This window comes from Haliotis rubra, unplaced genomic scaffold, assembly GCF_003918875.1.
Source record: "Haliotis rubra isolate DU_JTF1 unplaced genomic scaffold, ASM391887v1 Scf1059, whole genome shotgun sequence".
Taxonomy (NCBI): domain Eukaryota; kingdom Metazoa; phylum Mollusca; class Gastropoda; order Lepetellida; family Haliotidae; genus Haliotis; species Haliotis rubra.
In genome coordinates this window covers 42,662-114,750 of record NW_025764958.1, presented here as the reverse complement: position 1 = coordinate 114,750, position 72,089 = coordinate 42,662, and the positions used below count along the sequence as shown (strand labels likewise).

The 72,089-nt window shown below is 39.5% G+C and overlaps 1 protein-coding gene and 1 long non-coding RNA gene across 2 annotated transcripts; one reads left to right on the top strand and one right to left on the bottom strand.

The window, feature by feature from the left end:
- Window positions 1–18,601: 18,601 nt before the first annotated feature.
- Window positions 18,602–31,373, bottom strand: LOC124277274. Its single transcript, XR_006898782.1, has 3 exons — window positions 31,331–31,373; window positions 29,631–29,633; window positions 18,602–18,701 (listed from the first exon to the last, which is right to left on the bottom strand). It is a non-coding gene; the product is annotated as an uncharacterized LOC124277274 (long non-coding RNA).
- Window positions 31,374–35,270: 3,897 nt separating this feature from the next.
- Window positions 35,271–43,721, top strand: LOC124277233 (glutamate receptor ionotropic, kainate glr-3-like). Its single transcript, XM_046712886.1, has 7 exons — window positions 35,271–35,351; window positions 39,125–39,225; window positions 39,430–39,517; window positions 40,157–40,481; window positions 41,343–41,560; window positions 43,340–43,494; window positions 43,715–43,721. The coding sequence occupies exons 1-7, from the start codon at window positions 35,271–35,273 to the stop codon at window positions 43,719–43,721; spliced, it is 975 nt and encodes a 324-aa protein (XP_046568842.1).
- Window positions 43,722–72,089: the final 28,368 nt, after the last annotated feature.

Genomic DNA, 72,089 nt, shown 5'->3' with positions numbered 1-72,089 from the left:
TGAGCTTTGTTGCACCTTGTTTTCTTCATAAGCTGGAATTTAGGAATTCAGGTAAGAGAGAACATCTAGAACCCCATTCAAAAGACAAACGCAGAAAAAAGGCAGAATACTAATGTAGAATTTTGTAGAGTTGCACGCTGCCAATGATGTCAAACTTCTTTGATGGGCATTTTAGAAGTTGAGTTGATGAAGAATGATGACATTTTTTATGGATATTCAACTTCTTTTATTCTGAACAACCAATGCACAAGTGTAGTTATACAATGTTATGTAAGGACTAACAGAAATATATGTAAAGAGGGTTCGGGTGATCCTGACCTGATCAGACTGTTAAGGCTCATCACAAAGTCAGAACCCTTGCCAACATTACACGCAGACAATACAGTGAATGGCACCGAACACTAAAGAACGCCTCGGAGGACGTGAAGACTCTCCCATACCACAATCATCTGCATTACCCAAAGTGTCAGAAGGGCTGTCCTCTCCCAATATCTGTCAGCAGATTCGTATGTGTGTTCCACATATTGGTTGCATTGTAAATGCATTTGAACAGTCTGATCAGGCCAGGATCATACGAACCCTCTTTACATATATTTCTTTTAGTCCTTACATAATAATGTATAACTACACTTGTGCATTGATTGTTCAGTACATCTTTCACTATTATCCAGGAGGAGCATATATTCCCAGTACTGGGTCCGGGCGTACAGTGCTTGCCTGCTGGTGGCTTTTCGCAGTGATACTGGCTTCCACATACAGAGGAAATCTTATTGCGTTCCTTGCCGACAGACGAGAGATACCCCCCTTCTCCAACCTGGATGAGATGGTGCAACAGGACACATACAAATGGGGGTTTGTGGAAGGGACATTACTAGTCCCTCTCTTTCAGGTCAGTATGTGTGTGTTGGTTGGGTTTGTCGCAGATTCTACCATGAGACTGAAACATGATTCTGCCCTTGTTCCATTGCTATCTCAGCAAACAATAACGGAAATCAGTCAGGTTAAACCAGCTTCTTTGAGTGGCATTTTTTGAAGTTGGGAAGTACAATATAGAACAAACTTTATGGATAACAACTTCTGTTATTCGTGAGTGCGACGTTTCGATACAGATTCTTGTACCGTTGTCAAGCATAAATGGAAACATGCTATATATATATATATATATATATATATATATATATATATATATATATAAGTTGTTCACTGGTCTCGAGGGGGGCATGGGTTGGTGTACCCTCGATATTTGTGTATGTTCCCTGAGCCCGAATGGCGAGGAGAACATAAACAAACATCGAGGGTACACTTTAATTAGCAGTCAAAACATGAAAACGGAGGATTGAGTTCAAACTTGACCATTATGGTAAACACATGTTCGGGAATCACATTTAGAGTTCACACAAACACAATCACCAAAACTGGTACCATTAAGATACCCCAAAGTCAGTATCGTGTTTGGCCTCCATGGGCATTGATGAAAGCGTTGCATCGTCTGTACATGGAATGAATTAGCCGGTTGATGAAGGCCATAGGCACTTTGGTCCATACTCTGCGAAATGCCTGACTGAGTCCAGCCGCAGTTGTCGGCCTTGGTTTGAGGTCATTCAGTCTTCTTTGAATCCTGTCCCAAAGGTGTTCTATTGAACTTAAATCCGGGCTGAGTGCAGGCTATTGTAGCGTTTAGCTGCCATGTTGGACGTCTGCAGTGTGGGCACGAGCGTTGTCTTGCTGGAAAATGTGATTTTTGTAGCGTCCAAAATGTGGTGCAACGTGGGGTCGTATGACTTGGTCAATATAGCGAGCAGCTGTCACATCATTTCCTCATCCTGGACCGAGATTCTTGAACACCACGGTGTCAACTAACTGGTTCATTGCTCCCCACACCATGGACAACCCCACGAATCTCTTTCAACAATACACTCATTGGAAAACAGTTCCCCACGCCTAGCCCATCCTCTCACTCGACTGTCGAAACACAATATAGGCCATCATGAGATGAAACTACAGTTCTCCATTGTCGATAACGCCAATTTCGATGCTGAATTGCCCATTGCAGTCGGTTTGGGCAGTGATGAGCGGTGAGGACAGGACTACGATAGGGTCTGTGACAGCAGAGGTTTCTTCCGCGCAAATGTCAATGCACTGTATCGGCACTGATGTATCTGTTTTGAGTCCCAATGGTCTGGCGTGCTGTTTCCGTCGCTCTGATGAAGCGATTCTGCAGATGGTGGCGCACAATCTGGCGGTCTTGACGTTGTGATATTACTGAAGGTCGCCCACTGCGTGGACGGTCTTGGATGTTGTTAGTGATCTGATACCACTCCTGCAGTTGGTAGATTGTCCTAACATGAACAGTAAAATGATTGGCTACCCTCGGTGCAGTCGGGACAACTTGCAACCGTCCCAAGACTTCGTTCCTCTGATCCCTCGAAAGTCATCGAGACATGTGAACAACTTATATATATATACATATTAGTATATATATATCATGTTCCATTTATGCTTGACAACGGTACAAGAATCTGTATCGAAACGTCGCACTCACGAATAAAAGATGTTGTTTTCCATACAGTTTGTTCTATATTTTACGGTTAAACCAGGTTGAGTAGACACGACCATTCTCACTTCCATGAGAAATCTCTCCTAAAATTCGAGCCAATTGTACTTTACTGACTATAACATGATCATGTGTCTGTGTGGCGTCACATTCAACAGTTTTACAGCTGTACGACCACTTAAGACCAATTCTGACCCGAATTAGGGAACACTTGGTGTCATCTGGATTGTCTGGTTGAGACCCGATTTATTTACAAACATCAGCATACAGCTGTAATACAGCTGAACCAAATATCTGCTCATGATATAGTCACAATTGTACAATCGACTCTCTTTTGGGCAGAAATTTCTTAAGAATGTGGAAAGGGTTTTGACGCTTCTATTAATGTACCTTAGTATGACTCGGCCAGTGATCAAACTTTATCGGTAGACGTTTCATCAACTCAGCCACGGAAGTGGAGCAATATTGCACTTATGATACACGTGACAGCTCTAACGTTGATGAGTGGGTGAGGTTAAACATCGCATTTTTACAGCCATGTCTTGGCAGATGACATCTTTAGGGACCGAACATTTTTCAGTGACGTAACACTGCATTCCCGAATAAAAAAGCTGCTTAACAAACGACCATTATTTTGTTGTCACTTTTCGCTATTTTTTACGAGGGGGAACCACATGCTGTTAGAACAACCAGGTGTACGAGCTGCACGTGTGAAATTGAAATTCGTTGATTACTTTTTTATTCGTGTGTCCAAAATTATGAGACAAACTATCAGAGTTGGTCTGTCGATTTCATGTGACTGTTCAAATTTGATTTTGTTGCAATTATTAGATTTTGTGTTAGTGAGCAATTCATCGGTCTCAAATGAAATCAAAATGACTGTAGACACAATGCAATGTAGGGTTAGACGCGAGAAGGTAACACATGTGATGTTTACACAACAAACTACTCAGGAAACATTCTGACTTGAAAAGTGTATGAGCGTATGCAGGTTTTATGGTGCTAGTTGACGTTCAGTCCACCACATTCTTCAAATGTTTAATTATGCCTTTGTTAAATGTTAGATACAATACCTATGCCATGTTTTCAGGAATCCAACATCTCTGTCTATCACAAGGTATGGCACGGTGTGGAGGAGATGATGGCAAACAAACCTGATTGGTTGAATCTGGATGGGGACGAGCACATGCGCCGAGCGATCGAAAGGCCATACGTCTACATCGCGGAGGAGTCTGCTTTGGAGATGTGGGACGACCAACGACGGTGTGATTTGCAGATACTACAAGACAACTTCTATTTTAGCAAACACGCAGTTGGCCTACCCAAACACAGTACATACACACAACTCTTCTCCAAACAGTGAGTAAAATATTTTCGGATACTTTGTTAAACTATCAATTTTTTCTAGGTGAGGGTAAATGCTTTGCACTGACATCATTATGATCATAAAATCATATTTAGATGACTAAATGTGCTGAACCTGATAACAATGGCAGCGTTGGTATTTAATGAGCAGCTGCTCCAGCAAATGTCCCATCTGCATACTTTCTGTGACTCGGTTCTTGGCATTGATGTAATTTTATCGTTTCCATCATAAATTAACCCCAACGTTGCTACACTTGTGTAGAAGAGAGAAGTGTAACTTGCTTCTGTGGTAAACAATCTATCTGATTTTCCAGAATACTGAGAATATACGAAAGTGGCCTCCTGCGTCTGTGGCTGGATCGATGGAAACCCAAACATCAGTGTGCGCCTCCAAATAGCAAGGCAAAGAGATTTGACATGTTAACCTTGCAGAGCGCCTTCTATGGTGCAGGGGTGGGTGTGGCCATCGCGCTCTTAGTCCTTGTTTGTGAAATAATTCATAAACGGAGATGTAAACAAAGACAGCAAAGAAAGTCTGAGTGTGTCGAAGAAGACTCCATGAGATGTGATATTTCATCACAGGAACTATCCCATCCAAACATACCTTCTAGCACCTGACCTAAGACAGTGTTGCACGTCGGCCTTATGAATGTTTATCATCTGAAACTCTATAATATCGGTATAAACCCATACGATAGTTTTTGTCTCATATTTGGTTTAGCATAACGAACTGATTCAGATACAAGCATGTTTGCAGATTTTACTTTGATCACCACAGCATGAGAAACATATGCGTGGATCTTCAAACAGATTGACTCGGCTTTGAATAAACGTTCAGTCATTTCAAGATGTGTTAGTTTAATTCCTTGAGGAGACCTTCACAGGTCTTTGCATGTTTGATGAAAGAGTCGACATGAACAAATTTTATGTCAATGTCATGGCAGGAGACACAGGAAGTGGGATTCATGCCATGGGCAATGTACTTAAGAGAGAGAGAGAGAGGGGGGATGTGTGTGTGTGTGTTGCACCAGTGTATATAGAATTGTCACTACGTGATATTGCTTAATACGAAACATTGTCAGTGTGTACCATATAACACACTACAAGAGATAGACCCGTGAAGATCCGGGGTAGAATAGGTCTTCAGCCAACCATTCAGCAACCCATAGGCGACTATGCTTGTCGTAAGAGGCGACTAACGGGATCGGGTGGTCAGTTTCGCTGACTTGGTTAACACATGTCATCGGTTCCCAATTGCGCAGATCGATGCTCATGCTGTTGATCACTGGATTGTCTGGTCCAGACACGATTATTTACAGACCGCCGCCATATAGCTGGGATATTGCTGAGTGCGGCGTAAAACTAAACTCATTCACTCACTACAAGAGATAATAAATTATAGCAACAAACCCTTTCCATCATCAAAGCTCTGTCTGCTAACAGAGTACATTGAACTATCTCCAACTGAATGATAGCCAAGTCATAGCACAATCTCAAAAGGTAGTATTTGCTACTCAGGACAATGACACAACGAGAGTGTCCTATAAACTATAAGTGCTCAATGTACCTGTGGTACGACAGTAGTAAAGTCAGATAATAACATCCGGGAAACACAAACCAAAAATCCGATCACCTCCTCAGTCCGGCGGAACTATCTGTAGATCGAACCGTTTCCGAGATGCATACATGGATGATCGATTTTCAACTCTAGTGTTTACATTAGGATGATACTACACTTTCCTAAAACATAATCCATCTTTACTCAATTATATTCAATAAAAAAGGTGTCACAATATCGATATTTTATATTTATACTAAGATAGATAGTTTTAATGTGTTACAGTGACATCACACTGAGACTTGCATCGGTCATCGGTCAGATGCCCATATGTTTTGATAGATGATTGGCAAAAGCGCTCTACTGTACATCACGTCATTTAACATGGAACGTCAAATTCATTGATATTATGGATAAATTTTAAAAAGTCGAAATATATGCATGTGATAAATAGTTCTAATGTGTAACAGTGACATCTTACTAAGATTTGAATTAGTTGTTGAACGTCATAGATTTTGATTGGCCAAAGCGCTCTGCTGTACATCACGTCAATTAACATGAGACATCAAGCTCATTGATATCGTATTAATCCGCCTCTAGTCTCAAAACAATATCGGATTCGACAAGGCATACTCATTATCCAATATCCAATGTCAGCTTCCTGTGGGAAGAAAATTATGATAATATTTTTCCATGACGACAATGAATCACTAACAAAGAGTGATGACATAATGTCATGTGATGTGATGTTCGTTAAAACGATCAGCATATCCTGGCCCACCGGAGGAATCCGTCATAAACACATGCAAAGGCTAGTCAACTGAATAAATCGTGGAACTACGGTACAAGACAAAATTTGGAATCACTAATGCGTCAATTTATCAAATGTTCTCCAAATATCTAGTTGTTTTGAATATTTACAGCTACCTGGCACGTTCCTACCTTGATTCACTTTCATGTGGACCCAGGGGCAAACAGGTCCACAGCACCCCATTGCTGGTCGTAAGACTGAATTGGGCAGCCTGTTTGCCGTGGGTTGCGTCCGTGTCGGTGGAGGACGGGAGTCTGCTGGTTGAGGGCACAAGAACCAGGACAAGGTGTTCCTGCTGCCCAACACACCACTTTGCCCCTTACCTCACCTAGACGGGTGGTAGAATGGGCCCCGATTCTATCAATCGGCTGGTCACGCCAAGCCCTGTGCATTATAATACTATTCAACTATCAAATGTTTCATGAAACATCTTGGCAAAATGACGTTTCACTTGAATTTCAAATATGTAACTTCTTTTTGTTATTTGCCCAGAGTCATATGCCTAGAAGGCGGTGGCTCATGGGCCAAGCGGGCAGAAAAGATATCTCTTAGTTTTTCTACTCGAGTATATCATCCGGGTATCCTTGGTGCTGCAAGTTGGAGATCCACTTAACCTTGCTTCTAGCATCGTCTTTATGATACTCCGTGATGGGTGGGGAGCTCGGATGATGAAAAATTATACATTCAACATGGATTATGAAACTTCCTCAAAGAAAACGAAACGTCCACTTGACAATGATGATGAGCAGGGACCCTCAAAAACTATCGATTACTGGTCATGTTTCATTGTGAATGAGACTCTTGATAAAACGCCTCTGAAAGGCACTCACTACCATATAACCTTCTATTATAATATTAAATTACAAAAATAAGGCTGAAATATTGCCGATGTGACAATTTTAACTCACTCACTCACAGCCCCAAACATGAACAAACAATATCTAACTAATAAATTGGAAAGCCTTGTAAAAATACATCCCTATCTATACAAAATGTGCAGCAAAATTTTAGTAAAATTTGCCTACCTGGTAAATGGTATATTTGTTTCCGTTTAGAATGGGAAATTCGCAAGAACGGTCAGGCGAAACACCAAATTTATGCCACTCATACTCCATCATGTCCTGTTGCATCGTTCAAAAAATAGAACTTGAACCATCAGAAATCTGCTCTCTGCTAGCTTCCCCGCAAGGCTGTCACTGCTGGAGATCATTGTTCGAACACTTTGAAAAAAGCTTGGACAAAATCCAGTCCCAAGTGATGAAAACAATGTTCCAAGGAATCCACAGTTAGTGGCATGTACACAAAGCAGCACTGTCACTCTTTCGTCGCATGCGGGGGTGGGGGCACGTATGTGAAATCATGATCGACACTCGCCGGTCATAAAAAAACCCAGTCTTTGATGAGTTACAGGTCCTAGGTCGATGAGAAAAGGATCTATTCTTCATTTCTGCAGGGTTCAGATTCGACAGTCAGTCAAGTATGTTCCACTGTCACTTCAAATTTCAACCTTTCTCAAAATGTAAACACTGGCTCGTCCGCCATTTCAAACTGTTGCGCTGTCAACAACTACTTCCAAGAAAATAAGTAGGTCAGACGATTCCATTATAGTGTGGTCAGGGGGGTAGAGTAACACGGCACACAAAACAATAGCCTGGTTTCCGCATTGTGAAGTTGGGATTATATAACCAAGCTCTTAGGTACCATATTATTGCAGTAGTTCGTTTTCTTTGGACAGAATATTTTTCAAGTGGCAGTGTTAACTCTTTCCATTCGGGCACCTGTGAAGAGCCACCTCCTCGTGGTGGGTACTGGGTAACGCTAAGTGAGGACCCGGGGGAATATTTGGTCCACCAAACTGTTTGCCGTGGGTTGCGCCCCTGTGTCGGTGGAGGACGGGAGTCTCGTGGTTTAGGGCACTGGGAGCCTGGAACCGTGTTCCTTTTGCCCAACACACCACTTCGCCCCTTACTTCACCTAGACGGGTGGTAGAACTGGCCCGGTTCTATCAATCGGCTGGTCACGTCATGTGCATGGAAAACTTTTATTTTGATTAATCATCACATACAATTGTTGGTTAAAGACCGTGACAACCTTATTACTGCAAATTTACATTTTGCCTGGAGTCCTATGCCAGAAGGTGGTGGCTCATGGGCCAATCTGGTGATATAGACCTCTAAATTCTGAGCTTCTTAAGAAGAATGCCATGGGCCGAACCAGCCTGGCACTTCTTCTTTTTGATTTCTTAGCTAGTTATGTCTGTATTTCTGGAGTATAGCATCCCTGTAGCTCTGATCGTGCAGTTTGGTTCCCACTGCAGGATCGTCCCTGTTAACACTCGATGGCGGGTGGAGATCAGGGTTGCTGAAAATCATTATATTACCATGGCTCACAATATTCCCCCGGGTTCAAAAATGAATAAACTTCGACATCTTTCAACATCATCTGATGATGAAGTCTCTTCAGCGATAGTGGATTCATGGCCAAGATTCTTGGTTATTGAAACTGCAGATGGAAGTCCATTGAAATTGAATCCCTTTGCTATATCCATAGGCATCAAAGGTGTCTGTGGAGAGGTAGCAAACGTTCTGGCTCACTTCTTGTTGAATGTGCCTGGAGGCAACAAGCTGTAAACTTGTTGGGATTACAACAATTTGTTAATACACAGGTTGTTGTCTCTGTGCACAGGACATTGAACTCTTGCAGAGGTATCGTCCGTGACCGATCTCGTTGTCTGGCGTACATGACAGAAGAAGGATGATGTTTGGATGATTGTTGATGATTGAAACACCAAGGAGTAACTGTTGTTAAGCGGTTTACCAGAAAACAGGAAGCAGATATCATTAAAACAAATACTTACCTGTTCACCTTTGGGCTGTCGGCTCTACCAAAAGCTATTAAAGCTGGTTACTTTAATATCCCAGTTGATGCCTACATACCTAATCCGCTGCGATGTTTTAAGTGCCAAAAATTTGGACACGGTGCTAGGTCATGCACTCGTAAAACAGTATGCTCCCGTTGCAGTGGGGCTCATGATAACACGGAATGTACACAAGACATCCGATGTGCTAACTGTATCGGTGAGCACATGGCATTGTCCAAATCCTGTCCTAATTTTGAACTCGAGTCAAAGATTCTCAAAATCAAAATCATTAACCTCTCCTACCAAGAAGCTAAAAAGTTAATACCTGCACAGTCTCAAACTACTACAACTCGAACATATTCAGCCACTGTTTCTACCCCTGTTCATCATCCTGTAATCAAAGTTTCAATTCATGCCAGACAGTCATATCTTGGGTAAAGGCCAAACAAGTTACAATCAATGAATACACCCACTCCTCTCAAAATGAGCAAAGTTCGTCAACATCTGCCTCACAGACAGAACAAGAACTAGAGACACAATCAAATCAAGGAAAGGTTAGCCAGTTGTCAAATAAAGGAAAGAAACAGATGCGAAGGGCAAAGGCTCTCCAGCATTTAGAGGTACCATCTACCTCGTCAACATCCGTGACCGTTCATAATCCGTTTGGACCTCTTGATATGGAGATCACTCCCTCACAGCCAGGTCGAGGAAGTAGACGTTCCTCGCGGTCAAGATGCCCGGTTGAAGCGCCATGAACAACTCTATTCATTTAATACAATGGTAATTGCAGAGACCTTAGGAAAAATTTAAATGATCTACAATTATTATCACAAGATTTTAATCCATCGATTTTCAGTTTGCAAGAGACATACTTGAAAAGTACATATAAATTTGAATTGCCGCGGTACAATTCATTCCATTCATTCTCACCTCCAAGTGATAAAGTCACTGCTTCTATTCTCGCGAGGCAGGATGTTATCCATAGCCCGGTTCCTCTTAAAAGCAATCTTCAGGCTATTGCTGTCCATCTTCCTTTACAGATAACCTTTACGCTTTGTTCTTTGTATATTTCTCCTTCTTCAGCATTCCGAACTTCATGATATCTTTGACCAACTTCCTCAACCATGTATAGTCAACGGTGATCTTAATGGACATAATCCTTTGTGGGGAAGTACCGATACCAACCATAAGGAAAAATCCTTGAGGACTTCATTTCAAACAATACTTTATGCATCTATAATGATGGATCTGTCACATATTTTACACCCTGGTTCAGGAACTTATTTTGCACTCGATCTGTCGCTCACAGACCCAAATATTTATACTGAATTTAAATGGTCAGTCCACGATGACCTGTGTGGAAGTGACCATTGTCCTACAATACTTTCCGAGTGATGACCCATCTACTACAAGGTGGAATTTTAATAAGGCTAACTGGCCATTATTTCAGACACTGTGTGATGACAAATCGAAATCTGACCTTTTTGTCAATGTTTCAGATCCAATTGAGTTGTTCTCCGATAAACTGAAGAATATTGCCGATGAAACTATTCCTAAGGCTTCCGCTAAACCACATATTCGTAAACCATGGTTTACTGACGATTGTAAACAAGCTAGGAAGTGTAGGAAAAAGGCAGAGAAATACTACAGTTCACCCTACAGTTCACAATTTAAATAATTTTAAAATAAACAATGCCAAGGCTCCACGTACTTTTAAGCAAAGTAAACGTCAGTCTTGTAAGAACTTTGTATCAAAGATTAATTCCCATACACCCATGACGAAGGTGTGGAACATGATACAGAGAATCAAGGGCAAAGGTAGAGATTCTAGTGTTCATCATCTTAAAGATGGACACGATCTTTTAGCTGATAAAATTGACATTGCAAACAAGTTGGGTGAAACTTTAGCTACACACTCTTCTTCATCAAACTATAATACAAAGTTTCAGAAATATAAAGATCATCACGAAAAACTTAAAATTAACTTTCACTCTGATAATGGTGAAGATTATAATGAAGTATTTTCACTACATGAGCTGAATACTGCCTTAGCGCAAGCTCATGATACCGTAACAGGTGTTGATAATATCCACTATCAGCTCCTGAAACATTTACCCAATGCATGTCTTGAAACACTTCTGAACATTTTTTATTATATTTGGACAACAGGGCACTTTCCTCTTTCGTGGCGTCATGCCGTTGTTGTACTAATACCTAAGCCTGGCCGGGATCACACAGATCCATCAAACTACAGACCTGTTTCACTAACTAGCTGCGTTTGCAAGACCATGGAACGCACGGTCAATAATAGATTAGTATGGTTTCTAGAATCCAGTAATCTTATTGCTAACATTCAATGTGGTTTTCGCAAAAATAGAAGCACTACTGACCATTTGGTTAGGCTAGAATCATTCGTTAAAAATTCCCTTGTAAATAACCTGCATGCTGTATCAATCTTTTTCGACCTGAAAAAAGCTTATGATACAACATGGAAACATGGAATTTTAAGAGATTTACATGGTTTGAGAGGCCGTTTGTCTCAGTTTATATGTTTAGCAGACAGACAATTTCAAGTTCGTGTTGGATCAACCCTGTCTGACCATTATAATCAAGATCAGGGGGTTCCACAAGGCAGTATTTTGTCTGTTACTTTGTTTAGCATAAAAATAAATAGTCCCTCGAAAGTATTAAATGACTCAATAGATGGGTCTTTGTTTGTTGATGATTTTAACGTTTCATGTCGTGGTAAAAATATGCATACCATCGAGGGAGAATTACAGATGAGTTTAAATAAAATTCATAAATGGTCACTTCAGAATGGATTTAAATTTTCACAGATTGAGACCAAATGTATACATTTCTGTCGGAAATATATGCCTCATAAATATCCGGAACTGTTCTTAGATGGCTCTCCAATTAACGTAGTAAATGAGAACCAAGTTTCTGGGACTGATTTTCGACCAACATTTGACCTTTTTAGCACACATTAAGTATTTGAAGACTCAATGCCTGAAGGCATTAGATCTATTAAAAGTCATGTCAAATTCAAAGTGGGAAGGGGATCAAACTAACCTCCTTCATTTGTACAGATCACTCATCACAGATCAAAACTTGACTATGGCTCCATCGTATATGGTGGAGCCTGTAAAGGCAACTTGAAACTACTTGATTCTATCCATCACCAAGGTCTAAGACTTTGTCTTGGATCTTTCCGCTCTTCTCCTATTGACAGTATTTACGTTGAAGCTAACGAGCCTTCTCTAAACCACCGCCGTATCAAATTATCTTTGCAGTATCTTACTAAACTATATTCTAATCAGTCGAATCCTGCATATAACTTTGTCTTTAATCCCCTGTATGAGGAGCTGTACAACAAAAAGTCTTCTCTCGTTCCGTCTCTAGGAATAAGAATTAAACCTTTCCTTTCTGCCGCTTGCATTGAGCTAGAAAATATTTGTCCTTCCCGTCTGCTTTCGTCTCCTCCTTGGCAATTGGTTAGGCCACTAGTCGACCTAACATTAACCACTTAAAAAACAATATCTTCCAGATTACCAAATAAGGGCTCTATTTTCACAGCAGAAGCTAACGCCATATTAACAGCTCTTAAATATATTAAAAAACATCCTAAATATAAACAATATATCATATTTTCAGACTCTCTTTCTTGCCTTCAGGCTATTAAAAATCTTTCTTGCAAACACCCACTTTTAATCGATATAATTGAATTATATAATGATCTTGTTACTCGCCAATACGACATCGTCCTGTAGTGGTTACCCAGCCATGTTGGCATTTCTGGGAACTCAATGGCCGATCTTGCTGCTAAAACAGTACTCAACAAATCTGTTACGCCACTTCTCATTTCTTATTCTGATTACAAAGCTAGCATTAGATCATACAGAAGATACAGAAGAAGTGGGACACTCAAGTAGGTATAAATAAATTACATGAAATAAAACCCTATATTGGTTACACCTACTTTGGTTGTCAGTCCAGATTCGAAGAGGTCATCATGCGACGATGTCGCCTTGGCCACAGCAGGTATACACATGAATAGTTAACAAAAGGCGAGGATAATCCAGCTGGCGTCCCTTGTGAAGAGAGAATCACGGTCAAACATGTCCTGATTGACTGTATTGATTTTCCCATCACACGGGATAGATATTTCAGTGCAAAAACAGTTAAGGGTCTTTTCAGCAATATTGATTATCATTGAATTTTTTTAATTTTTCAAAGAAATTAAACTAATTGATAAATTCTGATTGATATGTTTTGTATACATGTATATATTTTATTATTGGTAGTTAAGTTAGTTACTTAGATTGTTAGTGGCTGTATCCTCAAGGGAGGTTGAATTATCGTAAAGTTATTGTCCTCCTGAGAGGATACGTAAGTCCCAAAACATTCGAAGATAAATTTAATCTTCCACATTTTTACTCGTAGTATTATTGTCATTTTATTTTGTGGCTAAATTTGCCTACAGCCAGCAGCTGAAGGGATGGTGTAAAACCAGCTTGGGTCCATGCAGGTAGCAAAGGCACTGTAAGTCTCTATAGTGACTGGTGTGGGGATCTAGCTTCAGTTCTGGGCAATCTATAGCCCGTGTTTTATATTGTATTGTCTTGTTTAATTAATATGTCTTATATTCACATGCTAGTTTTATAGTCATATCTGTGATGCCCTAGTATTTTACTGTCCATCGTCGACCGGTTTTAGTCTTCAAAATGTGGGGCGGTGGGGTAGTCTAGTGGTTAAAGCGTAACGGGTTCGATTCCCCACATGGGTACAATGTGTGAAGCCATTTCTGGTGTGCCCCGCCGTGATATTACTGGAATATTGCTAAAAGCTGCGTAAAACTAAACTCACTCACTCGCTTCAAAATGTTTTCATTTCATCTTTATTGTATAAATTGTTTTCGTCACGCTATGGCTGAGATATTGCCGATGTGACTTTAAATATTAACCCACTCACTCACCCCTATCTTGAACAAACAACTTCTGGGTAAGAGATGTGGTATTCTCTTTGAAACTGACTGACTGCCTAGCTTATTAAGCATTATGGTGTAGATGAATATGTAAGCTTCAATGTGTTGGTTTGATCTTCCCAACCTGATGACACGAGTGTACATGATACAATGAAATTGTCAACGTCTGCAATGTTCACTTCTACGGTATACTAGAGTACACACAGAATCACTCCACAGACGTTAACTTCAACTTGCTTATTGACTTAGCACTCTTTATAGAAAACCAGTGATAACTCTCTAAACTATACAGTACGCTTACAGAAGCTGCACATCGATTCACATAAAAACATAGTCAATGGCCTTTTAGTTGAGGCTATGGTTAGGTATGGCTGAACTGACATGTTTATTTGAATAGCGTATTAACTGACAGGCTTTATTATCGGCTTTGGCACTCCTACACGGGATCGATGATAGCAATACGTAACAACAACTTGGTATGCTCAGGATTTAAATATTGACTACCTCACTCTGCACCTAAGATGTTAATTTAGTCACGTACACCAAATTATATGCTAGAAACCTCATTAGTTATCAGACTTCTTCTTGCACAGACTCTGAAACAGTCTCTGTATGATGTCTGGAACATGTATCTTGCAGATGCTCATGTTTATGGTTTACCCATCCTCGTATGTTGGAACAGTGTCGCTGGGTGAGTTTTGTTCATCGTGCTATATTATTGTAAAAGTAAATCTATTCACATATATTGTGTTAGTATGGTGACGTACCTTCAGTTGCTGGTGATCTCCAGCCCGTTATTCATATTGTAATGTTCAGTTTTAATTCTCTATCTGTGATAATCTGGTTATTTTACTGCCCTTCGTTTGCAGGGTTTTTTGCAAATTAATTGTGTCTATTATGAATATAACTTGTAAGTCACGATATGGATGATATATTGCCAATATGACTATCAATTGTAAATCAATTACTCACATATATTGTGCAGGTAATTGTTGAATTGATCAAATCCATTTATTAATGTTATGATGTTGCACAATGACATAGCTTTCTAAAATACCTTTGCACATACTCACAATTTGGAACGTAGTATTCGATCAATTCATATTATGAGTGCGAATGAATATAATACAAAAGAAGCTTGCGATAACTTTAAAGCAACACATTCTGCACCCATCCTTTTGTATTCCTTTCGTGGTCTTGATTGGTCAGAACAGAAAAGTCAGACTTCTGCGATCTGCCACTTTTACATGCAGAATAATGCAAGGCAGTAGATCTAACCACTCTTGCTCTTCCTTCCATCCATCCATCCATACATCCATTCACCCATCTATTTGTTAATTTATTAATGTGGAGGTTTTTGAGGACAAGGGCTTAGTGTGCATTTGTGCCTAGATCTGTGCCTAGGATGTCATCCAAGCAATATCAAATCAGCACTGAATCAGTTATACAAGGAAGCTTCCATGAACGATGACTGCATTGAATTAATCTGCAAGATACTGAGGAGAAGAGCATCCCTGTAGAGTCTTTCCATTGATGAAGTGCTGGAAAGTCCTGTAAAGAGACACAAATGTATTTCTGTGTGCTGGTCAGGTCCACTTAATTACTTCCTAATCAACACATATATGTAAAGTATGTAACAATGAAATGTAGAATGTAATGGCACTGTCCAGTACCTTATCCAGTGAATGTCCTGCAGGAGCACAAACACAGTATCATACTTTAGAACTGACATCTCTGTACTTGTTTTGACGCAGTGACCCTTCCCTAATACTCGTGTAATGCAAATTGCAGAGGGGTTAGGGAGTCTTCATATTCTCCCAAACGTTCCTGGAGGTATCGACTGGGCCGTCATTGTGGCCAGCATGGGGCCAAGGGCCCTGAGATGATCCAGCCAGACTGTGCCAGGTCCTCCACAACGTTCTTTGTTGCATGCATCTTAATATGCCAATACCATTCTTCTGTTAATGATGAATGTGAGAGTTAATTATTATTTTACAATGTTATGAAATGTGAAGAAGGGATGGCAGGTAAACCATTATGGACAATAGAAAACTAATCGTCAAACGATTTAACTATAAATGATTCAATGCTTCTCTTACCAGATATCTTACTGAACATCAAGGCATGCTCACATCCTGTTGTGTGCCATAGAAATGACTCAGTCACAATGAGTTAATGGTGACCATTTGGATGGTCTCTGCTGAGGAGCAATTTGCCGCGTGGAGAACAGGTAATATTTCTTCCATACACTGGCAGCTGTAATATATTTTACATATCAATATTTAGATTCTGATAAATATCAGCAAATGGATTTTCATTTCACTGTTTATCGGGTTTACAGACCGTGCTACTGTGCGGCGTCAGGAAAAACAAACACGTCTTATCTTGCTGCAAATTGTGTGTGTGTCAGGTTCACAATTTGATCAATCGTCAAAGTCTAAAAATGTCAAAGGTTGCCAAACAACTCTACTTTTTCTGGATTCTGAAAACTACAGAAGACTCTAAATCATTGAAATGAACAGTAACTTCATCACGACTGGTAACACCTGTTAAAAATTAACCATTCATTCTACCGAAATCTCAGGACGTACTGATGCTATTCGCGATCAAGTTGTGTTATATCTTAATTGTGTGATTGTTTCACATCATTTAACATCTTTGTGTTTACTTTTCGACCAAGTTGAACGTATGGTGTTATGACAAAAGAACAGACCATTCTCTTCCACTCTTTTACCTCCCTATAAGAGAGACTGCCTCCGTGGTGTAGTGGTTAGAGCGTCCGCCCGGAGAGCGGAAGGTCGCGGGTTCGATCCCCGACCGCGTCATACCAAAAGACGTTAAAATATGGTACTTGTTGGTTCCTGCCTGGCGCTCTGGCATTAATTGGTACAACCAGGACTGGTCGGCTCGGAGACAGTATAATGTGTCTGAGTGGGGTATTCATGCTTCACTGCAACATGGTATCTCAGTGGGCTAGCACTATAAAACCAGCCTAAGTCTGGGCTAGTACAAGCAGCCACACATACACATACACACACATGCACGTCGTCATATGAGCGAAATATTCTCAAGCACGACGTTAAACCCAATTTCACCTCACCTCACCCTATAAGAGACCAATGAAAGGGTCTCATCTGTGGCATATTTCGAACTGTGTACATATTGGACATTCAAAGAAAATTTCAATTCATTGGTGATTACAATGATGTACAAATCAAGGATGTTTAGACGTTATATGCTTGTTATATTTGTACATCTTTTCTTGTAGCAAAATGCTATTTCAACTTTCAGTGAGATCGGTACATGGGGAAATGGGGATCCTGGCATCGCTCTCTTCCTGTCAGCGTCAATTCAGTCCCTCCTCCTACAGGGACGACCTCAACGTCAGCCTCTGTTCCGTGATCTGCCCCATGTTCCTTTCAAACCATGAAATATACATGAAGTCAGTGTTCAACGTCACAAGTACAAAGCAGTCTTACTTTGATGCCCTCATCAGACCCGATTCCATGGAAGACGTCATGAAAGGCATCACCTCAACACTGAACCATGTGAAGTGGAAGACATTCGTTGTTATAACTTCATCTTATCGAGGTAGGCAATAAAACACCCATGCTGAAGACATCAACCCGATCAGTTTTCCACATTTTCAACAGTCAGCTATGAATATGCAGTCACTCCACAACTTGGAATACTACAACAAATAGAAATGAAATACCTTTAAGCAAGACCACAACTTATGTAATATGGCGGTAGATTACAGATTGAGTATTTCTGATACAGTGGTCAATAATGCACAACAATCAATGAAGAACAATGAATGAAGTGAATAAAGTTCATGTATCATGATATACCGAATGCGCAAATACGAAGACAATAATTTCCATGTTAAATGCTTATTTGTGACATTTACTATCAGCATTAGTGTTCAGTTACAATAGTTAATCCGTGTGGAGTAACATATGTTTGATTAGTTTTAATAGTTCTCTAATACAACACTCATTTTTGTCAAAGGTTCTACATTTATCATTTCAAAATGAAAACACCAAAGTCTAAATGCTTTGTAATATATTGACTAAACATATACAGTAAGCTAGTAAACATCCTGTCAGAAAATTATTGAGATCTCAGTAAATAAAGTTATATCCCGTAACTCACACACTTGCAATGATATTTACAGTTTTGACTGCACTATCTGGGGGCAGACTGGCTTCGATCAAGTTACTGCTGTATATGATAGATGATCCCAGCAATCCACTTGAAAGTATTGACCTGGCCAGTATCTACCAGCTGCTTCCGGAGGAGGACCTCAACTTTTTTGTGGTGTGTCCATCCGACTGTATACAGAAACTCCTCAGTCAGGTAGTGCTTCCGGTCTTAACTAAAATAACAGCAGTTGCTTTCTGTAACATGTTATATTTGAGATTACACTTTCTTAGTGAAGAACAAATTCTAGTACTTTTAGGGGAGGGTGGGTCCCATCCGGGATTCGAACCCACACCCTCAGAGTCCGTCACCTAATCGCCAGCACACAAAGTTAGAGGCCTAATCCGCTGAGCCACCGCGACTTCCCTGAGGGTGGGATGGGGGACCCAACCCCAAAAAGCACTAGAATGTGCACTTTACTTAGAAAGTGTATGTATATTTCACCACTTTCTAAATGGCATTGTGTAATCAGTTGTTTTCTGGACAAAATTAGATTCCACTCCCTGTGTATAATACAATAACAATAAATGATAAGTTTTCTATGATCGTAACATCGACAGTTTCTACAAGTACTTAGAGGTACAACAATAATGTGTTGCTTGCAATTGGGCAAACTATTGATATAAAAAATACACAACGTAATATTATATTGTCGCGAATAAGGATTTTACGAAAGCTGTGACAGTCTCTCAAGTTTCAAAAGAGATTTCCTTGCTCATAGGACAGTTTATAATGCCAATGATTGAAGCTTAGCGCCTGCTGTGTGGAAATCAAATGTCTATGTATTGGCTTGAAAAGATTGCTAACGTAATAAAGATGATGAAATTTGATATGTGAAGAAAATGAGTGTGGAATGAGCTGACGATGTGCAAAATATTATATTGGCAGGCTCGCTGGCTGGAATCAAACATGTCCGTGACGAGGTCAATAGGGGCTTCTCAATGGCTGGTGGTACCTTCCACCGGAAGTGTCACGGACATTGCTCTCAGTCATGAATCAGTCAAAACTGATGATGTTGTGTTTCTGGACTTCATGCCGTGTTCGAGGCATTTTTCACCGCTGGTAAGCACATAATGGTCTTGCGTTAATCTTATACAAGTGAGTGAGTGGGTTTAGTTTTACGCCGCACTCAGCAATATTCCAGCTATATGGTGGCGGTCTGTAAATAGTCGAGTCTGGACCAGACAATCCAGTAATCAGCAACATGACTGACTGACTGACTGAGTTTGGTTTTACGCCGCATTTGCAATATTCCAGCAATATCACGGCGGGGACACCAGAAATGGGCTTCACACATTGTGCCCATGTAGGGATTCGAACCCGGGTCTTCGGCGCGACGAGCCAACGCTTTAACCATTAGGCTACCCCACCGCCCCTCAGCAACATGAGCATCGGTCTACGCAATTGGGATACGATGATGTGTCAACCAAGTCAGCGAGCCTGACCACCCGATCCCGTTAGTCGCCTCTTACCACAGGCATGGGGTTTCGAAGATCAATTCTAACCCGGATCTTCACAGGTATGATGTTATATAGGAAAGGACAAGCGTTAGGGTCGGAAGCCTCTACAAAATTGCAAAGAAAAGGTGTCGCTTCATTGAAACCTTTAGGAAAAATTACCCACTTGTCAACAGAATAACGATGTGTCCGTGAACCATGTGATTATTTCTAGTTGTATTGATGATGCATTTGGAAAGATGTCATGTTTACAGAACCCAGAGCTTATCATGAAGACACTATCAAGCTTATCAAGGAAACAAACAATAGAGCAGGAGGTTGACAGTCCAGAATGGATACAGAAGGTATTTCTCACTATCTAAAGCCAAAGCATAACTGTTCATGAGTTTCAAGTGGCTTCGTTGCGTGACACTGTTCAGAATGATTGAACCTCAGACTGTCAATAAAATGCTCTACTACAAATTCCTTTTTTGTAAATAACTTTTAAATATCTGAGAACTTCGAAAAATCATAATTGTATCTGGCTAGTCAGTAAGTTAATACCGTTGTATTGCTTAACATTGGCGTAAACACCTTTGTTTGATAATGTTGTTGTATTGTGTGAGTAGATTGGTGAAGTCCATTCTTTAAGAGGAGCACAGGAAACCATGCTTCTCGAGTCATTTAATCGTAACTTCTTTGAGAGATTTTGTCATGATTGATTTTGAATGAAAATATCTTTCGTTTATGATATTCTACGTATAAATGAACCGTACTGACAATTAATCAATCTAAACAAAATGAGAAAAAAATACCACCGTATGCTTTGGGATATGATTTGAGTTTGAATTTGTGAAAATCACAAAGTTAGAAATAATACACAACTGATGATATGTATCTTAGACAACGGCATTGGTTAGCCAACACTTGTATTACAATTCTCCGTCATGAACCTGCATTGGTCAGCTATTGTAGTTACAATACACTCTTCAGAAAAAAGAAAACGCATATGCCAAAACTACGGTAATTTAAGTTTACATAAGTCGAGATGACAAGAATTTATGGATGATCGACTTATTTTTACAAGAGCGACGTTTCTGTAGAGACTCGTATACCGTTTTCAAGCATATGGTGGAGTGATGGGTACACTAATTTATATACAAGATGCTTGTACATATGATAATAAGATAACAATAACAAAGGTGAGATAACAAAGCATCAAAGGATGTTACATGATGAGCTACAAAAGCATATATGAGTGGGATATGAATGGGATTACCATGACAATTAGTGAATGTAAGTTGATTAGGCAGAAGCCAAAGAGGTGGGGGATTAATTAGTGGGAAACCTGTGGTGAGGAATGTCAGTAAGGCAGGTATAAAGAAGATAGAATGGGTTGAGTGGATAATTATTTGTCAGCTGATGGGATGTAATAGCCCTGATTCTTATTAATAGAGGGGTTAAAACGGCGTCTTTGTAATGCCTCGGCCAATCCAATTTACGCTGAGTGTAATCATGTGTGTTGTTATCCCCCGCAACGCGTTTTGCGTCCGTGCGTCCGTCTGGCATATTCGTCTTTTCGGAGCAGAACTTTTAAACCGTTCAAGCTTTCTTCACCAAACCTGGCACATATATAGATCTGGTGGTGTTCTGGTGTTTTTTGCTAGTTTTGAATTTCTGAATAAAATACGGTTTGCGTTTCCAAGGCAACAATTTTGACTTCGACTGAATTTGGTGGCAGTGCTCCTTTGTGGGGCAGAACTTAATAACCTTTCAGTACGCCTTCCACTGTGCTAAATACACGCCAAAACATTTGACATGATGATAACTAGTAGTCATATTCATGAAGAGTATTTTGCCTTTGCGGGGGATACTGATAATTTTGCTTTCTTGTCTGTAAGTGTTTTGACAGTGTCCCAGTAGATCCTGTGTTGAGGAAATTTGGTGCCTGCCTTGTTTGTAGATGTCTTATGTTCTTTGATGCGTATGTTGAGTTTTCTGGATGTTTCACCAATGTATTTGCTGCCACAGTCGCAGCTCATGTTGTAAACCACACCTTTAGGCTGTTGTTTATTTGGTCTGTTTCCAACCGCTTGCCTGATTGATAGTTTTGAGAGGTGTGGACGTGGAGAAATAAGCGTCTATGCCTACTTGCTAGTTAAGTAAGCGACTGATGTGTTGTAATCATGTTTTGCCGATGTAGGGTAGTGAGATGCAAATGGGAGCGGAGTCGGGCTTGCTAGTGGTGGGATTTTTTTTATAACAAACGTTTACAAACACATTTTGGGATGCGTTTGCACGTAATACACAAAACCACGACATGATTAACGGGATTCAAACATAGGAATTCAGAGCTCCAGATAAGATTTAGCTCTTGTGGGTACTGTACCCACTGTATTTTTTGGAGTGGGTATTATGAATGTTGAGTGGGTATTTCATTTTCCGTTACCCACTGCTTTCAAATATGTGCGTATTTCAGTCATTTTACTAAGCAGGTATGTTCTGCCTTATGTCATACCTAATCAAAACCAAGTTAAATATAATGGAAATGATTTCATAAAAAATCACTCATCCTATACTGACAGTACAACACTAGTCCTATACGAACAGTACAACTTGATAGCAATCGATGTCTTTGTCATTACGCAAGCGAATTTTATAAATATATTCCGTACGCATTTGTTTTAAACTTTTTGCGTATCTAACATTTTAAATGCGTAATTGGTACGCAACAAATATTTTTCAATGCGTAATTGGAAATTTTCTATGCGTATTTTACCCGGATACGCAGTTTATCTGGGCCTCTGGCCGGAATTGTCTTAATGATGATTGCTGTCAAAATATATTGAAATGAACTGCTGAAAACGCCTATGCGTTTCTTTTTAAAGAGTGTATATCTGTCTTCATACACTTGTCAAATCTGACAAAGGTGTACAGATACCACTCGTCGACACAAATGAATGCTATCTATTTTTTGCAGACTGAAAAAAAAGCGAATCTTCCATTCTGGCCAAACTTCAAGTTCTCAGACCAAGCCATACAGTAAAAGATGTCGAAACCTTTGGCAACATTGGGAGAGATCACTCTTTAGAAGTAAAGCATCAACTCTATCACGGCAGCGAATATGGATTTCACAACCGAACGTTAATTGTCGGGATTCTAGAGGTGTTTATATTGCACTTGATGCTGTTTTTAACTTTGTTCCTACTTATTATGATCATCATAAGATCATTAATTTTCTTCCCTTTGCCTTAAAAACATTTACATCCTTTTTGATAGTATTTACTACATTGATTTATATATGTATCAGGATGCATTGAATCTATAACTCTTTTACACTTGCCAGAAACAATTGTCTGAGAGTGTTTGACTTAGGCCTTAGACGGGGCATTGCCTGAAAGAATGTAATTGATGATTGATAAATAAGCTCGAGACATATATGAAGTACATTGCTTTATCAAAATAATTGGTCGTCAGCAATATATAACTATCAAAAGTAATCTATGGCGTGCATGTACTGTGTGTTTAGACACTTTTAAAATTGGTTGTAATCTGGAATCTTCTAGAACAGGATACACAAAATCAGCATGGTATGGGCAATTCTGGAAGTATGTTTAAGACTATGTGAGTTACTGATTCTATCATCATCGTTACATCAAGGGTCATTTTGACAATAACTAATATGATACAAAACATTTATTACGCAACAGCCCCTTCATGAACATGTCATTATGTCAGGCTTGGTATTTTGGGGTTATTTATAATTCAGGTTATTCATGATTGATTAAAGTATGCAATCAATGCAATCAAGGCTGATCTCAAGACCAATGTCTTCTCTCCATTCCCAAAGTTCTCCTTCTTCCTTTGGCAAGAGGTCTTTCCAGTACGCTGGTCCTACTCTGCAGAATTCTCTCCCTCTCCACACAAAGCAGTCTCCCACATTGGAAACTTTCAAGATTAAGTTGAAGACTTTCTTTTTTTCCAAAGCCTATCCCTAAAATCAATCTTTCTGTCATCAATTTCAATGTAAACTTATTTTACTATTTTATCCTCTGTATGCATTGTATGTATGCTTTTATGTAGCGCCTTGAGCATGTATCAGTGGGTGGAAAATGGCGCGCTGAAAATATCCATTATTATTATTATTATTTGTGTTTGGAATTGTCCAGTAAAATCATCCATCATTTGATACATTCCTGTCACCAAAGCAATTATGTGTATAATTGTTTTAACTTACTCTGCGTCACAACAAATGCACTTTTCTTCTAGTTCACTAAAAGCCTACTTTATGTTCCTCTGACTAAAAGGTGTTATCACAGTAGTAGCATATCTGTCATTTGTGTGCACTGCGCATGACCGCAAACCTATCATTCCTTTTTCAAAGCTTTTTGCTGAGGGGTTGTGTTCACGATTTTCTCTGATATTATATTAGTTTCATGTTTTCTGTCTCATTGCGTGTTTGATTAGTTTGTCGGAGACACTGTCGGTGTTTACAACCAAGTGGAACAGTTGTCACCTCTCCAAGAGTGGAAAGGGTCCACAATGCTGGTGTTCCGACTGCTCGGACAGGACGTGCACCAAGGAGGATAAGTGCCCTAGGTGCAAATACCTTACAGACCAGGAGTTTGGTCTGTTTGAGTCGGTTTTCTTATTGGACCAGGAGTTTGCAGCTTACCTAAGGGTGGTCAAGTAGCGCCAGCAACAGCAGTCTAGATGCACGTCTTCGGATCAGCGCCAGGTTTCGGATCGGCGCCAGCCTTCAGATCAGTGCCAGGCGTCACCTAAGCGCCAGTCGTCAGACCAGCGCCAGTCTTCAGAGTCTTGGACCTCTCCGCCGCCTTCGACACGGTGGACCACAGCATCCTGTTACAGAGGCTGGAACACACTGTAGGCATCACTGGCATTGCCCTAGAGTGGTTTAGATCATATCTCACCAACAGAACTGTAAGCGTCAAAGTTGACGCTGAAGCTTCAAGTCCATCCCGGCTAAAGCCCGGCGTACCGCAGGGTTCAGTGTTGGGCCCGATCATGTTCTCCCTGTACATTCTCCCCATCGGCACCATCATCAGGAAGTACAACCTCGAGTTTCACGGCTATGCTGATGACAACCAGCTCTATACGGGTATCAGACCATCGAACTACACCACATCAATTGCAGTTCTAGAGCAGTGTATCAGTGACCTCCGCACCTGGATGACCACCAACTTTCTCCAGCTAAACGACAACAAAACCGAATTCATGATAATTGGCACCAAGGTACAACTAAACAAGATCTCTAATCCCTCACTCTCAGGTGGTAGAGACACCATTGCTCCATCACAACAGGTGAAAAATCTTGGCATGACATTCTCAAGTTCCTAGTCACCAGACTCCCACTCTCTGGCCATAGCGAGGGCTGCGTCACTACATCTTCGGCGTGTTGGGAAGATCAGGCGCTATCTGTACATCGAGACCACTAAACTCCTTATCCGATGTTATGTTACCTCCAGGCTTGACTACTGTAACTCTCTGATTTCCGGAACAACCTCCATCAACAGACCCCAACGGGTACAAAACAGATCTAGAGCTGCACGAGTCGTAACAAGAACGAAGCCGCACCAGCACATCACACCAGTACTGAAGTCCATCCACTGGCTCCCTATCCATTAACGTATCAAGTACAAAGTCCTATCCATCACCTACTCCACCCTGAGCGATCCTCAATCACCACAATATCTCAAAGACCTCATCCATCAGTACCAACCAAACAGAACTCTCAGATCGCAGAACAAACGCCAACTCTCAGCGCCAGACTCTAAGACAGCCATAGGGACCAGAGCCTTCTCAGCCAATGCTCCTATTCTCTGGAACTCTCTTCCTATCAACTTTAGATCCTGCACTTCACTAGACTCTTTCAAGAAACAACTGAAAACCTTCCTATTTCCACTGACCCTGTAAAAGCGCCACTGAGCAGCATCGGTTGGACATTAGGTGCTCAACAAGTGCATTACTATTTTTATTAAAACGGCACCAGGGTTCTGACCAACGCCAGTCACCTCAGCAGCGCCAGTCGTCTATTAGGAAACGCCATTTCTTTGCTGAGCGCATTCAGAATCACTAGTACGGTAGCAGGTCATCAGGTCAGGACCACTCTTGAACAAAGACTGGCAGTCGTTCTCCTTACAGACCAGATGGTTGGCCAAAAATATGTAAATCAATGTAAGGCGACGGTGGAATCTCTTACAGCTCCCTTTTTTACTTTCAAAGATATATGCTAGCTAGTTTTACCTCATTTGTGATAACCTAGTAATTTTACTGTCCTTCGTTGACAGGGTTTTATATATTTTCTGTATGTATTATGAATTTCGAACTAGTCACGATATGGCTGAAATATTGCCGATGTGACTTTAAATCTTAACTCACTCACTCACTCTTACAGCTCTCAATTTTGGCATCTCATTGACTAGACTAGTAATATCATGATGTTCAGAATGCCATTCCTATATTATATCAAAGAGTGTGGCAGCTTTACTACTTTATAAAAGTTTAGAAACCTGTATAATGGACATGGTGTAAATGTGCCAAGTTGCCCTGACTGACTGACTGACTGATTTTTGTTTTACGCCGCTTTTAGCAATATTCCAGCAACATCACGGCGGGGGGACACCAGAAATGGGCTTCACACATTGTACCCATGTGGGGATTCGAACCTGGGTCTTCGGCGTGATGAGCCAACGCTTTAACCATTAGGCTACCCCACCGCCCCCAAGTTGCCCTGACACCTATTAAACGTACAAGTATCATTCAATCAAATCCTTCCTATGTTCAATCTTCATGTTCAGATCTAGGTCATTGCAGTTTTTCAACAGTTGGAGCTAGTCACACTTAGAGGTTCGGAGACTTTGCGGCGAACATATAATGCTGATCCCTGTATTAGAGAATCGTCCACGGGTGGTAGACTTGCCTTACCCAGTGGACTTTGCGTCGATTGTGGAGAAGATCAGATCGGCGACCAAGACAGTCGAGAATCTTTCTCGCAAGGTTGTAATGTCAGCAACTCCTAAAAGGCCTCTCTTTTGCACCTCCGGGATCCCATTTGGCAAACCAAAGGGGAAGAAGCCTGACACAGCACCCAAGATCCGGTCTAAGTCCCGTGTCAGAGGGTGTGGGCAGAGGAAACAGTCACGTGGCATGGGTGTCTCTATCCCTTCCTGCTGCAGCCATAGACCCCATTTCTTTACCAGTTAGCCGTCATCTGTCGACGTTCATACCCAACTGGCATCGGTTTTTTAGAAGACCACTTCATCTTCTCCGTTTTAGATTCACTGTACTGACTTCTGCTCAAGGCGTCTCCACCACTGACCACTCGGCCATATTAGAGGCACCCCTAGCGCCAGACAAGCAGCTTTAGGCGTGTGGTCAAGGATGACATTGAAGTCCTGACGACACTCCTGGGTTTTACTGTCCAATCATCTTCATTCTCCTGCCATTTGGAATCGGTACGGCTCTGTATTTATTTTCCAGGGTCAGGCGACCCATAACGACAATGGATTTGTGGTGCAACTTTGTCTACGGCTGCTTGTCAAACAGAGAGACTTCGCCATCAGTCTTTTTAATCGATTGGGATGGCGCATCAACTTGTACAAGTCTTTTCACCTCAATATGTGTCAGTCACTCGTATTCATCGGGGCTCACTTCCGGACCAACCTCAGTCATCTGGTAGTTCCTCAAGACAGTTTTCACGCCTACCAACCCCTGATCCAGGCTGCACTTCGCACCTCCCTCAGGTTGAGAGAGTGGCAACGCCTATTAGCTAGTCCTTATCACCTCCACTCAGGATCTAACGTAACAAGGATGCCTCATGCTCAGACCATTTCAGAGGACTCCGTGGGTCGGTCACAAGGACCTAATTGTCTGGACCTGTCTCCCTGATGCCATGCGATGCTGCTCATGATCTATTCCACATGTGGGGCACACATTTAGACAGGGCGACATCAGACGAGATGTGGTTGGAAGAACAACAATGTCTTCACATCAACAACCTGGAGTTTCTGGCAATGTTCTCAGCCTTAGATCGCTGGAAACCTCAGTTGGAAGACAAGCAAGTGATGATCCCAACTGACAATGCGTCAGTCGCGGCAGTCATCAACAAAAAGGGCCCAACCAGGTTGATGTCTCTACTGACCCTAACCTCCTGTCTATCCGGTATCGCGAGTTCAAATGAAAGCGTGTCACATGCCAAGTGTAACCAAAGTTATGGTAGATGCCCTATCTCGACTAGATCTTCCTCCTCCGATGGAATGGATGCTGCATCCAGCCTTCTTTTGCCAGATAGACAATCTCTGGGGCCGACACATCTTAGATGTGTTCGCCACAAGGCAAAACAAGCACATAGAGACGTTCATCTCTCCAGTCCCTGACCCTCTGGTGTTGGATCTGGACGTTCTTGCAGTCAACCGGGAAGGGTTGGATGCGTACGCTTTTCCTCCACCAGGCCTCATGCTGAAAGTAGTCGACAAGATTCAATCCACCAATATATTTCGACTGCGTCAGATAGCACCACTCTGGCCTGCACCCCGCTGGTTTGTGCCACTAAGTAACTGATAAACGGTCCACTCTACCTCTGCCTGATGGCGTGGATCGTCTGTGGAGCCCGCACACGGGGAGACTTCATCCAGAGCCAGATCGGTTGGCAGATCAGCTATTTCTATAACTCATAGGGCCTCCACTAGGACACTCTATGACAAGCAGTGGGCATCATTTTTACTTACTTTGAGTCTCGGCAGATCGTTGCCTCCTCGGCATTGGTTGCTCTGGTTGCAGACTTCCTCCTTTTCCTCCGGAACAAACGAAGGTCAAGGCCACCATGATCACCACTTATCCTTCTGCTGTAGATTCTGTGCTGTCTTAAGCTGGTGCCTCTCTTACGAGGGCCCGTGAGCTTAACGCTATCCTAAACAAGTTCCGTCAGGAAGACCAGGTGAACAGGTTTTGGCTTCCATCTTCCTTGGCAGGTGAACCATACGAACCACTTAAAGGAACTACTCTTCTTCATCTTTCGATAAAGTGAGTTTTCCTGGTGGCCTTAGCATTGGCACCCGTGAAGGTCCGGGTTAGAATGTACCTTCGGCAACCCATGCTTGTCGTAAGAGGCGACTAACGGGATCGGGTGGTCAGGCTCCCTTGATTGACACATGTCATCGGTTCCCAATTGCGCAGATCAATGCTCATGCTGTTGATCACTGGATTGTCTGGTCCAGACTCGATTATTAACAGCCCGCCGCCATATTGCTGGAATATTGCTGAGTACGGCGTAAAATTAAACTCACTCACTTAGCATTAGCGGCTCGATCATCTGATATTCACGCCATTGATGCCACGCAGGTCAAGTTTGAAAGGAAGGCTCATGGCGGTGTTCATTTGGGTTTTATGGATTTCATAGCCGAGAACCAGCTCCCGTCACCGCCCCTTAGGGAATTCTTTATTTCATCCCTTGCGTCTGTAAGGAGTCTTTAAGATGTGGAGGATCTCTCCATGTGGCCAGTTCGGACTTTAATTCTCTATGTAGATCGTACACAGACCCTGCGGTAGATTTGTAGGAGACTATTCCGTCCGACTAGTCAGACTTCTGATAAGGAAATTGGGAAGAACAAGATTGCGTATTGGATCCGATCGAGTATTTCGGGGGCTCATACGAAAGCTGGACTTCCGTCGCCATCTCAGTCAACCCCTCATGAGGTTCGAGCTGTTACAAGGACCATGGTCTTGCATGCAAGGCTGTTTCTGGGCTGGAGACACCACCTCCACCAACCACTGCGTTCACTTGTAGCTCAAGATCTGGATGGACTGTCCTCCCTGGGTCCCCTAGCCTTTGCTCAACACACTGGTTGGATCGTGACGTCTCGCCAGATTGATGCTTTCCAGTTTCAGCGTTTATTATTCACTTTGTATGTTAAGTAAACAAACTCTGTGACAAGGTAGTTTCTTTACGCACATTGTGCACTATGGTTTATAGAGAATGTGGATCGGCATGCCTAAACTTGAGCCTATACCACCCCTACTCTGCAGTATGTGTAGTATGGTTATCAACCTTCTGTTGCTGGTGAACACTCACTCACTTACACAGTCTGGTACTTGCGTTGTGCTGAGAGCTCACACAGCCCAGGCGCCAGTGGGCATCTAGGGTTGCCTGCTCTGGCGTTGTCATGTAGCAGGTAGCCTGATGGTACCTCTGTGTATCGCTCGTCGTGTATCTGTAATTTAGCTTGGTTTATTTTATTCAGAGGTCGTGTGAGTTTGCGCTATATATTATATCTTCTGTTGTGGTATTAGCATGCATTTGTTGTTAAGCAGAGTAAGTTAAAAGACAAGAAAATTCAGAGTAATTTCTTAGTTTTAATATTTACCTGCCTCACAAGTCTCCAGTATTAATTCTCCTAGTAATATATACACAGTAACATTCGGCCGCTATTCTTATTATCATTTTAAGAACGACCGTGGAATGCCAAATGTGAATAGTATTTCTTAAACAAAGTGCTTGCTTCATATCGATCATTAAATTTTAATCAGCGTTTACAGTGAAAAACGTGGATAGGATATTTTTTCCCTTTTTGAACAACGGTTCAAACCAAGGGAGCATGGACATATATTCATTTTAACTCACCGTACTTGAAAACATACTTGCTAACGATGACTAGAATCACATTATATTAATGAATAAAGAATACAAATACAGAGACGCCCATCTGTCGCTCCTTTATAGGAAAGGCCACCATTCTAAAAAATGTCACATAACGAAACTTCTCAAACGATGAAATCTGTTCTACCCTGTCAAGAACCCGGGGAGGTAATTCCACGTCACACTTGAAGGATGGGTGTTAGTTTCGTATGATTGTCAGAAAGTGACTGAGGGGTCGTAAAATGTTAAACGCTGTTGTGGCCATTCTGAAACTCTATCAAGATAAATCAAGACTCGGTCTTAATTCTCAAAATTTATGAGTTTATTTTGTAACGATACACTGTACGCACCAGTGTCACTGACATCAATTGTCAGATTAGATGTGTTCATCATGAGTGTTCTCAATATATTACGAACGCCTCAGCCATTTTGTGCCACTGACAGTCACTACAAATATTTCCACCACAATTTCTTTCCTAAATAACACTATGAAGTTAGATAGTAGAGCAGAGCAGTACATAGGCATGACTTTGCAACTAACACAAGAAAAAAAATGGTGATTTCCAAAAATTTCCAATTTGGAAACATCGTCTTTCCAAAAATTTCCAAAATTGGAAAGATGATGTTTCCAAGGCTTGGAAATTTTTGGAAATTTAGGAAGGATTTTACCACTACTTCTTTCAATTTCTCCTTTTCCCCAAGGATCCCCGGCCCATGAGTGTATGGCATTGTGTAATCATAGCTTTCGGCCGTGGGAGCCGTGCCAATTAACACTTATCAGAGGGGTACACAAAGCCCGCAGTCTAGATTACCAGTTGTCCGACTTCCATTTTTTTGTGGAAGTCGCGGTAGCTGAGTTGGTTAGGAGGCTGATTTTGTGTGCTGGCGATAGGGTGCCTGACTGAGGGTGTGAGTTCGTATCCCGGATGGTGCTCAACTCAAAAAGTACTAGAATTTGTACTTTACTAAGAAAGTGTAATCCCAAATATAACACATGTTCCATGAGTGTATAGACTGAACTATTTGACGAATCTTTTGATCTGTTAGAGTTCTTATTGTTGATAATGTATCTTGCATGTGACATATTTATTCATGAAAACTGCAGGAATACGCCATATGTTCATATTATCCCTTTGTGCTTGATATCAATGCAACTGTGTTTCACGCGTGAAGTGATAAATTTTTTTAAAGTTGGGATATAGAGTAGGTGTTTACTATTCGCCGTCCTATGCGACCAACTAGGAACCAATTCTATATATTAGTTTAACTTCACTCATCTGCATTCTTCTTGTTCTATGTGTCAAAAATTGATGTTGACTGTTCTATTTACCGCTAGTATGGCGAGCATTTTGTATGGCGAGCGTATGTTTTAGTTGTTATCCACAAACGCGCAAATATGTTTAATTTCAACTCTCCCACCCCAGCCCTTTCAATGTTCATATGAATACAAATTCCATACACCTAAGCTATATGGACTATATGACAGTGACTGACTGAGTGTATTACATGCCATGAAAGTGAACCCGTGCCATGGCGTAATGGGGTATTCCCGTGAAGTAGGATTTTGTTATTACAGTATAATCTCGTCCATGTTGCGTCGGTGTTGTTATACGGGAATAAGAGACTGGGTGCTATATAAATCTGAACTTGTTTTGAAATGTGATCGAATTTGCTGAGTTTAGCTCACTGAGATTATATTGATACTGATTCATGTGTTCACTCAACGTCTACGGGGATGATACGGTCTACGTCTCGCGAGAGTTATTGATTAATCTACTAATATCTAACAAAGTGCTAGAGTTTTGGGTGACCTTCGTAGGGTCAGTAATAAGTTGAAATAGGTCATACATGATTTGAAAATTATGTATCTTATTATTACTTTGGGTGTTGGCATGGCAGATTTAAGAAGATCGCTAAAGGCCCTCCAAATGATAGTTGAGATATATTTCACATGATATGTTTCATCTGATGATGATTAATTGTGGCAACACCAAATATATTATGTCATGAAAATGTCAAATTCAGTTTAGGCTTATTTCATTTCTTTACCCCTTCAACTTTTGTATCAACCTTGTGCCTGTTAAAACATTAACTGGCCTTTGTTCGAGATCACCAGGTCTTGGAGGTAATCACTCTATATATTTACAAGTCTACTTCATGGGAACTAATCGTAGTAGAATACATTCTCCAATTAACACCTGTCACAAGGGAGAGGCCATTTGAGTTTGTGCTCAATAACGGTGTTATGCAATGGGCGTATTCACGAAAATCTCATTAACTTGTCAATAGAAAATTGGTTGTGTTGTCCAAACATGTGCGGATTGAAGCAGATACTCAAATGAATTCCCTTTGTACTGAATCATAAGTCTATCTAGATTAATGTGATCATTTACAAGCAAAACGTTACAGAATGTTTTAATAAAACATTCATTTTAGATCAAGGTAATCAGCCCACAAGCTCACAGATATGATTCCAGAGACAAATATACATTTGAAAGATTCCAGTTTATACAAGAGATTAATTTCATAATAAGCCAGCCAATGGAATTTATGTTAATATCCCAGTTACAGTTATTTTGAAGGGTCAAGTCTAGATGCTTGTGATTATCTATGTCTTGAATTATCACACCGCTCATTGTGAGGTCAGGTTGGATGCATTCTACTCAACTGTAAAATAGGTTTGTCGCTGTGGTGACAATTATATGCGTTTGAAAATGTTAAAACCTGCAATGAGAACACGACGCCACGCCAATAGCAACTCCATGATTGTTTGACAGGTATTCTTGTCGATGCATAGAGTAAGGGTTCCCATATTCATTCTTGTATCATTATCGAGATAAAGGGTAGGTTAGACATTTGGGTCAAGGTAAAAAGCGTTTGATGTTTTGACTACGGTGTTGTTTTAAGGGATTCTACAAGATGAAAAAACGTGTTCACTCAAGGAAAGAAATAAGACATGTATACCAGACTACCAGTATGAGATTGAATCCATGTTAGTGAGTTCACACAGTCACTTTGATTTATAAATTAGTTCACTCAAGTTGTGAGGTATTCATTTTATTGCAGAAACTTGCTATAAGAACTTTGGAAATGACAGTTTTCACCATTATTTCCACAAATTCAGTTGTGCTAAATGCACAGTTAGATGAAGTTTCTTCCTACTTTTCGTGGTTGACGATATCTATGTGTAAACGGTTACCGGTATATGTTCATTCTGAACAAGAGGGAAGGAGAGAATGGATCTTATGAAGATGCAGTCAGAAAGACTGCAGAGCAACAGTCTCAACATTGAACGACATAATCTCTACAACGAAGTCAAGGAAAATCAAATCTCAAATAGATTGTAACAAAAATAACAATTTTGTTTTTTAAATGTAAGTAGTGTTCCTAGCGTTATGTTAAAGGTCACATGCAACGTAAAACACAACTTTGCAGATTCTGATACCTTTCGGTATGGATTTACCGAAACAAATCATCAAAAATGCAAATTCAACTTATAAAGTTGAAAATAATACGATAGGTTCGCGCAGCAGGTTGTCCGGTGAATACTCGGTGAAGGCTTTGGTGTGAGCTCTTTTTTTAAATGTTTCGTTGATATTTCACAGGCGCGAGCTTTTTATGTTATGACAGTATATTACCAATTTAACTGTTTATATAATTTCATTTGTCTATTTCACCACGTTCTTCTTACCGAGTCACTTTCTCAGTTCGATACTTAAAAGCAATGTCATTATTTAGCGTTGACAGAATAGCTAACTGTGACACAGATATGTCGTTGTCGCAGACAAGTGTCTGTTTTATTGACGCCTATGTGTCTGCCTGCCTTTCTGCTAATGACAATGTTCAATACACAGCTTCGATCACTGACCACATGCAATTTGAACTTAACACCTATCAGGCTATACACCATAAACAAAACGTATTGATTAATGGCGTTCGGTCTCTGTCACATTATGTAATTACACAGACAGGCAGGTGTGATACTTGTACACATGACATGTTATGATGTCTGTTGATTTTCAAAATGTTATACACAAAAAAATGAGGATGTATTTACAAAATCCAACATCTCGGTATATACACACATAATGAACCGTGAGGGGCGTCTGCAAATGAACCAGCCGTTACACTTGAGTGCACACCCACTCGCTCTGACTGGGTTCGGTATCCCGGCTGCTTCGTTTCTTGGGAAGTAAACCCAAGTACAAAATATTGCACTTTTGATTTTGCGATTGTACGCTTATAATTTTGTTTATATGTTTTTTTCATAATCAGCGATGTATATTATGTCATGAATAAGTGATAATTGTGTTTTAATTATGTTTGATTTTTTTGGTTGCATGCGACCTTTAACAAATTTGCTTGTGTTAGTGCTATAAACTTCTTATAAGTTTGTATATATTATGTTTTATATATTTGTATCATTTATCATGTAGATAATAGAAAACACCCTTGTCAAAAATGAGCAATCAATCTATTGGCAGTTAACCGTTTGAAAGAAGGACATATTTAATTGTTTACAGCTGAAGGTCATTAATAAGATATGTTAAATATTATACAAGAGAATACATGTCATGTCGAAACTAAGACATCTTCTTCAGAAATACAATGTACAAAGTTAGCAAGCTTTTTAACAAATTTAATTTCTGAGTCACAGGTAACACAGGATTTCTGAATCACAGGTATCACAGATCGTTTCATTTAAACCATCACGTATCTGTCCCTCGGCAACACAAACATCACATCTTTCTTTCGGCACTTTCCGATTATCTTGATGAATTTACTTTTGATTCGTTGAATCGGCATGAACGACGAGGGACCATTGTCAATAAAAATTGTCGGATGCCAGGCTTCAACTGGTTTACCACAGTGGTACTTCAAGTCATCTGGGAGTTCTCGGTGCCATCTTACTTCAGCAATGAGGTGTGGTCTAAGCTCCCCTGAGAGTTGCACGCTGTGATGTATGTAGCGGACTACTTTGCTCAGCTCAGCAGGAACAGAAATCGTGACAATTGTTGTGAAAAATGAAAGCTGTATGTTTATCAAAGTGAATACATTTTTTAAGAAACCAAATTATTCATCAAAGTATACATTAAAATCAATATGGGTGGTAATTGTCCTCTCTGTAATGGTAAAATAACTGGGTGGCTTTTGTCCTGCTCCCTTTCCGAGTTACAACTTGTTTTCATAGACGATTCTGTCGTAATTGCCTGGTGTCGCTGGGCCTTATTTGTTCGAGACCAGTCGCTAGTGATAGTGAAAACTATGATCAGCCTCGCTCATCTCGGTTACGGTTAATTTTTTCAACCTAAACAGTGCGACAGTAGGAAGGGTGGATGCCCATCAGATGCTGTTATTTGAACATTTCCCCGGTAGTTCTTGTCTGATTGTATTAAAGTATCAAAGCAGTGTGGGCTTTTGCAGGTTTTCTAATGCGTGGATGGTATATTGACTTATCATAATTGATCCCATTTCTGTGGGTTTTTTACCTCGATATTAATTCACGTCATGTAAAAATATGACGTATAATATTAAAAAATGACATTTGATCCATTTGAATCCGTAAACTAAACAACCCCACTTTGCCATTGCTAGAAGGCTCTGAAAATTTACTTAGGTAAATAGGTACATACAGTTATAGCATACAGCAAATGCTTATATGTATTTCTTATGCAACAATGAAGTTCTGTCCGTATTCTCAAAATAGTGTCGGCCCATAGGTTTACACATGCAATACAGCAATTAATACTCCCATGTTTAAACCCGTGTTAGGTGGTATAAACCTACACATGTTATTTGTCATCATTCACTTGATGGTCAGTTAATGAATTTAAAACAGGTAACACCGCTTAGATAACCCGACAAAGGTTCCCATTTTGCATTTCTTGTGTCTGGAGTAAATACCCAATATAATATACATCGATCAAAGGATTAACGGATAACACGCTGATTGATTAATTACTTTTATCTTACACAGCGGATTTGTCAAAAGGTATTGTTTATGTATGTAGATTAACTAATCAATACTGAATACACTCTGTCGTGTCTGTGTCTGTGTCTGCGTAAAACAACTTCCTTCTTTCGAAGGATTAACCGCATAGACATTGATTGATTGCTCATTATTGGCTAAATTACTTTTTTTTGGTAAAGAATGGCGGACATTATGCAATTAGTGGCCAGGTGTGCTATCTTGGGTGACCAATGAGACTATATACCTATGTAAAATACCTGAAACGATATATCACTTTTCGTGAACATGTATTAGACTGTTAAAAGACGCATCATTTGGAACAGCTGCAGGTGAATGGCATACGGCTCGTTTTTGTGGATATTGATGGATACATTCCTCGAACAAAGTAATAGCCTGAAATCATTATAACTACCTGTTTTAGTTTTAATAATTGCATTTTGTTTTTATTCACTTGTCGCAGCATTCCACAGAATCCATGATTTCGTCGTGAAGTAATGAGACAGACAACATACACTAGGGCGTGTGTGCGAATTATGATTTACAATGTCTAGATATTCAAGTTATAAGTAAAGGCAGATCGCCTGATTTTTATTTATTTTCAAAATGAACATAAGTATGATAATAAACTAATTAGGATTATTAGACCAAATAGAAAGACGCACGTTGACTAGTATCTACATACTGGTGAGTGGACATTAACCATGGGAATGTAGCAAGATATTTATTGCGCAGTATGTCACTTCGACCCCCACCTCGCTTCCGAGGAAGAAATCGTTATGTTATAAGTTGTGTCATGCCAAACCTGTTGGCCATGATTCCAATACATATTTAACTACGAGTAGAAAGTAGTTTTGCTTTTCTAACTTGATGAAAACAAACCATAATCTCATTAATTGTTTAACAGACTTTAGCCCGTCATGTTACGATTATTAAAAATGGCAGCGCCCTGTCGCGAACATCCGCGAGTCTGAGAATAAATGCTATTTAGGTTTGTTTTCACCGAGTTACAAAATCAAAACTACTTTCTACTGGTAGTACAATATGTATTTGATTGATGTCCAATAGGATTTTGCGTGACATATCTTATATCATAACAATTTCTCTTGAGGAAGCGAGGTGGGTGTCAATATAACACTACTTACAATATTATTGTCACTTCCACCACGACCTCGCTTCCGAGAAAGAAATCTTTATGCTTCAAGTTGTGTCGTGGAAAATATTTTTGGTCATCAATCATATATATATATTGTACTACAAGTAGTAAGTAGTTTGATTCTTTAACTTCCGCGAAGCGATCTGGACAAATTTAAGATATCGTTCCAAGCTTCCACAACGCTCGCTTCGCACTCACAAACATAACCCATTTACTAAATGATTTAGCACGAACTGCGGGGTCCGGTGGAAATTAGTGCATGGTGACATCATCACTCGACCCCCCAGGACGGCAACGCAACGATTGACAGCAACGCAACGATTCGTTTTGCTTTGAGTAAGTTTCGTTGTTCAGACCATCCTTTAATATTGGAATAAGGGCGAAAAGTAAATATAAAACAACATGAGTGATTCTACCCTCTGTGTATTGTACTTACCATTGAATCAGAGTACCAATTCTTTATTGAATGTTCATTTTACTGTGATCTGAGAAACAGCCTTCTCCCATAATACTACATAAATAATCCATGTGAAACATTGACAAAAAGAGTGAAGTTTTTGAATATAGAGTATAAGATTAAATGAGACATTGTACACGTTAGCATACAGCTTAATATTATATATGGCGCTGGATTGTATTTTCATCTTCATAATTGTAAAACGGGTCGGTGGCCCTTGTACGAAATTAACTCTCACTGACTAGATATAAGCTTATGATGATACATATTTAAACTCAGCGTGACAAATTCACTTTTCACCCACAACATTGAACACTTAAAATGTGTTCACTGCAATTTCGACTAGTCAAGTCGATAATCCTTTCGTTAACCCCTTAAACAATCATTACTAAAACAACACCAAACATCAAAGACTACCGCCAGTCGCCTTAACGACCCCATGAAACACTCATGCCGCCCCATGCCACTATCGCAATTAGCCCATGCAGAACAATAATTGACCATCACCCACCAGTTATCTCCCCTTGCGGATATTTCCAAGATTGGAAATTTTTGGAAACATCATCTTTCCAAAATTGGAAAGTCTTGGAAACATCATCTTTCCAAAATTGGAAATGTCTTGGAAATATCATCTTTCCAAGACATTTCCAAGCTTGGAAAGATGGATTTTTTTTCCAGTGTAATTTCAACGAGATTCACAAGTGAGATTTTTGCATAAAAATTTTTGAGGTTTTATTTTTGGTATCAGTATTTGAAATGTAATGTAAAGTTTTTTCTTGTTTGTTTGGTTTTTTTTGTGTTTTTGTTTGTTTGTTTTGGTTTTGTTTTTTTTATTGTTTTTTGTTTTTTGGGGGGGTGTTTTTGTTGATGTTATTATTTATTTTAATATTCCTTTTACTGTTTATATTTTATATTTCTTTTTTATGTTATTTATTTATTTTATCATTTTTTTTTTTTTTATTTTTTTTTTTTTTTTTTAGTTTTGGGCGTATATTGACAAAATATTTCAATATTATTTAGTGAAAGTATGGTCGACAACATGTGTTTCGGAGACAAGGGTAACATGACATAGCCGAAGCAATGTATTTCATAACAGCTTTCTTGTTCTGTCACAGTGGACGGCATTTGTGATCAAGAGGGTGGAGAATGGTTCTGTCAGATTCGACGGTCTTTGTATCCAGTTGTTGCAGGAACTGGCGAAACAACTCAATTTCAGGTTTCAATTTGCAAAATGTATTTGCGTGCACATTTGTGTTTTTGTGTGTGCATGTTTATATGTTTGTGCTATAATGAAGTGTGGTATATTGTCTCCTAAATTACATTATTAATTTCATTAAATTAAATCTACCATATCAGAAAAAAAGCAAAGGTTCATCCTTACTTGTTTTGTTGTGATTCAACTATCCCTTGCGTTTGTTAGCTACACCCTGGTGGAGCCCGAGGACAGAGAGTGGGGTCTGATACTGAATGACAGCTGGACGGGGCTGGTGAAGTTACTTGTCAATGGGGTATGTTACAGTCAGACTATACAGTGGCCTAATGGGTCTCTTCAGTGTGGTGACATGATTTGTCACACCATTCCTGCATTGTGGTAGAGAACACAGGCTCCGATTGGTAGGAAGATGAGGTCCAACATGATCAGTCACATTCCTTATGCTTATCTACGACAAGCAGAAGAAAATATCTGCACCTGTACTCAACAGTCAAAATACATATATCGTATTTAATAGTCAAACAACTCAATAAATGCATTGAATAATGGTGTCTTTAGATTTTCAAGCTGATTTGATTTTCAGTGATCACTTCAGATGTTTCACGGCTATTTAGCCCTTCACGCAAAATCGGTTGTTTTGGGCTGATATTCGATACTGGTTATTTCTTGCATTGTTTCTACATCGTTAAAATTGGCAATGTATCGAAGGTTCCAGCTAAGTGGCATCAAGTTCTTCCCATAACATGAAATTACACACATTTTCATTTGCATGAAAATTTAGAATTTCATATTTTAAAAATTCAAATTAAATAATGTATGGAGTTGTAAGTAGTAAAACTGAAACTTGGATGACTTGTAAGGACTGCCTGTGTGACCGAACATTGTCCTCCTCTCACTATGCGAAGTTTAAAGATTGTTTTGTCCGTACTTTCAGGAAGTTGACATGATTGTGGCACCAATGACGGTGACTCAGAGCAGAGCCACAGTCATTGATTTCACAGTACCATACTTCTACGACCATTCAGCTCTTATTATGGGCAAACAAGATCCCAACAGCAACAAATGGTTAACCATTCTATACCTGTTCCGCTACGAGGTTCTCATCTGTATCCTCGTCTCACTCATCTTCTCCACTGTCTTCCTCTTCGTCTTGGAAGAAGTGACACCAGTCCTTTCATGGACGGATGAAAGATCCACGGATTTGCAGACCCGATATGGAGATATACTCTGGTGTCATTTTGGATCTCTTGTGACGAACGGTAAATCAGCATTGTTGAAGAATGTTGTAAAATGACAAGAAGTGTGCTTTGACTTGTTATATTTACTAACCTGTATACGAATTGTCTGTCTCCGTAAAGAAAGATCTATGAGCTTTGTAGCACATTGTTTTATTCATAAGCTGGAATTTAGGAATTCAGTTAAGAGACAACCTCCAGAAGCCCATACAAAAGACAAACGCAGAGAAAAAGGCAGAATACCAATGTAGAATTTTGAAGTTCAGAGTTACACGTTGTCAATGAAGTCAAAGCAATTCCTTTCAATACTGCCTTCGACAGGTTTGTGGTTTTAACTCAGAGGTCCATCCATGATACCACATAGAATAGGTATCGTCATGATAATCACAAGGGAATTGGTCCGTATATAGCCTTATAGTACCAACACCATCAATACTGACTGTGCCGTTTTTTGTTAAATCCAAAGCAATCATTTGCAAATTTGTAATGCAGTCAATATGTGGAAAACACATACAAAATGTAATACAAACATACCAAGATCGAAGTTTTCGACTCCGAATGTTCTCGCTGCCTCGGTTCTTTAGTTCCTACCAATCTGATGACAGATATTGGGAGAGGACAGCCCTTCTGATACTTTGGATAATGCAGAGGATTGTAGTATAAGCGAGTCTTCACATTCTCCAAGGCGTTCTTTAGTGTTCGGCGCCAAGTCCTATTCGCTGTCATGTCTGCGTGTAATGTTGGTACCTTAGGGTTCTGACTTTGTGATGAGCCTTAACAGGATCATCCGAACCCTCTTTACATATATTTCTTTTAGTCCTTACATAATAATGTATAACTACACTTGTGCATTGATTGTACAGTACATCTTTCACTATTATCCAGGAGGAGCATATATTCCCACCACTGGGTCCGGACGTACAGTACTCGCCTGCTGGTGGCTTTTCGCAGTGATACTGGCTTCCACCTACAGAGGAAATCTTATTGCGTTCCTTGCCGACAGACGAGAGAAACCCCCCTTCTCCAACCTGGATGAGATGGTGCAACAGGACACGTACAAGTGGGGGTTTGTCGGAGGGACATTACTGGTCCCTCTCTTTCAGGTCAGTATGAGTGCGATATGGGTTGACTGGGTTTATCGCAGATTCTACCATGACCATGAAGCATGATTCTGCCCATGTGTACTTTAATTTGGTGAGCGAGTTCACTCAATGACTTTGATTAATAAAATTAGTTCACATTTAGTTCACTCAATCCAATAGTAGGGAGTTATTCATTTTCTTGCATAAACTTGCATGCTATAAGAATGTTGGAAATGACAGTTTTCACCATAATTTCAACTACATCAGTTATGGCAAATGCACAATTATGCTTCGATTTTCTTCTTACTTTTCGCGGTGAAAGATACCTTTGTGTACATGGTTATATGTTCATTGTGAAAATAAAAGAGGAAAAGGGGAGAATTGATGTCGTGGACATGCATTCAGAAAGACTGCAGATCAACAGTCTCAACTGTGAACGACATAATTTGTAAAATACCTAGAGAACACAACCACGGACCTGTACACAATGAAGTCAAAGTAAATGTTTTCGACTGTAAAAAACGATAATCTTTCAAAAGATGAAAAAAAGTAAAAGCAAAATCAATCTTGAATACATTGTGTTTTCCTCATTGCCTAAAATAAAGATTACTTTAATACGTATTGATACTATGGATATTTTATTGTATGGTTTAACACATTTATCTACGTAATAATGATGGGATTGGCAAACAAGCAGAACCATGCTTATATCAATGCCGCTCCCTAACAATAATACAATTTTATAGATAGAACTTGTCGACCTTAACGACATACCGCAGCATATCAACCAGTTTGTTTTTACACCCATCCAAAGGGCGGACTTACGGGACTTAACAATGTGGTAAAGGTCAACAAGTTATTGACAATGGGCAGTTAATGTTTTTACAACGGTACGGTTAATACTAAAATGTTCACCGAAAAATAACTGAACAAGAATCACGCTGTATAATGTCATTTCTATTTGTACATTCATTCGGACAGTAATTTATACTAACTGCATGATAAATAATACACATACATAAAACAAAATATATATAAATAGTTTATAGCTCTAAAATAAGCAACTTTTATTTAAACATTCTTGATAAACATGCATTGTTAACGTAAAGTTGATTGGTGTCTTTAAATAACATGACGTACAATACACAATCTAACATTATTTACATAAGATGTTTATAGCACTACAAATGATCATTTGCTTTTGAGTTAGTCACTGAGTTAATATTTAACGTCACGTCGGCAATATCTCAGCCATATCGTGACGAAAACAAATTATACAACAAATGAAAACATTTTGAAGAGTAAAACCTGTCGACGATGGACAGTACAAATACTAGAGTATCACAGATATGAATATAAAACTAGCATGTACAACTAAACATTTTAATTAAAACAAAAAGACAATACAATATAAAACACGGGCTATAGATAGAGGTACTAAAGGTAGATTACCACACTAGGAACCATGGGGACTTACATTACTTTTGCTTCCTACATGGACCCGAACTGGACCATTTTCTTTTGAATATGATTGATCATTTCACTTAAATTCAATAACTTTATCATATCTTTGCAGAACTTCTCTCAATTTACCTACCTTAGTTATACTGAATATGCTTATGTCATGAGCAGGTAACACAATGTTTACAAAACAAACTACACAAGAACCTCTAAGTGTATGTGCGTGTGTGCAGGTTTTAAGGTCCTAGTTGACGTTCGCGATCGATCCACCACATTCTTGAAATGATTAATTGTGCTTTGTCTTAAATGTTATATACAACACATATGGCATGTTTTCAGGAATCCAACATCTCCGTTTATCACAAGGTATGGCATGGTGTGGAGGAGAAAATGACAAACGAACCTGATTGGTTGAGTCTGGATGGAGACGAGCACTTGCGCCGAGCGGTCGAAAGCCAGTACGTCTACTTGGCAGAGGAGTCTTCTTTCGAGATGTGGGACGACACACGGCGGTGTGATTTGCAGATGTTACGTGACAACTTCTATTTTCATAAATACGCAGTTGGCCTTCCCAAACACAGTACATACACACAACTCTTCTCAAAACAGTGAGTGAAGTATTTTCTGATAGTTTGTTTAACTATCAAGTTTTTCAAGGTGTGGGTAAATGCTTTGCACTGACCTAATTATGATGAAAAACATTTTCCATTCCAGGTGCTGAACCTACCATGCTATGATAACGATGACAACGTTGGTATCAAATGATACCATAGTAAACGTAACGCAAATAAATATAAGCATGTATATCATTTTACTGTTTCGAACCTAAATTAATCATATCCATAACACGTGCAAAATGACTGACTGTGTAGAATATACTGTGCTATCATTACGATAGCAACGTTGGTATTGAAAATGAGCAGGTGCTCCAGCAAGTGTCACACCTGAAACTCTCTGTGGCTTTAGGCTTTCATAGGCATACATTCATTTAAAGAGTGTCTACGATATATGACAACGTCCAATATATCTGGGGACATTGTAACAGCTGTAACATGACTTTTTGCTTGGATATCATTTTACTGAACTCGAACAGATGATGCTACATTCGTGTCGAGGAGAAGAGTGTACCTATCCTGCTTCAATCCCTCTTTTCCAGAATATTGCGAATGTACGAAAGCGGCCTCCTGAATCTGTGGTGGGATCGATGGAAACCGAAACATCAGTGTCCACCTCCAAGCAGAAAAGCAAAGCGAGTCGACATATTAACCTTGCAAAGCGCCTTCTATGGCGCAGGGATTGGCGTGGGCATGGCACTCTTAGTCCTTGTTTGTGAAATAATTCGTAAGCGGATATGACGAAGACGTGTTGAAGAGTCCATGATGTCTGATACTATGTTGATAATATTGCTATAAATTTTTCAATATTTTCTTCTTGTCGTTTGTTTTGTTTGTATTATTCATTCAGATAAAAAAACACGTTAGATATGTTTATTTTGAACAACCTGAGAACGATGGAATTACAGGATGATGTAGTGGTTTGACTCTTCATTGAATAAAACTTTAGCAGTTATAAGTGTCGGTTTACCTTCTGTCATTGCCCTTTTGGAGAATGATCTGCTATTTACTCCACTTTTAACAATTTTCCAGCAAAAATGTCATGAATTGTCTGGGTATCTCAGTGGCTAAACGAGCGAACACAATATGCACTTCGCTAACCTAGCACCTGACACTTTCTGGAAGACACTTTGAGGTTAACAGAGCAAATAACATGATGTGTTAGGCTGTACCTCAAGTTTCCTTCTGGTACAATCTTCTGTTTCAAGAAAACCTTGACTGTCCTTCGTCGGCAGGTTTTTATAATATCTATATATATTCTATTTCAATATCAAATGTTCTCGTCACGATATGGCTGAAATATTGCCGATGTGACGTTAAATAATAACTCACTCACTCACTCAAGAAAACCTTGAGATGTCCTGAAATTATATCATATGGGCCGTTATAGGTGTTCTACGAGTGGTTGCTGAAAGGTTCTTCACAACAGCTTTTTGTGGCATATTCCATATTGTACTATCTAAACATAGTACAAGGTCTAAATATAACATATCGCAGTTCCTCACTTACTCTACAGGTACAAAGTATAACAGTTCAAACATTGTTCCACAAGTTAAAACGCTGCCTCATAATAGGGATGCCTCTCATATGTCTGTAAACGTGAGTGAATGGCACGCAATACCTGAACGGGCAATTCAACGTCTGTTGCAGTCAATTAGGAGGATGGTCACTGATGTTGTTGCAGTTGGTGGAGATTACACTAGGAGGATTGTTGGTTACTTATACTTGTTGTTTGATCGGCATTCTAGAAGTTAGTGAGTAAAAAGTGAAACATACAACTTTATGGATGACAGCTTCTTATAGAGCGACGTTTCGATGTAGATTCTTACACCGTTATCAAGCTAAAAGTGAATACAACCAAATCATTTGTTGTTCTTAACCCCCTACTTGCCTCTTCCAATTATGTAACAGTTGTTATTCAATTATATGTTGTTGTTAATGTTAATCTGGTGTTCGTAAAACCTAATATGTATACCCTCATTAATTGATTGTATTCACTTTTAGCTTGACGGTGTAAGAATCTACATCGAAACGTCGCTTTAAATATGAAGTTGTCATCCGTAAAGTTGTATGTTTCATTTGTGATACTTGTGTGGTTTCTTGAGGATTGTATGCCTGAATCCTGAAAATGATGGCACTTGTCATTCGACCACATTTATCGGAACTACGAAAAAGAGTCAATTTTTTGCCATGTTTGCTTCTAGGAATCTTTACATTTTGCAAACATGTTGCCTATACATACTGTGAAAAATATGGACGTTGCCATATTTGTTTATGAGTATATTTTGCTGTGTCCAGAAACATTTCTTTCAAAATACAGTTAACTGAGTGAGTGAGTGAGTGAGTGAGTTAAAATTTAACGTCACGTCGGCAATATTGCAGCCATATTGTGACGAGGATTTGAATAATAGATCAATAACTAAAGTCAAATTATAAAACCGTGTCAACGAAGGACAGCAAAATAACTAGAGGATCACAGATATAGATATAAAACTAGTATGAAAAGTTAAAAACTTTTAACTATAGAAGACAATACAATATAAAAACAGGCTATATATTGCCAACAACAGAAGGTAGATCACCATACTAAGGACCATGGGCAGTTAACTGAGAAAACAATATGGAAAATGCTGGATTTTCTCATACAATCGAGCAGGCTCTTTTTATCAAGATTGCAAGAGAGATACGTAGAGGACATTGCCAAATTTGACGTGTCAGGTCAGGTAAACAACTGACTAGCCTTTGAATGTGTTTATGACTCTTGCCAATCGTAGGGCAGAATACGCTCATGATCACCTTTTCGCGAACACAGGTTATCATCCGTGTTTCATCAACATACCGTCGTAATTGTGATGACAACTCTTTGGAGGCATTTCTTATGGATGCGGAGAGGGTTTTGTCGAGTATATTTATACTGAATGACACTACCACAGAACAGAAGCATATGTAACATTTAAGTTATAATTAAACAGCTCAAAACAAACATTCAACAAAGTTTCGGGTGATCCTGGCGGTTCAAGTTAACAAGAACCTTTGGGATAATGGCAAGATAGTCCAACGCTGCTGCCTTCTACATTACCCCGACTGCCAAGAGGCCTGTGTTCCTGGCAGTAAACCCGGGTACTCCTCCAGTATCAGTCAAGAGATTAGGAGGTACCAAACCCTATGTATCTTGATCAATAGTGATTCACACGACCTGGCACTTTTGATGTAGTCGCGACGTACGCATATCTGCCCAGTTTTACTGCATCTTGTCGCTCAAATTAGTGTCAAAAGTGACGGAGATTGCAAAGCATGGCACAGACGGTAATAGAAAGATGGAGCTATTGCATAAAATAATGTGTGTGTGCCATCCCTGGACGTCCGCTGAAAACAAAGTCAACATTGACACTGAGTTTATGTTCAACATTCTGGATCAATTAGGTAAACTGTTGAATGCCTTGTTTTCTCAATAGAAATGTATACATGTTCATATTTTGATACACGTGCATGATACAAACTGTCACGGTGCTGGATCTGAGCTATGATATACTCACTGGATACATCAGTTACAAAACTAATGTCATGTCATGTCTATCAGCTAATTCTTTTGCATTAGTCACACCCCTTTCAAAATCACCTAGAACCAGCTTTCTTTTCTCTTCTGCTGTCAAATCTGCCATGTCAACAAAGGAAGCTGTCTGATACACCAGGGGAGATAACTCTTGATGTAGTAATGTTAATTCTTAAGCCGACAAGAGTTGCCTCGCATATTGAGTACCTTTCTACATAATGTAACCTTCTTAATATTCTACTATCAGTATTAGGAAGCAAAGATTTTCTCAATAATTTCTAGGAAAACTGGAGTGATGAGCCTATTATAGTTTGCCTCTTAGCAGCATATAGTTCTTTAATCTCAAAAATTGATGTATGCATGTAATGATGATATTTGTGAGAGGTATAGAATATTTGACAACAATCTGAATATGAGAAATGAGAGGTCAAGTAGTAGTATTTGCATTCCGATGGTCACAGTGTGTATGAAACAATGATATGATGATTATGACAGTTGTAATACAAGTAATACAGACCCTTATGAATGACAGAAATGGGTCCATTCATTGTGTGTATTCCTGTTTAACGTCGAGTATGCAATCAGAACACTTTTTTCACTAGATATCTTGCTGAACATCAAGGCCTATGAGAAGTGCCATGTGCACATACTGTCGTGAGTCAATAATGAGTTAATGGTGACCAACTGGTTCATCTCTGCTGGGGAGCAATGTGCTACTTCAAAGACGGGTAATATTTGTTCACTTCGCCAACAGACGTAATTCAAACTTCACATTATCGGTTTAGTTTTAAGAAAATCAATAAATACAGTTCCATCAAAGGTTATCCATTACAAACAAATTATATTCATTGATAAAGCGGATCAAATTTCTTTCTAAATATTTACGGGATTTACAGGGTATGTTTATCCTTTTTGCTAACATCTGTTGTCATTACGTACTTCCCGTTTTCCACTCAGATCATTTGACCGGTATTTTTTCATTGGAATCGTTTCCGGCGAAACATCGAGACTGCTTATTCTCTTTCGTTGACGTACGAATATTTGCTTATGTGAAATATCACTACGTTTTGTCTAAGCATGTGTACCTAAAGCACATAATGCATGCATCTGCATGTATTTCTTTGTATTTACTTTAGTCTCTGTGGCATTTGTCGCTCAGTGTTGTGACCAGATGGTCTATTTCCCCAAACGTCAAAATTGAAAACAAATGCTTACTCGGCAAAACAATGTGGATTGAACTTCCTCTCTGATTGTGTGTGTGGGGGTGGTGGTGGGGGTGGGGTGGGGTTTGTTTATATAGGTCGGGAGGTGAAAGTTGGAGATAAAACATCTGGCAAGACGAAGATATGCTAAGGGACATTTGAGCCTTTTTGCTGATCTATTTCCTCATATGGTCAAGGGTACTTCTGGGATATGCAAAAGCAAAAACGTTTCCAGGAAGTTTAACTTGGACTTTTTTTCGTTCCCATCCACTGATTTACCCTTCTAAGGTGAAAATACAAAATTGAAATTAGAAACTGCCACATCTGTGCCCTATTTCGTACTAGGTTAATGTTACACATGTGTGTTTTCCATCACAAGGGGTCAATATTTCAAATCGTCATCAATCATCTTTCTAATAGTATTAATAGTATTTTCGTTTACTTATTGGCTTTTTAAAGGAAATTGATTTTATTGATACAGTGTAATGTATTTATAGCTAAGATAGGATATGATTATTAACTGTGCTTGTTCATGGCAATGCCCTCGACGAGGGTTGAAGTACCGTAAAATCATTGTCCCCCCCCCCCCCCAGAAAGGGCATGTTAGTCCAAGTCTCTCAAGCTATTGTTATATCTACCAGTTTGTAATCGTACTTTTTATGCTATTTTAATTTATGTTTAGATTCGTCTACAATTTCTTACATCTGAAGGGATGGTGTAAGTCCAGTTAGGGTCCATACAGGAAGCGAATGTACTGACAGTCCCCGCGGTCCCTAGTATGGTGATCTACCTTCCGTTGTTGGCAATCTATAGCCTGTTTTATATTGTCTTGTCATCTGTAGTTAAAATGTTTTAGATTTAATCACTAGTTTTTAATTTATATCTGTGATATTGTTATTGTTTTTGGTTGACAGGATTTTATAATTTACCTTTATCTATTATGAATCTATAACTTGTTTTAGTCACGATATGGCTGAAAAACCATCAGTCGTCATTATTCAACGTACTGATATACAAACCCATGATATGACATTAATCCCATCAATTCTATATGAGAACTAACTCCTGCAAATACCTGTCCATAAATATTAACATCGCCTCTAACAAAACTGCATTTACAAACTAGTTCAAGTATATCTTTTTCTTTGGCCTAGTTTCAGCAGTTACACGTTTCCGTGAGATCAGTACATGGGGATGTCATGATGACAACATCTCTTTCTATCAGCATCTCTTCAGTCCCACCTCCCACAGGGACGACTTCAACATCAAAATCTGTTTCTTTGTCTGTCCTATCCAACCACACAATATACATTCATATATCATCCAACTTGACAAACAAAACATAGTCCTACATTGATGCCCTTCAGACCCGATTCCACTGAAGTTGCCATGAGAGGCATTTCTTCAATGCTCAGCACAGTGAAGTTGAAAACGTTGGTTGTTGTAACTACATCTTATCGAGAGAGCCAATAGAGCACTCCATGGTATACAAAACCCTGATGACAACGATTAAGAAGAACGATGAGATTATACACAATACATGTCAAAGCTACTTTGTATAAACGACAAAATAATAGATATACAGGCAACATACAAATTCGAATACAACAGTCAATTTCAGATATTATATACCTTTTCGTAGTCAGTGGTCAATTATGAATAGATCAATGATGGGTTCCGTACTCCATAGCAAATTAATTGTATAAGCGACAATTTAGGATAAATGTTTATAAAACAATGAAACACCAAATACAATAGTATTTGCCATATTTTACCACTAACTTGAGTCATTCACTATCTGCATGCATGATCAATTGCAATAGTTTCCACGTTTGGTGCATGATTGGTTTATTGAATACGTCACCGACAGCTGTATATCTGTATATTCTAAACAAAAGAAAGTTAAGTACCACTAATTTTTTGAGGGGGTGGTGTCATTATTTTCCAAGGTTTGAAATTTGAAAGTATGGCCCCAATCTACCACCATAGCTATCTTTCTCCGCACTGCTTGCTGACCATGTTGGACGTGAAAGTTGTAAGATGATCGTTATAAAGGAAACACACGGATTTCCACAGACAGACTTTACATATTAGAGTTGCTATAGCGTACACAAATCACATTGAATGACCGTCTTTTGATCAGCTGTGTTCTGTAAAACATTATCAAACTGCAAAGTGCCCATCAGAAGACACTAAACAACAGAAGAAGCGGCTCAAGCCATTGTTCTTTTTGGACGCCGGTCTTTCCTTAAGAAACTCGGCAGACGTGTTAATGTCAGCCACAGTGTCATCAGCAGACTACGTGAACGGCATCAGCAGACAGGATTAGTTAAGGGGAGAGCAAGAAGCGGACGTCCTAGGAAAACGACTCCACGCCAGGACTGACAAATGGTATGCATTGCCAAAAGGGACAGGCTGAAATCGGCAAAAACGATAAATTCTGAATTCAGAAATGTTACTGGCATTCGGACCTCTGATCAGACCGTTATGAATAGTCTTCACACCCACAGTTTGCGTGCCCGTAGACCAGCCTTTTGTCCTCCTTTGGCAGTGCATCACAGAAGAAATCGACTTGAATTTGTACGATCGCATTTGAATGTGGATAGGGCTTCATAAAGGAACATTTTGTTCACAGATGAATCCAGATTCTGCCTTGACTTTCATGATGGAAGGAGACGTGTGTGGAGGTCGAATCAAGACAGGTTTGGCTGACAATCAATTGGGGGAGGGACATCACTTGATGGCTCCACAGGCCTGCATGTGGTAAGGAATAGCAGTTTGAATGTTGTGAGACATCGGATCGAGATATTGAATCCCATTGTCAGGCCATTTGCTCGTGCCATTGGCAGTGATTTCATCTTAATGGATGACAATGCTCGACCTCACAGAGCAAGAATCAATACTTATTTTGCGAAAGAATCCATTATTCTCATGAACTGGCAAGTCTACTCACCAGACCTTAATCCTAATGAACATGCTTGGGACTTGCTTCAAAATCGACTTTCACATACTGAACTCGCAGACGCCCTTGTTCATGAATGGCAACATATTCCCCATCAACTGTTTCAGAACCCTGTCCTTAGCTTTACAAGACAGTGTCAAGCCGTGAATTATGCACTAGGTGGGCATACACGCCATTGATGTGGCTTTTGCTCGGGTTCCATATGGTTCAATAAAATTTGGTTTCCGAGCTAAGGTACCTGTACATTTAATGACATCAGTACTTTTCTGAACACATCTGTATGTACATGTTTTGTTTATTATTTTTTATGTCAATAAGGTTCATGAGCATATTACTCAAAATGGAATTTTAAAGACACATCATTATGAAAGTTGGAAAACAATCTCACAGTACTTAGCTTTTTTGCCGAATATTTCGTTGACCCAATACAGTAAATGCTGTAAGTGAATGTCTCATCCCATTATCAGTAAGAAAGGTTATTTCCTATTAATGCCAAATGACGGTTGTCACAGCACTGTCTGGAGGCCGGCTACCGCTTTATATGATAGACGTTCCCAACAATCCACTTGAAAGTATTGACCTCACCGGCGTCCACGACCTCCCTCAAGAGAATGAGGATTGGGATGTGTCCCTCGGACTGTAAACAGAAACTCTTGAACCAGGTAGTGCCTGCAAACTTCCGGGGAGTTCTCAGTTAACTTCGTTTACAAAAACAGCAGTGCTGCCGGATAGATTTACTTATACCGGTACCACTAAACGTATTTTCTGCGCATGATCGGACGGAAGCTTAAGCTTGGGGTTAGGGTTAGCAGGGTTAGGTGAAGTGAGGTGAAATTGGGTTTAACGTCGTGCTTGAGAATATTTCGCTCATATGACGACGTGGATACGTGTGTATGTGTATGTGCGGCTGCTTGTACTAGCCCAGACTTAAGCTGGTTTTATAGTGCTAGCCCACTGAGATACCATGCCGCAGTGAAGCATGAATACCACACTCAGACACATTATACTGACTCCGAGCCGACCAGTCCTTGTTGTACCCATTAATGCCGAGCGCCAGGCAGGGACCAACAAGTACCATATATCAACTTCCTTTGGTATGACGCGGTCGGGGATCGAACCTGCAATTTCCGCTCTCCGGGCGGACGCTCTAACCACTACACCACGGAGTTGGTTAGCAGGTTTAGGGTTAGGGTCAGACTTCTATATACAACAACCGGAAGTAACCGGTATAAGTAAAGTGCTCCGTACTACCCTCCACATGGAATGAATTGTGGTGGCTGAGTGGGGTACATGACTTGTGTGACGTTGTGTACTGGTGATTAGGTGAGTGACTCCGAGATCTCCTCTCCTCTTGAACTCCTCTCATACACTCACACACACTCTCTCTCTCTCTCTCTCTCTCTCTCTCTCTCTCTCTCACACACACACTAGAATCTAGAAAATGCAATCCCAAATTTAACATGTGTTACAAAACAGTAGGCTACATCGGGCAAGATGACGCAGTGGAGATAAAGCATCAGCTATATCATGGAGGCAAATATAGATTTCACATCCGAACGTTAATTGTCGGGACTCGGGAGGTATTTAAACTGCACTTCAATTTTGTGTTGCTTTGTTCTGTTGTGTTTGTTGTAGACAGTGCACTTGAGATAATCAATAATATTCTGCCGTTCGTTTAATATACATTCATATTCTGTGTGGTTGAATGTAATATATTGATTTATTCATGTCTTGTCAGGATCGGATTCACTGAACATAAAAACATAGCTAACTCTGTTAAGCAGCAGGTTGGGGGTGGGGGTGGGGGTGTTTGATTTCAGCTTGCTTTGAACCATGTCGTAGGACGGGCATTAGCTGTAAGAACGGAACAGTTTGATAGTTTGTGTATGCGCTCGAAAACATACCAAGAGATAGCGTAGGAAATTTGGAGACCTATTCAGCAATTAGACCCCTGGTTCTTATGTTGAATTCCTTTCTTAACCCTAAGGGTTTCCCATATTTCCCTTATTTCCCCATTTATTTTCCAAGTGAACCATGTGCTAGCCTTTTCACATGATTATGACGTTCCTCGGGTTGGGCAGTATGCGCTCACCTTTTCAAGATCTGTTTGATAGTGATTCATAAACACATGCATATGCTTTAGTACGCCAAGCTTTGAGGAGAGATTTCGTCTGGATGTGGAAATGGTTCTGTCGCTGTTATCACAATATTGGAAGGGAGACCATGAGTAGCCTACTGCGCTTTTGGTAGACTGAAAAAGCCGCACTGGAGGCAAATACAATAGTGAAACATAATTATATGTACGTGCGGAATGGTGCCCAGTCTTCACTTCGCCCAAGACAGCTCACCATTTCAAGAAAAACATTTTGTTCCTCTGTGTCTGTGTTGATGTAACAATCTGTATCATTCTTTGGCACTGTATTTTCTTTAAATTTAAACTTGAAATAACAATGTATTTTTGGTCAATTTGAGTGCGTGTTCTATTTTAAATAATTATTTGCAAAATGTCATGTTTAATGTATTTCATCTGAACACTACTCACCTTAACACAGGATTTATTCTTTTCATTTTAACGAAATTCAGCTTAAAAATATGGAGGCACAATTGAGAAACACTTTATGTTCATTTGAGATGTTTGTTGAGACATATCTAAATGATGAAATGTGTTAATGACTACAGAAGATCAGTGGTTACTCAAAAAGTTATTTTGAAACATAGACATGTTAGGGTTTACAACCACAAGAGGCCGTACCATAGTAGCAATCCGCAATAAGGAACAAATGTTCTGTTCTTGAATCAGGAGTATTGTTGTAAACTGAAATCAATTCTTTTTTGTTGTTTTTTTCAGCCAGGTATCCATTCGCTGGGGGGAATTAAGACTACTCAGGTCGTAAAAGTCCCATTTCGTTATCATGTCGCACTTATATAGGTACAGCCAGGCTTCTAGAAACTGTGACCTAGTAAACCATCAAATCGGCCCTGAGTATCAACAACCATGGGAGGTAACTCAAAATCACCCTTTGGATATTTATTAGCCACCAAAGCCCTCGATATTTTACGAGCGCCTCAGAAATTGCCTGGTGAGTGAGTTAGTTAGTGACCACAAATGGGCTTCACACATTGTACCCATGACAAGACTCGAACCCGGGTCTTCGGCGTGACAAGCGAACACTTTAACCACTAGGCTACCCCATCGCCACTGACTGTCGCAAGAAACTGACCAGCAAATATCGCGTTTACATAATAAATCATTACATGAATGAATATCTAATATAAAAAGTATAAACAATGACATTTCAATCGATATGCTTAAAGGCACAATGGTGACTGATGCCGTTCAATACACCACCAGATACAATGGTGACTGATACCGTTAAACATACCACCAGACTCAATGGTGACTGATGCCGATATATAAACAACCAGACACGATGGTGACTGATATTGTTAAATATACAACCCGACACGATGGTGACTGATGCCGTTATATAAACCACCAGACACGATGGTGACTGATGCCGTTATATAAACCACCAGACTCAATGGTGACTGGTGCCGTTATATAAACAACCAGACACGATGGTGACTGATATTGTTAAATATGCAACCAGACACGATGGTGACTGATGCCGTTATATAAACCACCAGACACGATGGTGACTGATGCCGTTAAATAAACCACCAGACACGATGGTGACTGATACCGTTAAACATACCACCAGACTCAATGGTGACTGATTTTGTTCAATATACCACCAGACTCAATGTTGACTGATGCCGTTATATAAACAATCAGATACAATGGTGACTGATACCGTTAAACATACCACCAGACTCAATGGTGACTGATGCCGATATATAAACAACCAGACACGATGGTGACTGATATTGTTAAATACACCACCAGGAACGATGGTGACTGATGCCGTTATATAAATCCCCAGACACGATGGTGACTGATACCGTTCATACACCACCAGGCACGATGGTGACTGATGCCGTAATATATACCACCAGACACAATGGTGACTGGTGCCGTTCATACACCACAATACACAATGGTGACTGATGCCGTTATATATACCACCAGACACAATGGTGACTGATACCGTTCATTTTATCACCAGATACAATGGTGACTGATACCGTTAAATACACCACCAGACACAGTGGTGACTGATGCCGTTCATACACCACCGGACACAATGGTGACTGATGCCGTTCATACACCACCAGACACAATGATGACTGATACCGTTCAATATACCACCAGATACAGTGGTGACTGATACCGTTAAATACACCACCAGGCACAATGGTGACTGATACCGTTCATACACCACCAGACACAATGGTGACTGATACCGTTATATATACCACCAGACACGATGGTGACTGATACCGTTATATACACCACCAGACACAGTGGTGACTGAAACCGTTCATACACCACCAGACACAATGGTGACTGATACCGTTAAATATACAACAAGACACAATGGTGACTGATACAATTCAATATATCACCAGATACAATGGTGACTGATACCGTTAAATACACCACCAGACACAGTGGTGACTGATGCCGTTCATACACCACCAGAAACAATGGTGACTGATATTCAGGAGATAACATCATGTGTTGGCCAATTAATTTCCGGGTGTTGTTGACTACTGGAATTCATTTGGTCGTTTCGGCTGTCTCCAATGGTAGCATCTGGATCTGCTCATTTGTGACGTCATTCGGACTTTATGATTTGAATGACGTCACCAATACAATGGTGTGTGCGATATTAATACGCAGCGAATGGTCTTGCAATTTCCGGGAATCAAATACCTTTCGATCATGTTTTTCAACCAATAAGATTGAATAACACAGTGACCTTTGGTTTACAATGTTCAATACACTACCAGACACAGTGGTGATTGATGCCATTCAATACGCCACCAGACATAATCGTAACTGATACCATTAAATATACCATCAGGCACAATGGTGACTGATACAGTGAAATACACCACCAGACACAATGGTGACTGATACCATTAAAGAACAAATAAACTTTGTTTTGTTTTTACTCTTTTAACTATTACATATGAAAGATTTGTGGTAAGTCTTATGCGGAACACCAAATTCGTTCTTAAAAAAATTGTAGTTAATTAATACCGAGCAATTAAAAGTTGCCAAAAAGTCGCCTGCTTCACCCTCGCCCGCCAACGCAACCACAGACAGGTTACGTAACTCTGTCGCCAGAGCACTGCAGTGACGTCATATGAGGAACGATTTTCAGTTAGTTGTATTGAAAGTGTGTAGCAAGCTCGTCATTTTGATGATTTTCTCGACATCAACGAAGACATGCCGAATCGTTGCGTTGTCGTCAATTGCTCCTAGGGACGGGCGATGGTGCCACCATGCACAGATTTCCACAGGACCTCGCAGTTCGTGCTAAATGGGTTATGTTTGTGAGTGCGAAGCGAGCGTTGTGGAAGTCTGAGACGATATCTTACTTGTGTTCAGATCGCTTCAAGGAAGTTAAAGAATCAAAACTACTTACTAGTTGTAGTAAAAAATTTATATGATTGATGGCCATAAAGATATTCATGACACAACTTGTAACAAAACGATTTCTTCCTCGGAAGCGAGGTTGTGGTTGAAGTAACAATAATATTGTAAGTAGTATTACATTGACACCCACCTCGCTTCCACGAGAGAAATTGTTATGTTATAAGCTATGTCATGCAAAATCCTATTGGCCATCAATCCAATACATAATTTACTACCAGTAGAAAGTAGTTTTGATTTTGTAACTCGGTGAAGACAAACCTTAATAGCATTTATCCTCACACGGGCGGGTGTTCGCGACAGGGCGCGGCCATTTTTGAAAATCGTAGTCACTGGCTAAAGTCTGTTAGAATTAATGAGATTATGGTTTGTTTTCATCAAGTTAGAAAATCAAAACTACTTTCTACTCGTAGTTAAATATGTATTTGAATCATGACCAAAAGGATTTTGCATGACACAACTTGTAACATAACTATTGCTTCCTTGGTCTCTCAAGTATGCACTGATTCAGAAATGTTTATCCCGTAGCTTTTGTCGATTTTAAGAAAGCATTCGATTCTGTAGATAGACACAAATTATGGTATTGCTTACGTAATACCGGTTTAAGCGTGAAAATGTATACTATGTTAAAAGCAATGTATTCAAATGTAAAATCTTGTGTACGATGTGGACTACGACAAGGATGAATTGTAAGTCCGATTTTGTTCTCATTCTTCATAAACTAATTTTATTATGAGGTTATGCAAAAGGGTAAACATGTTGTACAGATGTTCCCAGATATGATAGAACTGTTTATGCTTCTATTTGCAGACGATGTCATTTTGATATCTGAAACTATTATTGGTTTGCGAAATCAGCTAAATATTCTTGAAAGTTATTCTGAAAACTGGAAACTATCAATTTTTAACTTCAAATATATTTTTCAAACTGTTTGATGCCCAGATACAACCCATTTTATTATATGGATCGGAAGTGTGGGGATTTCAACGCTACGATTACTTGGAGAGATTACATCTTATGGCTTGCAAGAAGTTTTTATGTGTTGGATCCGCTACTCCAAATAGTATGGTTTACGGTAAATGCGGGAGATATCATATGTATATTAATTCGCAAATATGATGCCTTAAATACTGGTTTAAGATTCTGTTAATGCATGAAAGTCGTCTACCAAACATATCTCATAATATGATGGTTCATCTAGATAATATGGGTAAAATATCTTGGGCATCACATATTAGAAATATTTTGTTTTCTCATGGATATGGGATTATATGGATAAGCCAGGGTGTGGGCGATGTCTTTATGTTTTTAAAAGAATTTCGTGATCGTGCGGTAAATATGTTTCATCAGGAATGGCATTTCACTCTAGAAAGTAGCTCTCGTTACGAATTATATAGAACATTTAAAAACCTATTACAACCTGAACTGTATTTATCTAAACTTACTTTTAAGTGTAACAGAAATATATTTGTCAAATATAGGACAGGTTTGTTGGACTTAATGGTAAATAGAGGCAGAAAACTGTCCATCCCAAAATCTGAAAGATCTTGTCCTTTATGTAATTCTTCAGTAGAAGATGAACTACATTTTACCCTTGACTGTCCATTTTATGAAGATTTACGTTACATGTATATCCCAGAACGTTATCTGTCGGAACCACCACTGTTAGCTTTTACCAGTTTATTAACAACTAATAATGAATCCACCCTACGCAATCTAGCTCTCTATGTTAAATATGCATTTATTCGTCGTAACGAGCACTTACAGTTAACCATGTCTTAACGTATGTAACTCGCTTGTATAAGGGCCGGTTGCCTAAAATACAATAAACGCTTGGTCAAAAAACACTTGGTCATTACTCTTTTGCAAGTGAGGCAACCAGCGTTACTACCGAGGAAACAGAATAATAAAAGTGATACAGAGCACTAACAGACGCTGCACATACTGACGGATGTCAACATGAAGGTGTAAAGTAGGCGTATGTCTGTTTGAGTTTGAAAAAATAGAATCAGTTTACAGCATTGTGTTCTGTAAATTAAGCCGGGTGTGTTTTTATCTTGACCTTAATCGACTATTTCGTGAGTTAATTTACTGACAGGCTTCCATTGTGGTATTCCAAGAGCAGTAATGATGGCTTAATGTAAACAGGATGTCGCTATGCAACGGCGATGTCAAATCACTGCATCCCATGCTACGGTCATTATCAAGCATCAGACTTCGTCCAAACACACTGCTTCTAAAACGGACGTACGAGGACAGTAATTTGTACCATGCGCATAATCATCTTACTGACGTACACATATTCGTGTGTTTGGACTCTTTCTCTGGGTGAGTTAATTCATAATGCTACAGTATATATAATGCGAATTGCGTATTGAGATGCTTTGAACTATTTAAGTGCATGAACAAACGATATGATATATGTAATGCTTTTAATGCTTTAAATTATATATATAATACTTTTAAACAAACCCCATAACCAACCATGCATACATGTACCATTGGTTATATTTAGCTAAAATATGACACCCTTAAGATGCAACGTGATTTTTTTCTGATTTTTTCTTTCAACGTAAAGAAAGTTCTTTCATAAGGTAGCCTGTTTTTATACTGTATTGTTATTTAAAAAAATTAATATAAATAATATAATAATAATAAAACAAATAATATTGTATTGTCCTTTATAGTTTAAATGTTTCAGGTTTAATTACTAGTTTTAACTGTAATGTCACTGTGATTTTCTAGTTGTTTTAATGCCTTTCGTTGACAGCTTTTTAGAATTTATCGTTATTTATTCTTCAAATATAACTTAATTCAGTTACGATATGGCTGAAATATTGCCAAAGTGACTTTAAATTTTAACTCACTCACTCTTTCATAAGGGCATTAGGATTACCTGCGTGAATATATGACATATGACATGGCGATTACGAGCTTTATTGAGTTTAGGTAATGTCAGAATTGACGAGGAAAAGCAAGTAAGCGGTATACATGTGTATTTAAAAGCTAATTGTGTCATCTAATTGTGTATAATCCTATGTTATAGATGAGTAAAACGTTCGATGATTCTGGTTTTAATCATGTAACCCGTTCGCCTTTCTTACCAGATATTTTGCTGAACATTGAGGCGTATGAGAAATGCACACATCCTGTTGCGTGCCATAGAAATGACTCGGTCAGGGATCCGTTAAATGTGACGAATTGGCTGATCTCTGCAGAGGAGCAATTTGCTGTGTCGAAAACAGGTAAGGTTTGTCACTCATCTGAAATCTCTATAAAATATATGCTAACCATATTTCTTTCTTTTTTAGTTTTTGTTTAAATCTGTTGATTTCTTTTCATCCATTTCATTAAAATCGATTTTGGTGTACCTACCGCTCCGAAATAAAATATGGGGAGATCCTGTCACAAGTCATGCCAGAAGATCCTTTCTTCCGACAACAACAACGTTGGCAATGTGATCGTAAAAGTGGAGGTCCTAGTGGTGTTCTAGTTTCATTCATTTGTCGTTTTATAGTGTTAATACTGAACTTGTGACAGCGTGGTGGCATGTCCTCGTCGAAGGTCAAGAACAAGTTTTCTGGGAAAGCAATATGGGATGACATAAACTTGGAAATATAGGCATTAGCGCACCCCTTCAAGCTGATTTGTTTCTTTTGGATGAGGAATAACTTCTTGGATTTGGCAAAACGTTCACAAGAGCATTACGTATAGCTGGAGGTATGTCGATGATCTGATACCATTCAATTTCCCCCACCAATCTGTCCTGCTGAACTTGTGAAAAAAGGGATTGATGTCTAGATCTCTTTTTTTCCATTTTTGTAGACATGCAGAGGGCATTACTGATGTATCAATAACAAAACTGATAATTCGATGACCTGATACTATTCAATGATTATTTTGATCATTACTTCCACCGACCTGTCCTGCTGAACTAGAAATAGAAGGGATTGACACTGTCTCATCTTTATCATGTCTGGATCTTTGTTTCATGTTAGATGTATCAGTAACAACAGTTATGTCCGCCATTCCATATTCCGACTTGTAACATCGGTTCCGATGTGTTTTCAGTATTTCAACTGACTTGCATTTGCTTGTACATGTCACTCATACACACATGTTTATGGTAACGTAATCACGAAGGTTTCGTTCCTTTGTTGTTGTCTCTTTCTGTTGCTTTGCGAAGGGGGGGAAGGCGAAAGGTCAGAGAAACAAAAGTCATTTGGACAAAATACTTTCACTGGCATTGCAATGGTGGGATTTTATAGAAGCCATGATATATTAAATACATTTCCATCTATTTGTATGTATGTATTTCAATGTACTAACAGCTAACTGCTCCAATATGGATTCAGATATATCAACACGTTTAGTTTAAAAGTGAATGTTGGTAAATTACTCCTAGTGGCAATGTTATAGCAACACCGTGTTTTGAGTTTCAGTGAGATCGGTGCATGGAGATATGGTGGTCCTGGCATCTCTCTCTCCATGTCAGCGTCACTTCAGTCCCTCCACCAACAGGAATGACATCCCTATCAGTCTTTGCTCCATTGTCTGCACGACGTTCCTATCCAGCCACACAATATATGTCCAATCAGTGTTAAACGTCATAAACACAAGGCAAACAAACTTTGATGTCCTCGTCACATCCGATTCCATGGAAGACGTCATGAGGGGCATCACCTCAATACTGAACCATTTGAAGTGGAAGACGTTCGTTGTTATTACTTCATCTTATGACGGTAGGATATAGTACACCCGATATTATCAAAACAGTTGATGATAGTGATGAAAGAAAATGGCTTGATAATAGACGTTGAAAGCAACAATTTGTGAATATACGATTGCAAACAACAACAACCAGCTACAGGCATACTTTAAAACTTCAGACACAAGAAACATACAAATCCTTATTTACAGATGGGGCCAAGGGTGGTGGCGCAGTGGCTTGTGCCACTGTCATTGGATCCAGAACAATATCTTCTCGACTCCCAAATAACAGCTCTATTTTCACTGCAGAAGCTAACGCCATATTAACAGCTCTTAAATATATTAATACACACCGTAAATATAAACAATACATCATCTTTTCTGATTCTCTTTCGTGTCTTCAGGCGATTAAAAATCTTTCTTGCAAACATCCACTTTTATTAGACATTATTGAATTGTATAATGAGCTTGCTACTGGCCAATGCGACATCGTCTTTTGTTGGTTACCCAGCCACGTTGGCATTTCTGGGAATACACTGGTTGATCTTACTGCTAAGGCAGCACTCAACAAATCTGTGACACCACTTCTTATTCCATACTCTGATTACAAAGCTAGCATTAGAACGTACATCCGTGATCTGATGCAGAAGAAGTGGGACACCCAGGTAGGTATTAATAAATTACCCTATATTGGTTACACCTACTTGGGTTGTCAGTCCAGATTTGAAGAGGTCAATTTAAACTTACCAGGAGTTTTAAACGTAGTGTTCTTGATATTTTAATTTTGGCTAACATTTCTTATAATGGCCAACGGCTGAAGGGATGGTGTAAATCCAACTAGGGTCCATGCAGGTAGCAAAGGTACTGTAAGTCCCCATGGTCCCTAGTATGGTGATCTACCTTCTGCTGTTGGCGATCTATAGCCTGTTTTTTATATTGTATTGTCCCCATAGTGCTATTAGTCTTAAACTTTCCACGCTAGTTTTAATTCTATTTGTGATATTCTAGTTGTTTTACTGTCCTTCGTCGACAGGTTTTTATAATATACATATCTTCCACTTCAAAATCAAATATGTTCTCGTCACGATATGGCTGAAATATTGCCGATGTGACGTTAAATAATAACTCACTCACTCACTCACTCACTCACTCACTCACTCAGACACAAGAACCGTGGCACAATGAGACGAATGTAATATACAAGAGGATACAAAAGTATATTGTTGATATAAGAGATAAACAGATGAATCTTTTAACTGAATATCACCATTCAATGTATCAGCAAACAAACCTGTAACTTGTATTATACTCACTGAATAACGCTATTTACATTTTCGACTGTTCTGTTAACAATTATTTGCACAAATTGCGTCTACCAAAGACAATCAAGATAATATATGAGTACCCCATCAGCACATTAGTAAAATATCAGCCTTAAAGTTCATATCCCGTGAACTACTTTCCAAACTGTCTTAATTTACAGTTTTGACTGCACTATCTGGAGGCAGACTGGCTTCGACCAAGTTACTGATGTATATGATAGATGATCCCAGCAATCCACTTGAAAGTATTGACCTCGCCAGTATCTACCAGCTGCTTCCGGAGAAGGACCTCAACTTTCTTGTGATGTGTCCCTCCGACTGTATACAGAAACTCCTCAATCAGGTTGAGTCTGTAAACTTCCCAGTTCATTGTTACATTCTACTTGGAAAGATTCGTTTCTGGAAACTGTTTAATGTTTCATCACTGCATAGGATATATGACACTACCAGAACGAGTATTATCTACTGTATAAAGTTGTGCGGATTCGCATTTCAAAGCAACATAATGGGTCTTTTATTACGAACTTTATACGGAATATGTATCAGTTCTTTACGTATACCACAAATTGTGTTTAAGTATTAAACTAGACATACTAGTACGAGAAAAGAACAGCTTTAATGACAATCATAAATTGAATCAATACTGCATAAGAAGAAGGATTTTGTTTAGGCAAAGCAAAGAGCGGATGGTATGAAATGCATACGTGTTTCTCGTCAGGCTCGCTGGATGGAATCAAATATGACAATGACGGAAGCAACTGGGAGCTCAAAATGGCTGGTGGTTCCTTCAGCTGGAAGTGTCATGGATATTGCTCACAGTCGTGAGCTGTTCAAAACTGATGGTGTTGTGTTTCTGGAGTTCATTCACTGCTCGAGGTATTATACACCACTGGTAAGCAACTGTTCGGTGTAGGCATATTCTTGTGCTATTGTTGTGAAGTGATTCCTGTGTCAAAAAGAAAATATATCACTCTGCACTATTCCAGTATGTAAATTCCTTTACACCCTCCAAGGATAGGAACTCGTATCATGACTGCGCTGTTAGCATCCACATTAGTGTTACTTCAACCAAATTAACACTCTTGGAAGTTATTAGATGTATATGACATCATGTTTATATCTGTTAGCTCTTGTCATGTTTACAGAACCTGGAGATTATTGCCCAGCAAAGAAGTAATATGACACAACAGGAAGCTGAACAGATACCGAAGGTAAATGTTCTTACCATCCGAGTGAGTGAGTGATCATTTAGCGGCGGCGGTACACCAGAAATGGGTTTCACACATTGTACCTATCTGGTGAATCAAGTGCGGGTCTTTAGAGTGCGCGAACCACTTTGACCATCCACTGTCCCCGAAGCTAAGTGAGTGAGTGAGTTTAGTTTTACGCCGCACCCAGCAATATTCCAGCTACATGGCGGCGGTCTGTAAATAATCGAGTCTGGACCAGACAAACCAGTGATCAACACCATGAGCATCGACCTGCGCAATTGGGAACCGATGACATGTGTCAACCAAGATAGCGAGTCTGACCACCCGATCCCGTTAGTCGCCTTTTACGACAAGCATTGGTTACTGAAGGTTCATTCTAACCCGGACCTTCACGGATCCCGAAGCTAAAGACACTCACATGGTCTGGTTGGCAACAATATGGCGTCATATATAGTCTGTTTGCAGTGAAAACATACCGATGAATTTCACTTTACAAAAAATAATAACTCAAATAAAGTGATTTGAAGAATGCGAGTCCTCATCATTTTACCTTGCCAATTGAACATGTTTAAATTTCAATTCGCAAGGTAAACTTATGAGGATTTGCAATCTTAATTTCACTTTATTTGATTTACTTTTTTGAAAATTCATTAATACGTTTTCACTGCAAACAGACTATAGCTTTTGGCTGATTGTATCGCAGTTTATCAACAAAGTTCGACTTAGGCACAAAGTTTTAGACACAACCAGAGAACTTACAATGTAAAACCCAATGATTTCACTGCAATGAGTGCGTTTGCCCGCATACGCATCATGGCAGTATTATCTGTAACTGTAATCGCTTAGTGAAGATGAAGTTGAAAAAACTGAAGGGAAATTTGTATTGCGTCAGTATTTTGTGGTTTGGTTTTGTATGTTGTACTTTACTTCAGTACTATTTCTTTAAGTATACAACAAATTGTCTTAAGAAAACTTCGTTAGACATAACAGCATGGGGTATTTTATATATCTTATCTTCTCAATGCATTACTGCATAAGAGGAATGAAGATATAAATGCATACACTTGCAGTGTACGATCGTTCGAGCTAAACTTCAAGTGCTCAGCAAAAGCAATACTGGAACAAAGGTTGAAACCGTGGGCTATATTGAGCGAGATGACTCCGTGGAGGTCAAGCAGCAGCTCTATAATGTCGGCAGTTATGGATTTAACAACCGGACGTTAATTGTCGGGACTCTGGAGGTATTTAGAATACACTTCATTAATGTGTTGCTTTGTTCTGTGATCGTTATTGTAGATAGTGCAACTGAAGATCATATTGAGAGAACTTATTTTCTGATTTCACAATTAAACGTTAATTGTTGGTAATGTGGTGCTGTGCATTGTTCCGAAGTGTTCAGTGAAGAAAGTGCTTTTGAAGATAATACTGAAAACGTTGATTTTTGGCCTTTCAATTTACGTACAATTAAATTATGTCAGTGGTGGCGTGTTATTGTGTAGATATATTCTTCTGTGCATCAGCGCCGGATATTTATATCTACATACCAACTACATCAACTCTATAAAATCGCGATCCCACAGTTAATGTAAATTCTTTATTATTGCTTTGTCCTTCTATAAAAGATTATCAAAGTTTCTTCCATCAACGAACTTCGTCATCGAACATTTACATAGCTCTGCGTTAAGATGTTGACCTCGCGTTTTTTGCAGTGTGTGCCTGAACGCCAAATTCTGTGTTTGAATTTGTGGACAGTGTATTCTGGCAAACGAGGTGCTGCTTTAATCTAACATATTTTCAAACGCGAGATCCATGATATTGTAATACACAAAATGAAACACTGTCACCATTGATGAAGTCGACATTACAAAGCTGTAGTTTTTGTCTCTGTACCAGTTGTGTATAATATATTTGAAGAACGGTTGATGCATAAACTGCAGTAGCTGTGATCGTCTTCACGTATTCAGTCTCTAAAATGTAACACCAATATGGACATGTGTGGGTGTATTCAAAAGTTAAACATTTGATTACAAGAGAGTATAATATTTTCCACAATGTTATATATCTTGTAAGTCTGACTTCAGTAAAACTTAAAAGGACTGTTACGAGGCAACTGAAACGGAAGGTTAACCCAGATATCGATTCGTGCAGAAATAAACTGTGAAATCAATAAACAACAATACAAGAACAATAAATAATTAACAAACGATGCTGAAACATTAACAGTTTTAGGTGACAATCGCCAGAATCAATACAATGGGTAAAAAAGTGGCAGCAATCGGTCAGTAAGTAACAAATGCTCCGCTCATGAATACAGAGTACTGTTTGAAGCTGGCATAAAATTTGTGTTTTCATAGAGGCATCATTTCGAAATGACCTCAAAACGCACTCATGCAACTGCAACAAGAAACGACAAATAGGAACGACATTGTCTTTGCCCTTGCTGTGCTTCATTTCAAGATCCCGCCTCATTAATGTACGATTTCTGTTCTTCCACCTGATGTTGCATAACTTGTCAATGACACCCGAATGGCGGTAGCTCTGAATGAACCTTCCAATGCAGAATGACAAGCAGTAGTGAGTGAGTGAGTTAATATTTATCGTCACATCAGCCATATCGTGACGAGAACAATGAATCAGTATACTATAGACCAACCAGTCTCAACTGCCACCTACCAATATGAAGGTATGAATCGCAGCTCTGTATAAACGACCAGTGGATTTTAGAATATGGTTCATCGTACTTTGTAAAAGAAATATGGACTTGTTGAAATTAAACACAAGACCAAACAAATAAATATGTACGTGAAATAATCGGGACAAAATATTCATAACATTTCATGGTATTTTGATGGTATTTCACAACAATGTTTTCGTATTGATACAGTGGGCGCCATTTGTGATCAAGAGGGTGGAGAACGGTTCTGTCAGGTTCGACGGTCTTTGCATCCAGCTGTTGCAGGAACTTGAGAAACAACTCAATTTCAGGTTTTAGTCTTTTAATGTTTGTTTGTTTATTATCTGCGTGCTCATGTGTGTGTGCGTACGCGTAGATTTTCGGGTTAATCATACTTGTATAACTCAGCCGTGTGAGGAGCAAAGTTTTACTAAAACTTATTGAACGGTTGTGACTAGACTTTGTTTGTGTTTGCTAGTTACAGACTGATGGAGCCCAAAGACAAGGAGTGGGGGCAGGTACTCAATGGAAGCTGGACGGGGCTGGTCAAGCTCCTTAGAAATGAGGTACGTTGCATAGTAGAGAATCTGGATGACTAACAGTAGATGTTCATAGTAGAGAACGTGGATGACTAACAGTAGATGTTCATAGTAGAGAACGTGGATGACTAGCAGTAGATGTTCATATTAGAGAACGTGGATGACAAGCAGTAGATGTTCATTGTAGAGAACGTGGATGACAAGCAGTAGATGTTCATAGTAGAGAACGTGGATGACTAGCAGTTGATGTTCATAGCAGAGAACGTGGATGACAAGCAGTAGGTGTTCATAGTAGAGAACGTCGATGACTAGCAGTAGATGTTCATAGTAGAGAACGTGGATGACTAGCAGTAGGTGTTCATAGTAGAGAACGTGGATGACTAGCAGTAGATGTTCATAGTAGAGAACGTGGATGACAAGCAGTAGATGTTCATAGTAGAGAACGTGGATGACTAGCAGTAGATGTTCATAGTAGAGAACGTGGATGACTACCAGTAGGTGTTCATTGTAGAGAACGTGGATGACTAGCGGTAGGTGTTCATAGTAGAGAACGTGGATGACTAGCAGTAGGTGTTCATAGTAGAGAACGTGGATGTCTAGCAGTAGATGTTCATTGTAGAGAACGTGGATGACAAGCAGTAGGTGTTCATAGTAGAGAACGTGGATGACTAGCAGTAGATGTTCATTGTAGAGAACGTGGATGACAAGCAGTAGGTGTTCATAGTAGAGAATGTGGATGACTAGCAGTAGATGTTCATTGTAGAGAACGTGGATGACAAGCAGTAGGTGTTCATAGTAGAGAACGTGGATGACTAGCAGTAGATGTTCATTGTAGAGAACGTGGATGACAAGCAGTAGGTGTTCATAGTGGAGAACGTGGATGACTAGCAGTAGATGTTCATTGTAGAGAACGTGGATGACTAGCAGTAGATGTTCATTATAGAGAACGTGGATGACTAGCAGTAAATGTTCATAGTAGAGAACGTGGATGACAAGCAGTAGATGTTCATAGTAGAGAACGTGGATGACTAGCAATAGATGTAAATAGTAGAGAACGTTGACCACCAGCAGGAGATGTCCATTGTAGAGAACGTTGATGACTAGCAGTAGATGTTCATTGTAGAGAACGTGGATGACTAGCAGTAGATGTTCATAGTAGAGAACGTGGATGACTAGCAGTAGATGTTCATTGTAGAGAACGTGGATGACTAAAAGTAGATGTTCATAGTAGAGAACGTGGATGACTAGCAGTAGATGTTCATAGTAGACAACGTTGTCCACCAGCAGGAGATGTTCATTGTAGAGAACGTGGATGACTAAAAGTAGATGTTCATTGTAGAGAACGTGGACGACCAAAAGATTTATAATGGCTAAGAACGTCTTGGTGTTACGTACACAGCGTTTCATGGCGTGTTGTTGTCCATTCACTGAGTAATCAAGGGGTACTGTGTTCTATGTTGTATATAGGCAACTGTAAATGCGACACTTTCTATCTGTGTCATTTCTATAAGCAATATGTTTCTCTAAATAATAGAACGTCGGCGAGCAGACAGAAATGAAGTATTTGAACAACGACGGACGATTTTACCGAACATCGTCCCTATTTTATGTGCATATCTACAGTTGACTTATAAAGCGAAGTTTAAAGGTTGTTATTTCCGTACTTTCAGGAAGTTGATGTTATTGTGGCACCGATGACTATGACAGAGAGCAGGGCGACAGTCATCGATTTCACAGTGCCATATTTCTACACCAACTCAGCTGTTATTCTCAGCAAACAAAATCCCAACACCAACAAGTGGATGACTCTACTCTCCCCATTCCGTTACGAGGTTCTTGTTTGTATCCTCGTCTCACTAATCTTCTCCACTGTCATCCTCTTCCTGATAGAAGAAGTGACACCAGTCCGTTCGTGGACGGACGACAGACCCACGGATATGCTGACCCGATATGGAGATATACTCTGGTATCATTTTGGAGCTCTTATGGCGAAAGGTAAATCAGCAGTGTTCAATAACAAACATTCTAAAGTACTATTTGGAATGTATTAGGGTAGATAAAATGACTTTAATTGAATAATTGTATATTCATATTCGATTCACTATTCGATAAGTCATGATGGTGTAATTGATTATTTTGTAGTTCCTTCGCCGTATGTATGTTTCTTGAACAGAGAATCTGTGAATAAGATATTAATCAGGTTTATTAGCTTGTAATCTCATTTACAGAACAATATGAATAAATGACGCACCCCAAATTAGATAACCGGGACTGTTTTCGTCTGTGCTCGATTTTATTTGAAAGCTAAAAATCAGTGAAAGTCTCAAATGTTTACATAGTCAAGTTGTTGATTTTTTAATGTTCCAATGATTTTATCTCTCAGTGAAATAATATTCCAATAAGAAGTTAACAGGCTGCGATGTTTCGATCCTGATACTAGACTCTTTGAAAACATGTGCTCCAGGAGGAGCATACATTCCCAACACGGTGTCCGGACGCACAGTGCTCAGCTGTTGGTGGCTGTTCGCTGTGATAATGGCGGCCACCTACAGTGGTAACCTCATAGCGTTCCTCACCGACGGACGAGAAAAAACGCCCTTCGCCAGTCTTGCTGAGATGGTGCAGCAGGACACGTACAATTGGGGGTTTGTGGGCGGGGCATCAGTGGCCTCTGTCTTTCAGGTCAGTATGTGTGAGATGATTGGGTTTATCGCAATATTGATTGACGTCCACATTGTTGATGGCTTTAAAGTTCAGAGATACCATTCCGCAGATAACCTAACATTTTACCGACACCAAGCTCCAATCATTGTGTTGGATAAAAAGACTGGGTAAAAATAAGTACCATCTTTTAACATATTTTGGTATAATGCGACCAGGGAATCGAACCACAAACCTTCTTCTCGCCGAGCAGAAGCTGTATCCACTGGTCCACGGATGCGGGTTCGAACTTCTGAGGAGTGAGTGAGTGAGTGAGTTAAGATTTAACGTCACATCGGCAATATTGCAGCTATATCGTGACGAAAACAAGCCATACAATGAAAAGTAGAAACATTTTAAAGATTAAAACCAGTCGACGATGGACAGTAAAAAGACTAGAGAATCACAGTTATAAATATAAAACTAGCGCAAAGTTAAAATATTCCAATTAAAGAAGACAATACAATATAAAATACGGGCTATAGAGCGCCAACAACTGAACGTAGATCACCATACTAAGGCCCATGGGGACTTACAGTACTTTTGCTACCTGCATGGACCCTAGCTGGATTTACACCATCCCTTCAGCCATTGGCGTTGATGCTGAGATTTAGCCATACATTAAAAACACAAATATACTACGATTAAAAACCTGGTTCACTTAAAATGACTTGAAATGTTTTGGGACTTACGTACCCTCTCAGGAGGACAATAATTTTACGCTACTTCAACCCCCTTTGAGGGTACAGCCACTAACAATCTCAGTTACTAATTTAATTACCAATAATAAAATATTTATCTATTTACAAATCACTTAACAAATCTAATTCTTTTAAAAATGCAATAATTAAATGAGCACTAACATTATAAAAAAAGATCCTTCAATGTTGTGACATTAAAATACTTATCCCTTGTGATGGAATATTCAACACAGTCAAGCAGGACATGCTTGACCGTGATTCTTTCATCACAAGGGATGCAAAACGGAGGATCTTCGCCTTTCAGTAAATATTCATGAGTATATCTTGTGTGGCCAATGCGACATCGTCGCATAATGACCTCTTCAAATCTGGACTGACAACCCAAGTAGGTGTAACCAATGTAGGGTTTTATTGCATGTAATTTATTAATACCTACTTGGGTGTCCCACTTCTTCTGCATTAGATCGCGGATGTATGTTCTAATGCTGGCTTTATAATCAGAATATGGAATAAGAAGTGGTGTCACAGATTTGTTGAGTGCTGCCTTAGCAGCAAGATCAGCCATTGTGTTCCCAGAAATGCCAACGTGGCTGGGTAACCAACAAAAGACGATGTCGCATTGGCCAGTAGCAAGATCATTATATAATTCGATTATTTCAATTAAAAGTGGATGTTTGCAAGAGAGATTTTTAATCGCCTGAAGGCAAGAAAGAGAGTCAGAAAATATTATATATTGTTTATGTTTGGGATGTCTTTCAATATATTTAAGAGCTGTTAAGATGGCGTTTGCTTCTGCTGTAAATATAGAGCTGTTATCTGGTATTCTAGAAGATATTGTTCTGGATCCAATGACAGTGGCACATGCCACTGCGCCACCATCCTTGGACCCATCTGTAAATAAGGATTTGTATGCATTATAGTTATTCTTTAATTGATTATATTCTTGTTTATACTGTAATTCGTTAGTTTCGGATTTTTTTAAACTTTGTCAGTGTTAGGTCAACTTGTGGCCTCACTAATTGCCAAGGAGGAGAAGAAAGAAGACGGGAAGGAGATATATTCTCCAACTCAATGCCAGCAGCAGAAATATATTGTTGGATTCTTATCCCAAGAGGTGGAACAAGTGAAGGGTTTTTTTTTATACAAGTCCTCATAAAGAGGATTAAAAACGCAAGTGTGAGCAGGATTGGATTCATTAGAATATAACTTTGTGATATATTGTAGGGACAATTTGATACGGCGAAGTTTTAAAGATGGCTCATCGGCCTCAACGTAGAGACTGTCAATGGGAGAGGTTCTGAAAGACCCAAGACAAAGTCTTAGACCCTGGTGATTGAT

Bases quoted from the DNA above. Each gene is read 5' to 3' on its own strand.
- LOC124277233 (XM_046712886.1), top strand. From the start codon at position 35,271: ATGCCAGGCTTCAACTGGTTTACCACAGTGGTACTTCAAGTCATCTGG. The intron at 39,226-39,429 runs GTTTCAATTTGC...TGCGTTTGTTAG, and splicing joins GCGAAACAACTCAATTTCAG to CTACACCCTGGTGGAGCCCG. The intron at 41,561-43,339 runs GTCAGTATGAGT...GCATGTTTTCAG, and splicing joins TACTGGTCCCTCTCTTTCAG to GAATCCAACATCTCCGTTTA.